The sequence below is a fragment of the Gossypium hirsutum genome, chromosome D06, assembly GCF_007990345.1.
Source record: "Gossypium hirsutum isolate 1008001.06 chromosome D06, Gossypium_hirsutum_v2.1, whole genome shotgun sequence".
In the NCBI taxonomy this organism is placed as follows: Eukaryota; Viridiplantae; Streptophyta; class Magnoliopsida; order Malvales; family Malvaceae; genus Gossypium; species Gossypium hirsutum.
This window is the reverse complement of record NC_053442.1, coordinates 4781968-4854056: the sequence shown is the minus strand read 5'-3', so window position 1 is coordinate 4854056 and position 72089 is coordinate 4781968. Positions and strand designations below refer to the sequence as shown.

Here is a 72089-nt window from a genome sequence, read left to right as displayed (position 1 = left end):
ATGTATGATTTAGGGGCTTCCATTAATGTTATGCCTTATCCTATTTATAAGTTGATTAACATGGGTCCTTTGAAAAAGACAGGAGTAATAATCCAGTTGGCGGACAGATCAGTCATCTATCCCGAAGGGTTACTTGAAGACGTTCTCGTTAAAGTTAGCGAATTAGTTTTCCCTGCAATTTCTACATTACTAATATGGAGAACGATAACTCAACTAATTCGCCTGACATTTTACTTGGAAGACCGTTCCTAAATACCGCAAGCGCAAAAAATGATGTTCAGAGTGGAACATTGACAATGGAGTTTGATGGCGAAATCGTGAAATTCAATGTCTACGAAGCCATGAGTCATCCTAACTCATTATCAAATATTTCCAGTATCGATAGTATAGATTGTTTAACTCAAAATTATTCTGAATATCATGACTTTGATGAGTTGGAAACTGTCCTTTACAGAAGCATTGACATGGATGACATAAGTCGTCTCGAGGAGTTAGCAGTTATAGAAGATCCGTTACGAGAAATTGTCAAACACTTGGAGACGCAACCATCATTGACGAATCGAGGTAGCCAATTTGAACTATTACCTTCCCAAATTAAAATGTTGCCTTCGATTTTGCAGCCACCAACCCTAGAGCTTAAAGCATTATCGGACCACCTCAAGTATGTCTTTTTGGGAGAAAAAGACACTTTACCAGTGATAGTGTCAAACAGACTAACCAAAGACGAAGAGGAAAGTCTAGTTCGAGTTCTGAAGGATTATAAAGAAGCTATATTGGTTGGACAATAGCTGACATAAAAGGGCTAAGTCCATCCACTTGTATGCACAGAATTTCCATCAAAGATAACACGAAACCAAAGAGAGATGCTCAGAGGTGCCTTAATCCACCGATGATGGAGGTAGTAAAAAAGGAAATCCAGAAAATGTTGGATGCTAGAATGATATACCCGATCTCTGACAGTGATTGGGTTAGCCCGGTTCATGTCGTGCCCAAGAAAACTGGCGTAACAGTGGAAAAAAATCGTCAGCAGAGCTAGTTCCTACCCGAGTCTAGAATGGATGGAGGGTTTGCATCGACTACAAAAAGTTGAATGTAGCTACCCGAAAGGACCATTTTCCACTTCCCTTCATCGATCAAATGCTCGAGCGATTAGCTGGTAAGACCCATTATTGTTGTCTCGATGGTTATTCAGGATTTTTCCAGATCCCTGTGGCACCTGAAGATCAAGACAAAACAACTTTCACGTGCCCTTTCGAAACGTTTGCATATAGCCGAATGCCGTTTGGACTCTGCAATGCTCCAGCCACTTTCTAGAAATGCATGGTGAGCATATTCTCTGATTATGTCGAGAAAATCATTGAAGTCTTCATGGATGACTTCACGGTGTACGGTAACTCTTTTAACGAATGTCTCGATAATCTTACTGAGATATTACAAAGATGCCTAGAATTTAATCTTGTTTTAAATTATGAAAAATGCCACTTCATGGTTGACAAAGGGTTAATTTTGGGTCATATAGTTTCCTCAGAAGGTATTGAGGTCGATAAAGCAAAAATGGATATTATTAACTCATTACCTTACCCCACATCTGTGAGGGAAATTCGTTCGTTTCTTGGGCATGCAGGATTTTACAGACGATTCATAAAAGACTTCTCGAAGATCGCTCAACCACTTTGCAGTCTGTTACAGAAGGATAAAGACTTTAAATTTGACCAGACTTGTAAAGACGCATTTGACGTGCTGAAGCAGAAATTAGTCTCCGCCCCCATAGTGCAACCACCAAATTGGAACTTCCCATTCGAAATTATGTGTGATGCAAGTGATCGTAGTGTGGGAGCTGTTCTTGGCCAAAGACTAAGGAAAGAGCCTCATGTTATCTACTACGCTTCGAAAAATTTGGATGCTGCCCAAAGCAATTACACAACCAATGAGAAAGAATTATTAGCTGTTGTGTTTACTTTAGATAAATTTAGCTCTTACCTGTTGGGAACTAAAGTAATCATCTTTTCTAATCATGCAGCTTTGAAGTATTTAATAGGGAAGAATGAGGCAAAACCTTGACTGATTAGATGGATTCTGCTCCTACAAGAGTTCGATTTTGAAATTCAAGATAAGAAGGGATGCGAAAAATTAGTAGCTAACCATCTGAATCGATTACAGATTCCAGCAGATGACACACCATTGAAAGATAACTTCCCAGATGAAAACCTATTTTTAGCAAATGCGGTTCATCCTTGGTATGCAGACATAGTAAACTATCTCGTCACAGGTACTATACCTTCAGAATTACCAAGGTCTAAAAAAGATAAGATTAAAAAGGATGCTCGATATTACATTTGGGACGATCCCTACCTTTGGAAGCATTGCTCCGATCAGGTAATTCGACGGTGTGTAGCAGAAACAGAGGTACAGTATATCTTAACTTTTTGTCACTCTTATGCATGTGGAGGACACTTTGGACCTAAACGTACCGCACATAAAATTCTCTAGTGTGGACTATTTTGGCCAAACATATTTCGTGATGCCTTCTTATTCTGCAAAACCTGTGAAAGATGCCAAAAAGTCGGTAACCTTAGTCGTCGAAATGAGATGCCCCTTACTCCTATTCATATTTGCGAAATTTTTTATGTGTGGGGCATCAATTTTATGGGTCCTTTTATTTCTTCTTTCGGTAATTTTTATATACTCTTAGTTGTTGATTACGTTTCTAAATGGTTAGAGGTGAAAGCCACTCGTAATGATAATGCTAAAACTGTGGTTGACTTTCTTAAAAGTTCTATCTTTTCCAGCTATGGCACTCCACGAGCATTAATCAGTGACAGAGGAACTCATTTCTGCAATAAGCTCGTAAGTGCACTTATGGAGAAGTATGGAGTGACTCAACGAATTTCTACTGCTTACCATCTACAAACAAACGGGCAAGATGATGTGTCAAACTGTGAAATCAAGTCCATCTTGGAGAAGAACGTTAAACCTAACAGAAAGGATTGGAGCTTGAGATTAAATGACGCACTTTGGGCGCTTACAGGACAGCTTACAAGGGACCAATAGGCATGTCACCTTACCGACTCATTTTTGGTAAACGTTCCATCTCCCAGTCGAATTAGAGCACAAGGCATTTTGGGCAGTTAAACAATGTAATATGGAGATGGAGACTGCAGGAAGGGCTCGAAAGTTAGACATTCAAGAACTCGAGGAAATTAGAAACGATGCATATGAAAATGCTCGAGTTTATAAAGAAAAGACGAAGGCGTTCCACGATAAGATGATCACTAGGAAGCAGTTTTCAATAGGACAAAAAGTTCTACTATACGACTCCACCTTAAAAATTTTCGCTGGTAAGCTTCGATCCAAATGGATAGGTCCATTCATTATAACTAATTTATTCTCGAATGGTGCAGTAGAAATACAAAGTGAAGAAACCCGAAAGTGTTTTAAGGTGAATGGTCAACAACTAAAACCCTTCTACGAGAATTTTCAAACGCACACAATTGAGGAGGTCGTTCTCGAGGAGCCCGGAAGTTGAATAACAGGTCATCGAGCTAACAACGTTAAACAAAGCGCTGTTGGGAGGCAACCCAAATTTTCTTTTCCTTTATGCAAATAAAATTTTTGGTAAAATGGAAAATGAAAATGCATGTCGAGGATTAGTTTTGTCTAAGGAAAGACTTGGTACTTAAGTATGTCCATTGTGACTCACCTCTCTTTCCTGGGAACTTACTTGGTGCATTTATCACGACTATTTTACCAAATATCGTAATTTTAGTTTTTAATTTATTTCTGGAGTTTATAGCTTAGCTAATAAATTTGAAAAAAAATAATTTTAATTTTCCTATTATTATTATTATTACTATTTTATTTAATTTCTATTTTTATTTTTGCAGGGAAGCATTCCAAGACAAAATTAAAATTTCACATGACAACCCACAAATTCTTTTTATTTTTTAGCCAAGGCCCACTCTACATGTCCACCATTTTAAAATCAATCCAAGCTAACCCATTAAACCAAACCCAAACCCATCATACCTACCCAAAACCAAAAAAGAAAAAAACAATTAAAATTTAAACCCAAAATTTCCCCCCCCCCAATCGTCCACCCCTTTTCCATTTAAAAAAAATCAAAAAGTCTTACACCCATCAAATCAAACTTTTCACCTAGAAAAAAACAACCCCACTACCCCATATTAGCTCTCCACTTTTACCCCCCAACCGTCTACTCCTCTCAAATAAAAAAAACTTTCACCAATCAAATCCTATACCTTTCACCCATCACATCATAGCCTTTTCTTTACCCTAAAAAATAAAACAACACACAGTCACATTTACCCCCCATTTGACCAGCCAAAGAAAGAAAGATAAAAAAAAATCTTTTTCAAACTCTACGTTCTTTCTTTTATTTCCCCTTTCTTTCTTCTTCATCTTCAACACCATAACTCAAACCTCCAAGAAAACCACCCACCACTGTCCACCACCAAATCATGGTTCGTACACGCGAACGCGCGACGCAAGAATCGCCGTCCACCATAAACCGACAATAACACCGGTTCACTACCCCAACATTCGTCATAATTGACTCCGACGAATCTCCTCCCTCTTCGCCACCACAACTGCGCCGCCCTAGAAGAAATCGCAGCCCAACTCTGATCACCGTAGTCTACTCACCCCATGAGCCACCCGTTTCGACCGACCACCATTCCGACAGCCCAGTCGAACCACCTAACTCATCTAACAGTCACGATCGCCCATCTCCCCGACCAAACGTCCATGCACGTCGACCACCACAACTGAGACCTTCGAGAAGAACTCTGCGGTCCCCAAACGATGGTACTGAACCACGTTCAACGCAAAGACAAACCTGAGGCCACCAACAGCCACCTTTGGCCGGTTCATCCACTCCAACGGCAGATGATACTGAAAATTATGAAAATGAAACGAAAAATCAAGACACTGAGTATCATCCACGAGAGTGAGTTCAATTCCGACAAGGGAGAGGATTCATGCCACCGGAGAACAAATTTCACGGGAATCTAACGTTTACAAACCCGGCACATCAAGCACAATTCGAACAAACCCAACATCGCCCTCTTCTAGTATGTAAACACATGGACTCATTCTCATTATATTCTTTAAATATTGAAGAATCTGTTAATCAATATTTTGATGCTATTGGGTGGACTGATTTTGCTGCCATTGATGAACCTGCATATTATGAGTTGGTTTTTGAATTTTATTCAACATTTTACTTCGACCATTCTGCTAACACCACAGATACACCTCATGCTGTTAATTTTCGCTTGCTAGGTGTATATTATAATCTATCTATTTCTGAGTTTAATGTTGTTCTGGGATTTGTTAGTGAGGACTATTTAGCAACTGATGACTATTATGACTCATTTCTCGACATACCGCCTGACTTTGATGCTAATGAAGCTTTAGCTTTGTTAATTGAAATGAGACAAATTTCGTACGATCCGAAACGTTGTAAGGACATAGGAATTCATAGCCCCACACTACGATATATACATCGATTCCTTGCTTTCAATTTTTCAGGACGTAATGATGCATCTGCCTCTTTAACTAGAACTGAATTACTTTTTCTATGGTGCATGCATTCAGGCAGGAAAGTGAAATAGGCTATTGGTTTGCTATTCAGTTTCAGCATGTTTTGCGGTCGAATCGGCCACTAATCTTGGGTACTTACATCACACGTTTAGCCTCCAATTTGAATCCATCAACTATCAATTTTAGCTCTTTAAATTTGGCATACAAAACGGACTCTTTAGATACATACTGCTTGGATTCTATGGGGTTACTTGCCAATACCCCTTCTTCTTTTTATTGTCCCTCCAGGTACAAGAACAGATCGGTCGCATAGAGTGTTCCGATGAAGACACCATCAAGGGCCGAAGCCTCCAAGTTCTGTCGAATCTCGTTTAACCTGAATCGAGGAAGGACTTGACTCTTTACGTACCTTAGTGACAGACGTTCTCACACATCTATGAGAAAACCCTCCACGACATTGAAATACATGGGGAGTTTATTTTCCTTCTTTTACATACTTACTTTTACTTTATATCCTTTAATATTACATTGGGACAATGTAAAATAAGTAGGGGGAGGGAAACATAAATTGGTTCTAAATTTGCTTATCTGTCATCGCTATTTTTGCATGTTTTTGGTAAAAGGTAAATTTTTTTTTCTTTTAAGTTGAGATGGTACACTTATGGTTTGACCTATTTAGCTATTTAGTTCTTTAACATAAACTTTTTAATAACCTAGACTAAGTGGGTAGGAAATTTTTAGGAATTATGAGTTTGCTTGACTGTCTACCTTATTTTGTCTTTTAAAAAAAAAGAAAAAATTATAATAATTCTCCTCTGATATGATTGTTAAGAGTGAAAAATTGGAGCTGTACACTGGACCAAGTAACCGGAATGTAGTGCTTGGGTTGTCATTACATCTCGTGTAAAAAGGTTTGTGTGACTGTCTAATTTCTTTGCACTCACTCCGCTAACAAGTTATCATGAGTAGGGCGAAATAACCCGCTTAGAGACGTCTGAATTAAGTAACAGGAACATGGTGCTTGGGTTGTCATCATGTCGCGCGTCAAAAAATTCGAAAATGTCCTAAGTACAATAAATAATAAAATGAAAGGTAAGCCTATCAAGTTCTACTAAATTCTGAAATATATTTACTTACTTCTTAGGCTAGGTTATTTGAGATGTTAATGTTCCAGGATTAAATTGTTGAATTGTACAAATCATGGGGGTCAAGTCCTATTTTGGAGAAAATTTTTCCTTTTGCAGATTCATACAAAATGCTAGAGGACTAGCATAAGCTAAGTAGGGGGATTTGATTAAATGCTAAAATTTTATATTTTATGTAATTAAATTGGTTAATTTATGAGAGTGCACCACTAATTCTCCCATGTTTATATTGAATTTTGTGCGGGAATGCAATTTGGGGCTAAATAGAAGAAAAAGGAAACAATTGGGCTAAATTGAAGAAAAAAGCAAAGAATGAGGGCCAAAATAAAATTTTTCCAAGATTAATTAGCTGAAATTGTTTTTGTTGACTTAGTGAGGAGATTATTTTGGGATTTTTTTTTGTATATCATGGAATATTTTCCTTAATTTTCTATAACTAGTTGGCTCCTAATTTAGTAAACCCACTAGTCTAAATAAAGGCTACATTGTTCATTTTATTCATCAATCAAAAATATTAAGTTTTTATCTTTCAATTCATTCTCTCCTTTCTCACGTAGTATTGTTGTTTCTTTAGTTTCATTTCCTTCAAATTATTAATTTCCAATAGCCAACCACCTATTTACCTTTACTTTCAACTATTCACAATTTATTATTTGTCTTTAGTTTCCTTTACTTTCAGTTCCTAAAATTTCCAGCTTGTTACCACTCATAATTTACAATTTCTTTTCCAAATTCTCTTTTCATTCCCAATAGTCAACCACCCCACTTTAATATATTTTTCCAACCCCCATAATCAATCACGTCACCCATCTTTTTACCCATTTACCTTATTAAATTTATCAAATACCAACATGCCCCAAACCTTAGCCAACTAAACCCATTTTCAGCTTTAGGTCAGATTTAACCTCGTCAAAACCCGTGAGTTACGAACCCGAGCGATTTAACTCCTAAAATTCCAGTACTTATTACTTCTTCGGATTAAGAGTATGATTTTGTCAACTCACAAAGTCAGATCAACACTAAGTCAAAAAATATGTCATTTGATTTAGTGTGATTAGACGTACAGTTGGAATTCCGAAAGGAACATTTCTAATGGTTTTCTGTGAACACGTTGGCGTGCCAAATGGAGATTGCTGTTTGGTTCCGTCAAGGGGAGTAGTAACCGGATTTAAATATCCCACGCGATTGAGGGCATTGGTTCGAGCTTGGCTCTTTTAGAATGCAAAGCTACCGGAGTTCTAAATCACGAACGTTTCGTGGTTGTTCAGTCGGTAAGAGTTATTTATTGGACGTTTCATAACTAATTTACACAAGGAAGAGTTGGTGTCCGAGGCGTCCTTGGTAGCTATAACTAGCTTATTGGAAAAGAGGAGTTCATCCAATTTCAAGGATTAGTTCAAAGACGAGGAAAATTCGTGCCTAAAGCTGAGCTCATTCTAATTAATTTTTCTTAATATTTATTTCACAGTTTTTATTATTTTGTTTTCAACTTTTACTTTTGACGTTATTTTTCTGTTAATTTCAGGATTTCAAATTTTTATCCCCCCGAACGTCTTGGGCACGACAGCTGTCCTGACATAAATCTGGTCAAGCGAGAAATAATTTACAGTAAACCAGTCTCTGAGGGATCGACCCTACTCCCTATACTGCATAATTTGAAAATTAAGGCATAGGTTTATATTGGTGGATTCGACACCCATCACCAGCAGTGGAATAGGTGGAAGACTGCAAATCCTAGCTCCCTAACCATCAGTGGAATAGGTTGAAGATGGCAAGTCCTACCTTCCTGCATCGACAGTGAAGCAGATCGAAGCCAATGGTCCTATCTCCCTGAAGTTGAAGTAGAGTGGATCGAAACACCCATTCCTATACGACTGAAGATGTAGTAGAATGGAATGAGGCTACGTGAAGAAGAAGAGTACCAAGGTCCAGCACGACCGGGCAAAATTGGCCCTTTTTATTCTTTGCTTCATTCCCATTACACGACAATGAGCAAAGAGGGGCAGCTGTAATGGCCCAATATTGCCCGGCCCAAATCAGAAATAAATAAACAAAGTAAATAAAACCAGTATAAAAGCAAAAATGTTAAAAGTCCATTTACAAATAAAAAAGTCCAAATACATGGGCCCAAATCGTTTTAACCCACTAGCCTAGCCTAATGTCCCCAATCCACCAAGCCTAATGCCCATTAGCTAACCCTAGCCTAATAGCCCAACACCAAGCAGCACTCAAAAAACCCTAGGCAGCAAACAACTTCCAAGCGCCGCAGCCACCAAGACCTTCGTCCTCACGTGCCAAGTCTTTACCATCGCGCGCACCTCTGCACGTGCGCCACCGCTACGTGCCACGCCTCCATGCACTGCGTTGAGCCGCGCCACATCACCGTACAGCCTCTGTATACCTGCAAGAAAGACAAACAAATGGAAAAGGCAGAGAAAATCAAGCAAAAAGAATTGAAATCGCCAGCAAATCAGAGAAAATTGAGAGAAAAAACAAAAAAGAGCAAAAAAGAAAGGAGATTTCATTTTTATTTTTATTTTTTTACTCTATATCTTTGCGGCGGTATATAAACCGATTGCGATTGCAAAAAAGGGGGACACGAACATTGTATGCAAACAAAAAAATCAAAAAGCAATAAAAAAATCAAAAAAGTTCAAAGAGGTAATTTTTTTGTTTCTTTTCTTTTCTTTTCTTTTTCATTCTCTTTGATTCTTTTTTTTCTTCTTTGGCACCAAACGAAAATAAAAAGAAGAAGAGAAGAAGTATCTTATCGGAGTAGACGCCATTGGAACTTGGTTTGCTCCGTCTGAATCGGAGTCAGATCGGGTTCATGACTGAGCGGCGCACAAAGGAATGTCTGCTTAGGGTTTGCAGATCTATCAAAATGGCTTAGGGCCTTTGTTTTTTTTAATTTTATGCACACTATAAAACGATGCCGTTTGAGGTCTTTCTCAGTGGCCCCAAAACGGCGTCGTATTGGGCCATTAACCCGATGACCCGACCCAGATGCGGCATGGAGAGGGATATTTGCGCCACTGGTCCCTCTGTTTTAGCTCATATTTCTAATTATGTTTTCTTTATTTATTAATTTTACCCAATGTGTTTTGGATTCTGCTCACTTTAGTCCTTCTCTCAGCGCAGCGTTTCGAGGTGTTGGGATTATTTCCCTTTTGATCCCTCGTATCATTTGCGCGTTTCACTTTTTTCCTTTTTATTTATTTTAATTCTGTTTGTGGTTCTTTAATTTTATTTTAATCGTATTTGACCCCCCTTTGTTTTACTTTATTTTCATTTTTTTTCTCTTAGTTTAATTTAATACTTTTGTTATTTGCTTTTTAAATAAGTTCATTAATTAATTTATTACTATTACCGTTGTTAATATCACTAATGTACTATTATATTAGTATATATATTTATTTACATTTTTTGTACATACATTATTTTACTATATAATATTATTTTAAGTGTTAACATTTATATACGATATTATTTTATACATATATGAAATTTATATTAAACTATTTTGATTATATACATGTATATATAATATATTATTGATTTTATGTTATATCTCTTATTTATTTATACATATGTATGATTTGTTTTTATTTTAAAAAAAACCTACATTAATATACTTTGGCTTATTTCAACTTTATATATATTATTATGCATATATATTAACATTTATATTATTATTTATACCAAGGTTACCATTTTATATATGATTTGTCCAAATTAATACATATATCGTTTTATGTATTTTGGTTTTCTTTAAAGATTTATTTAGATACTATTAATTTATGTGGTATTTACTTTAACTCTATTTTTGATTTATTTCAAACTTTCATATATGTGTATTTATTTTATATGTATACTTTCATATATGTGTATATATGTGTGTATATTATTGATTTTTAATTCATTAGCTTTTAAATGCGATATTTACATGTAACCATTGTTCTTATAAGTACGGCATTATTGGTTTATTAATTGCTTATCGTTCATTGGTGTGCATTTCAATTTACGAATCACCATTTCGCATTGTACGTTATTCTTCCATTTTTTTATTTATTCAAAAGATTACGTTTCATATCATTTAAATGTCAAAAGAATTTTTATCCAATAAGCTTTCGAAATAACGCAAAGTTCGGTATTTGGAATCTTCGGAAGAATTGAGCCCTAACGTATGGGTTCTAATTTTTCTCGTCGAATCTAAATAATCAAGAATATCCCTTTTAATCAAAACATAAATAAAAACTAATTCTCGGGAACTCGATACGTCGTGTCCTAATGTATTGGATGTGACATGTCGTTTTCTCGAAATAAAGATTTTAAAAAATAATAAGGGTTATATTCAGTGCTAGGAATTCTGAGAAATTGTGCCCTAACGTATTTGATTTTAATTTTTCATCTGACTTAAAGCAATTGAATATCCCTTTTTAACTTCACCGCAACAGTTTTGAAAATCAAAAGACAAGCTTATTCTCGAGGACTAAAAATGTCGTGTCCTAATGTATTGGGCATAACATTTTATTACTCTGAGATGAGAAGGTCTTTAGCATTCGCCTCGATTTATCCGAGCATCTTTTATAAAATTAACATTAACAAAAAAGGGAAGGATCGTATTTTAAATCTTTTCAAATTCTTGACACTAAGACATTAAACAATTAATTCGGTACCAATTTTGGGCGTTACGAGGGTGCTAACCCTTCCTCGTGTGTAACCGACTCCCGAACCTATTTTCTCAAAATTCGCAGACCTAAAATTATTTTCAAGGTGATCCAATCACACCCCAATAAAAGATCGGTGGCGACTCCCATTCCATTTTCAAAGTCGATCCCTATTTTTTCAAACATAAAAATGGTTTTGACAAGGCCTATTCAGATGAGTATCTACGAAACCCCAGCTCATTGCTACAGTATTGAGGAGGAGGCAAAAGACGATCATCCTTGGTATCAGAGTATCCTATAGTATGTGAAGAATCGGGAGTACCCTAGTCAAGCAACCGAGAATGACAAGAGAACTCTGAGAAGAATAGACATTGAATATGTCTTAGATGGGGAAGTGTTATACAAAAGAAGGAAGGATCAAGTACTGTTAAGATGTGTGGATGCTGTGGAAGCTAAGAAAATTTTGGAGGAAGTCCATGAGGGTATCTGTGGGACACACGCCAACGGTTTCACGATGGTCAGACAGATCATGAGATTCGGGTATTATTGGTCCACCATGGAAGAAGATTGCATTGATTATGCCAAAAAGTGTCACAAATGCCAAATTTACGGAGACAAAATACACGTGCCTCCTTCACTTCTTCACATCATGACCTCTCCTTGGCCGTTTTCCATGTGGGGTATGGATGTTATTGGACCAATATCACCAAAGGCTTCTAATGGGCATCGCTTCATCTTCGTGGTCATTGATTACTTTACCAAGTAGGTGAAAAATGCTTCATACGCAAATGTCACGAAGTCAGCAGTCAGTAAATTCTTAAAAAATAAGATCATTTATCGATATGGAATGCTAGAGAAAATCATATCCGACAATGCGTTGAATTTGAACAATAGCAAAATAGCTGAAGTTTGCAACCAATTTAAAATCAAACATCATAACTCATCACCGTATCGTCCAAAAATGAATGGTGCAGTGGAGGCGGCCAATAAGAATATTAAAAGAATTATGGGGAAAATGACTGAAACTTACAAGGATTGGCATGAGAAGTTATCATTTGCTCTCCTTGCCTATCGGACATCCATTAAAACTTCTACCGGTGCAACACCTTTTTCTCTAGTTTATGGAATGGAGGCAGTATTTCCCATTGAAGTTGAGATCTCTTCTCTACGGGTGTTATCTGAACTACAGTTGGACGAAGCCGAATGGGTCCAATCTCGTTACGATCAGTTGAACCTAATAGAAGAAAAGAGGTTAAGTGCTATCCGCCATGGGCAGATGTACCAGAAACGAATGATGCGAGCCTATAATAAAAAGGTTCGCCCCAGAGAATTTCGTGAAAGGGACTTGGTGCTAAAAAAGATTCTTCCTATGCAAAAAGACTTTAGAGAAAAATGGATGCCAAATTGGGAAGGTCCTTATATTGTGAAGAATGCCTTTTCCGGTGGAGCTTTGATCCTAAGTGAGATGGATGGTAAAAGTTTGCCAAATCCTGTAAACGCAGACTCCGTCAAGAAATACTTCACTTGAAAGAAAAGGGAACCAAAGTGAAAACCCGCAAAGGGCACTTTGCTCCATAAAAAAAACTTTTGGAGAGGCCAAGGTGAAGACCCGCAAAGGGCGCCTTGAGACCAAAGGGGACTTGAGTCAAAAACCCGAAAAGGGCGGCTCAAGTATTGATCAAAATGGGGCACGAGGTGAGTTGAGCTGCTCAAATTTTGATTGGGGCATATGATGATCTTGCTTTACCTGAACCAATAAGAAAGGGAACGCGACATCTTGGAGCATTGACAAAGTACTGCAGATCCCCTAAACACATATCAAACTCAGAATGGCCTTCAGAAACTTTGTACAGAGAAATTCAAGCTGCGATAACTGGGGCACCTAGTTCTTATTTTATTAAATGTGTTATCCTTGCAAATACCTTTCTCTTCTTGTTAAGATACACATTCTCAATCAACTTTTTGTTATTCTTTCTTCGCTATCCTCGATGTTTTATTTCTTCCGAGCTATGTTCATAACCAACTTTATTCTTATCCATTATTATGATCTTTTTGTAAGCATGTTGCATTGGAATAATGATTAATGGACTAATAAAAATTTCACAAAGGAAGTTTCGGATATTACTCTGAAAAGTTTCTAAATAATATAAGAGCCTGAAACAGGACCATTGTTTAGAACGCTCCAAGTTTAAAGGTTGGAAATTTAGGAAGAAAGAGTCTAAATTTGGACTTGCTCTTTGGATTTTGTTGTCAAAAACATTGATTGAACAAAATGACAAGATGCCATGTTGGTGGCAAAACTTAAATAAACAGGCAAACAATGATTATCAGGCAATAAGAGGAGGTTTCCTCGAAGAAGAAAGCCTTCATTTGAGTGTAAGACTTTGGTATGTCACCCTAAGAATGACGTAAGGGACCAAGGAGATTTAGATCTCGTATCTTGGAATTGTGATAAGAGATGATTGAGAAAAGCCTTCATTTGAGTATATATTTCTAACATCGAGCTGTAATGGGAGAATAATGGTACAATTTTTGCATCCCAGTGGATTGAACGTTGAAGTTCATAGTGGGGGCAATCCAATTAGGTGTTTCTTTGGAGACGTCAGTTGAGAGGGAAGGCGTTACAGCGTTTCAGTGATAAAGCCTTAATAAACTTCGTACAATAATAACTTAAGCAATAAAGAAAAATTGTTGTAAAAAAATGACATTCTGCATTCATGCAAACATCATACATACCTAGTTAGGAGCATTTGACTCATTCTGATCATGACATCCTAATCACTAGGCATAATTAAGTTCATAAAATGAATTATACAGGTCATGTTCCCCAAAGAACAGATCCGTGAAATCACAAAAACCTAGCTCCCTGACCAGCAGTAGAATAGGTGGAAGACTGAAAGCCCTAGTTCCCTGAAAAGCAGTGGAATAGGTGGAAGATTGCAAGTCCTAGCTCCCTGACCAGCAGTGGAATAGGAAGAAGAAACCACAAGCCCTAGTTCCCTGACCAGCAAGGGAATAGGTGGAAGATTGCAAGTCCTAGCTCCCTGACCAGTAAGGGAATAGGTTGTGTTCAATGCTAGGAATTTTGAGGAATCGTGCCCTAACGTATTGGGTTTCAATTTTTCATCTGATTTCAAGCAATTGAATACCCCTTTTAAACTTCAAGAATTTTGAAAATCAAAAGACAAGCTCATTCTCAAGGACTAAAAATGTCGTGTCCTAAAGTATTGGGTATGACATTTTATTACTCTGAGATGAGATGGTCTTTAGTATTCACCTCGATTTATCCAAGCATCCTTTGTAAAATTAACATTAATAAAAAAGGAAGGATCGTATTTTAAAATCTTTTCAAATTTTCAACATTAAGACATTAAACAATTAATTCGGTACCAATTTTAGGCGTTATGAGGGTGCTAACCCTTCCTCCTGCATAATCGACTCCCGAACCTATTTTCTCAAAATTCATAGACCTAAAATCGTTTTCAAGGTGATCCAATCACACCTCTTTAAAAGATCGGTGGCGACTCCCCATTTTCGTTTTTTTAAAGTCGACAACAAAAACTTTTTTTTTGTTTTTCAAAAAAGGGTGGTTTCGACAGCCTGGCGACTCCACGGGGACACCAAGAGAGCCAAGCCGTAAAATGGATTGTTTTTGTCTTATTATTGAAAATAGAAGATTTAATTTAAAAAATTACAATCCTCTCATTGCATTTGTGTGTGGTACGATTATTGTAAATTAAGTTTTATATCCTGGCATCACATTGCATAAGACTGCCAGTCTTACCCTCTTAAGTGGGAGTGAGAAACTAGTCCTTCGTGAGGTTTTCACCTCCGTGCAGGATAGTGAATCGCTTCTGGGATACATCCATACCTATGTCTTCATGAGATTTTCATCTCCATGTAGCCATAGGGAAATGTATTCCCCCGAATCGAACTCGGTCCGTATGAGCCTATAATGGGTGAGGATCGAGGAATCTGCTGGTTCGGGTACCTCAACTGTAGAACCAAGTCGCATATAGAAAACACTAGGAGCCCACCCTTGATCATACTACAGAAACCCTAGCGGTTACCCAGATAGATGTTCGATTCTTTTATTTACTTGAAGTTATGTTTTCGTATATTGCACTAACTTATGGTATTTTTGCTATGTTTGCATGTCACTTCATATTCAAAAGAGTGTCGATTCAAGTTCGATTACTAAACTAGAAAGTTTGGCATAGAGAACGGATTTCTTGATAAAGTAGAGGACAATGTTGTTGTCCGTATGTGATCAGAGAATACACAATTAGAGAAAGGAGATAGTCTAGCTGGGGAACACACGTCAGAGTTGTGGGACTACACCCGTATCAGCGTAACTCAAAATAACCTTCAGGAATTAAAGGTAATATGGGATCACTGGAATGACGAAACTAAGCAATTGTTCAATTCTAGTTATGGGGATTTACCGTATCTACTCGACATTAAGGCAGATGAGCATCTGTTTCGGGCCTTCGCTCAATATTGGAACCCCGCGTATAGTTGTTTTACCTTCGGAAGGGTTGATTTAGTGCCCACTATAGAGGAATATACAGCTTTGCTTCGTTGCCCGAAGATCCAAGTTGATAAAGTCTACTCTAGAGCCGTTAATGTCCCAACCTTTGTAAAGAATTTGATGAACGTCACCGGACTGAGTGAGCAGTGGGTCACAGCACGGATCAAGCAGAAGGGGGAAAGCAAATGCATCCCTTGGAAAATCCTGCAAGAGCTGATTTTGGCGCACCCTGATGCGAGAAAAAAAGTCGACGTCTTTGCTTTGAGCATTTATGGGCTAGTAATTTTTCCTAGGGCCCTAGGGCACATAGATGAGGCAACCTCTAACCTCTTTGACCGACTTGATAAGAGGGTTACACCAATTCCGACAATTTTAGCAGAAACCTTCAGGTCGCTGAATGCATGTCGAAGGACGGGCAAAGGCAAATTCATCGGATGTGTGCAGCTTCTACTTGCATGGTTCCACAGTCATTTTTGGAAAATTGATAAGGTTTCGTATCGAGTGTTTTTTGAAATTTATTCGCCATTAAAAGAGATAGCAGCTACACCAAGAAGAGATGACATCTTGGAAGAGAAATGGTTGGTCATTCTTCATAGTCTTCATGAGGAGGACATAGAGTGGAGAGCCCCGTGGTTGCTTTCGGATGAGATCTTGTACCGATGTGGTAATTTTGATTGGGTCCCATTACTTGGAATCTGGAAAGCTGTTGGGTATGCTCCATTGATGGTGCTAAGACAGTACAGGTCAAGGCAGTTTATACCTGCGACCCTAGGTTTAGCTGAGTTCTAATTCTCGTACAAGGACAATGGCTATAAAAAGAAAATTCGAGAGATAACCAGTGCATGGAATCAAACTCGACGGATGAAGAGATTAGCCGTAGGCCCGACGACGACTCCTAAATATAATGAATGGTGGGTTAGAAGAATCAATGATAACATCCCAAGGCCAAGTGAAGGAGATAGTCAGTCGATAGAAGAACATTTGCGGGTTGTTCCTTCTGAATTGGAAATGATGAAGCAAGATTTTGAGAAGAGAAATGCAGAGCTTGAAAAGAAGATTGAACAGTTGGAAGAAGAAAAGATGCACTTGGGATTAGATGTGGATGTTCAAAAGTTAGAGACTGAGAAATTAAGAAAAGGTAAGAACAAGGCTGAGGAAGACCTGGAAAGTTTGAAGACAGACTATAAGAAGTTGAGGTTATCAATGAGAACTGCTGGGCTAGGGAAGACCTCAGAACAGTGGCATCAAGAGATTCGGGAAGAAAATAACAAGGCTGATGGATGGGAAAAGAAATTCCAAGAGGTTCAGACGTGAAACGGAGCTTTAGAGAAAAGTCTGTCGGAGAACCAAAAGGAAAAATGTGAACTAAAAGATAGAGTGGTCGAGTTAGAAAGATCTCTTCATCATTATTGAAGTCGAAATTCTGCGATGGAGTTGAAGGCGAGCTTGAGCAAGATCGAAGAAATGAAAGGAATAATAGATGAGTTGGAATCGGCATTATGAAGTTTTGAGATCCAGACTGAATACTTGGAAATCAACGAAAATCGACAGAATGAGCAACTTCACCATCTTCAGAGTCAAGTTGAAAATAGAGATCATATCATGGGAGAAGCTGTGGTTCAAATCCGGGAAGTAGTTGATTACCTGCAGACTTTGGCGGTACAAGCCGATGTACTGAGCGTAAACTATGAGCTGGAATCAAGTCGGGGACAAGAACTAGCTTCATTACTTAGAAAAATTAAAGTTCTGAACATTAGGGCCAGAGCATATATGTAACCTGTTTTATGTAAAGAATTTTGTTTTCTAGCAAAGCTTTCTAAATGAAATTGAATCAGAATCGACGCCTCTTTGCATTCATGCATTCGCATTACATCATATGCATTAAAGCCCACCGAAAGACCCTAATTGGTTAAAGTTATTACAGCTAATCTGGAAATCGACAAAAGCTCACCGATTAAGCATCAATATGGTACTCGCCGAAAAACTAAGGAAATGGACCAAAGATTAGAGAAACTGGAGCAAATGCAAAAAGATATGCAAGAACGGTTACAAGTACAAATGCAAGAGCGTCTAGATAAAATCCAAGAGGACATGACGAAAAAATTGATCAAAGCTCAAAAAGATGCAATGGCTGAATTGACCCATCTACTGACGGGAGGAGTAGATAAGGGAAAGGGCCCTATGGCCAATCCTAGAGAAGGTAGTGAGGATCCGTTATATCCTCTGGGTTTTACCCCACCAAATGCACAGACCCAAGCTGAAATATACCCAAGGAGACCATCCGTCACAATTAGGCCCCAAACTGGTGTCTCAGTTCTCCTGATTTTCCCAGGAGGATCAAGTTTAAGCCCGGGAGATAACCCACCTAATCCTATCATTCCTGATTTTGATGAAGCTGCTGAAGAAGGAAAGGCGAACGTGGAATTACCAAAACAATGGGCGGATAAATATAAATGGTTGTAGGAAAAATTTAAAGCCTTGGAAAGCACTGATAACAACCAGGGAATCGTTTTGCAGCTTGAAAGCTCATACTAACATTTAAATATTCATCCCTCCTAAAAATTTCCAATTACCCACTAAAATTCAAAATAAATATTCAATTCAGTCCTTAATCCCAAAACGATGAAACTTTGTTTTACCCCTCAAAAATTAAGATGAAATTTTATTACATTGCAATGGTCAACCACCAGATAATATTTTGCATATGGTTCATGAAGATATGAGTAGGAAAGTGCATACCAGATTAATTTTAATCTAAAAATTAAATTAAAATTCAATTTATCATAAAACATCCACATAAGCACATTTTCAAAAAAAATTCAAAGCCCAACTAATTAGCAAGTTAGCTTTTTCATGATTAATTCTAATTCTAATTATATAGATGGATAATAATTTCATGTATTTCATACTAAAGTATATTTTATTTTAGCATATTATTTGTGACGGAAGATTAACATTTTTTTTATTTTTTTGATATAAAAGATAGATTTAGTCAAAATTAAATTAATCGAGTCCAAGTCACTTTAAAATAATCATCATGGAGTAGTTAAAAATTTTCATAGCATGGTCGCATGAATATAAATCTACCCAAAGGCCTTGAGATGGTGCTGCCAACAGGAAGACATGTGAAATTCGAACCATCCAAATATGTTGAAGTAGATCTTTAATTGCTCGTGTCACAACTGAATAACATTGCTCACCTCCATTTACTTGAATCACTTAATTTCAGTACTATCCATATCAAGTATCACCCACTTTAAGCTGAAATTCTATGCTATTTGGAGCTTTTCTATTGCACCCCAAAATTCAGCCATAATCACCTAACAACAATAAATATTTTTTAAGAAACCAGCAATCCAAAAGTCATGATGATCACGTATTAGTCCACCACTTGAAGCATGCCCAGACCTCTGACAAACTGCACCATCAGTGTTTACTTTCTACCAATCATCTTTAGGTGGTATCCATCTTATGAGTATGCAAGATTTATCAATTATGTGCCTCAAAAGGATACTCCATCTCATGATTGGACTGAAGATAACTATCTCTTAGAAGCTTTTCTCCAAAAACACTTTCGTTAAAATAACTTCATCTTTAGTATCAAAATGCTGTCTAATCAGTTCAAAGTGATCTCCCTTGATTCTTCTTAATCTACAAAGTCATCACTCGGCACCATGGAAATCAGATGGCTGAAAGTAGATTGGATGGGTTCAAAGTGAGCCCATTATTCCTTTTACCATCAACTAAAGTTTTACCTTTGAATAATTACAGTACTAACAGTTCCATTCACAGGTAATCGAAGTAATTCAACCCAACAAATCGAATTTTATTGCTTCAGATGGTTTCGGTTTATTGATTTTTTTAAAAATAGTTAGTGGTACTAGTTTATGTATAAAAATATTTTTTATATTATAAAAAAATTATAATTTAAATAAAAAGTAAAATTATGCTTGGTTCGAATAGTCGTAATTTTTATTTTATTTTATAAATTAAAAACCAAATCAAACTGAATAAATTTAAATAATAATCACACAAATTTAATAATAAACCCAACATTAGAATTCAAATAGATTTTCAATTTTCTTACTCAGCTCAGCTCTAGGAGTAATATCTCATAAATTAAGAATATTGACTTCAACTTGTATGATAAATGGTTTAATAATTAAGGGGAGGGGGAGGGGGAGGGCTTTGTGGCTAGGGACCATGATGGAGTTGTTTTGTGGGGTGGATGACTTAGTCTCAATGGCATTCATTGGTTTAATATAAATTTTATAATTATCAATTATATATGTACTGAACTCACCACAAAATTTTTTTTAATAAAATCAGATACCCATAATTAAAATTTAGAGTAAATCACAAAAGAAAAATAAACAAAAATAGATAAGATCTAAAATTGATTCAAATTAATATGCGCGGCTAATTCAACTAATGTCTAGTTTAAGAATATTTTTTAAAGGTGATTTAAAAATAACATTTTTGGAGGAAAACTAAAAAAAGAGTGTTGTTGGGCCAATTTTTTACTTAGGAGAAACATTTATTCTTTTAAAAAGCAGCTTGTTTAGAATGTTTTTGTTTCAAAAGTGTTTTTTTGTTTTAAAAGTACTTTTGAGAAGTATTCCTAAATTAGGTCTAAAGCCAATTATGTGAAGACAAATTTTTTTATATAATATGTTAGAGAAAAAAAAACACCTAAAAAAGTTATGACGAGGCATTCTTTATTAGAAAAAAATGTACTAGTTTGATAAATAATATGATTTTCTTAATTTATTTTAAGGGTTTGATATTTGAAAAAAAAATTATAAGGTTTGTTGGAGATCGACCCGTATAAACAATGAGATAATAAAAGTGGAGAAGAACGAACACACAAATTTTACGTGAAAAATTGTACGAAGAGTATAAAAACCACGGACAAAGTAGGTTTTGACTTTTCACTAAATGAGTAAACAAACGAGAATATAATAGGGAGAAAATAAACCTAAATGTACTAAACATACAAACTCAAACCCTAAAAACAAAGCTCTAATTCTCATAGAGTTCTCTCAAAATGGGTACAAAATTCTCTATATAATTACCATGAAAACTCTTACTAAAACTCATCTGCGACTACATCTTTAATTGCTTTTTAATTGGCCTCTCAAAACAGAGATACAAGGTCCTTTTAAATAGGCTAAGATTAGAGTTCTAATCATACTAAAATATCACTGGAAGAAGAAACACGGTGTTTGTGGGAAACACGTCGCCATGTTGCAACATCCTCATTCATGTTGTCATGATATCGTCTATCATCGCAAAATTGGGAAACTTCTCATTGTGACATCACCATCTGTTCGGCCGAAAATACGATCCACGCCCTACAAGATTAGTTATGTTTTTGAGTAATGGTGATGTTAAGATTCCGAAGGTCATAGTTATGGCAGATCTACACTTAACTTTTCCCTAATTTCAGCCAACAACATGGAACTCTTTTCATCGTTTCTACTAGTTCCTAATTTTTATTTTTATTTTTTGCTTTAGTGGTGTTGAATTTTTTGTCATATTCTCTATAGCTTATGGTGGTGATTTATTATTATTATTATTATTATTATTATTATTATTATTTTTTCAAATATATTCTCCTCATTTTCATAGTTCCACTGAACTGAATCTTCCTTAGTGGTGGACCTCCATCCTATATACCTACCAAATGTCAAATACTGTTTCATGTAATCTTGATAAATCTCACTCATTTCATTATCATTTTTTTACTGGTCATCTGCAATTGCAAGCTTTTGGTGGTAATTATGAGTCTATTAGTGCAATACTAGTTTGGCTAAAAGCTTGAATTACATGTAAAAATTTGTAAAGTATTGAAAATTAATTGTGGGGACAAAATGATGGGTTCACTTTTTTTTAAAACTTGGGTTAAATTATTATTTCAAGTTTGAATTTGAAAATTATTTTAATATTGGGTTTAAATATTTTTTTTAAGTTACACTTTAAATTTAGCAATTATTTTTATATTTAGGTTTGAATTAGGCAATTACTTTCATATTTAAGCTTAAATCTTTTTTCCACGTTCAATACTAAATTTGGCAATTCTTTTCACATTGGAGGTTTTGAAGCCTTATTAATATAAAAATAATTGTCAAGTTCAAGGCCCAATTTAAACTAAAAAAAAGTTCAAATTTCAATGTGAAAATAGTCACCAAATTCAAGTTCTAAAAAATGATTTAACCCTTAAAAATGGTAACAATTTGTTTGCAGAAAAATAAGTAGTTATATCACTGGAAAAAGAATTGGGGTGGTGAAAACAGATTCCGTCTAATTTGCCTGGAAATTTCATTATCTGCTGCTTGTTGCTGGCAACTAGCTATTGGCATTATGATCCTTATGTTGTCCATTATGATGCTAACCTGAATAATTGGTTTGTTTAGATAAAATACCCCTGCAAATTGATTATTTTTAAAGCTGTTTTCAGCTCTCTCATTGACAGATTCAACCTAAAGTGGTCACGATTTGGATGGTATAATTTGGTCTAACTAGCTGGCATATGGAATTTTCATTGTAATTCAATTTTATTGTTGGTTTTATTTAGGTATCTTGAAACGTGTTGAACTACCATAAGATTCGAATTCAATTTTTCTTTTAAAAATACCCAACTCTTAATTACCCAATTTAATAAAACATGGGTTGAATTTTAAAAAGGCTTACAAAAAAAGAATCTTTGAACAAAAGCATATCAGCAAATGGAGTTTAGGTTCCCCATTAGGCAACTTATGCATATCATAATGATAATGATTCTTTGTCCCTTATATTAATTATTATTAGTTTGAACTTTAAATCTTTCTGTTTTTGGAGTTTTCCTGGTAGTCTCAAAGTTGATGGGCATCAAATTGCTGTAATTGTTACATGAAAAAATTGGTAATGTTTCATGGCAGTGAATCAACATGAATATTTGTGCCAACCTAGTTTATTATTAGTCAACTATTGGTGGTGGTGGTCCTGCTAACAAAATCAGATAAGGCTTGTTCAAAAATAATGCTAATGTTTTAATGTCCCCATCACAAAAAAAGCCAGTTCACCAATTACCTAGTTCTTTTAATATTTGCTTTAGTTGGAGTTTAATGTAATCCTCGAATATCTTAAATGAAAAATAAAATAAAAATTAAAAGTATTTAAAATAGGGTTTAATAAAATAAATTAACCCAAACCAATAAGCTTACCCAATACACCCACATCAATAATGCATTTATAATTTATAATTTTTTTAGTTTTTTTTAATATAGGTAGATGATTAACTTGCAATTTTAGAATTCACAAAAAACAGACTTTACTAAGAATGTGAGAAAACATGATTCCCACTCATCACTTCCATTTTCTTTTATAATATTATTAAAATTCTAATCATTAAAATTAAAAAGTTTGACCTTCTTTGTCAATAAATTACAGGATTAAAATTAAGAATTTGTAACCATTTCCTTTCATTTTCATAGAATTTCACTCTTCATTTTTTGTTGTTTTCATGTTTTAAAATCCCCTTCAACAAATATCATCTTCTTTTCTTGTGTTCAACATGTTAGATGACATTGAGTAAGTTTGTATACCCACTAAGTTGCATGTCATGCAAAATCCAATTGTAATAATATCTTTCTTTTTAAAAAAATTATTTACAATCTCCTCACTTTTTCATCTCTAATTTTTTTAGGCCGATTGAGTCTTAACTCGATTATCATAGGTATTATTGTCAATACAAGAAGACTTGGGTTCGAGTGCGCTAAAGCGCATTATCCTCCTATTTATGGGTTGGAGAGGGACTAAGCATTACGTCAAAAAGAGCAAATATAATCAAAAACCTATAATGAGATTATTCAAAAAAAATTATCTTAATTTTTTTAAAAATTATAAGGCAGCTCACACAATTATACTTAAATTTTATTTTTGGTCATTAAACTATAAAAAGTACAAAATGATCACTCAATTAATTGTGTATTTTTTTCCAATTCCTTTAATTGACCTTAATTTTCTGACGGAAAGATAACGTGGCAGATCTAAAGTTGGTATAGTAATAGATTTACCTCTCAACGATTATACATTTTACCAATTTGATCATGATTAAAAAGAAGTTAACTCTTAATATTTACAAATTATCTCAAATTTGTCCTGATCCAAATAAAATCATTAAATTCTTCCATTAATATTTTTTAAAGAAAACCTAACAGTAGTAAAAAGAAGACTTATTTTCTTGACAAAATAGTTGAGATTTTGTTGTTGAAGGCACCTTTTAGCCCCTATCAATAAATTATGTATAATCAGTTTTAGAGTTCTCTTGTTTTACCTTTTAGAATTGTTGGGAAAACAACAAATTCATGAAAATAGATAGGATTGGATGTGAGATTGTGGTAGGATAATTGATCAAAGAAAGACAAGACTCAAAAGAGACCTACTTACAATTTGAAGATTGACTACTAAATAAGACCAATCCCAATCTTCGCCTCTCTCATCGGAGGACCATCTCCACCATCAACACACTCGCATTTCTTTTAGACTGTGTTTAGACATCACCTATTGAATTATTATACACAAATAAAAATGATCTTTGTTATTTCTAAAAGTTGTGGCTTTGGCATTAATCTTTACTAGTTTCTAGCAAGCTTAGTTTAGTTTCTCTTAATTTTAATTTCTTTTAGTGTTGTTTTTGATGCTTTTACTTTCAGTTTATGGTTGTGATATTGTGCATATATAAAAATTACCATGGTAAGTGTATAGTTTGATTTATCGAGAATTGTTCTTAAAATTTTTTGTCAAAAATAAAATAATATATTTAAGACCTAATTTTCAGTGAATCATGGATGCAATGGATTTGGCAGTTCAATTAATTGATCAAATTTTGTTGTCAAAGCAACCTGACAATGGCAGTGGTAAGATGAAATTATTGATGTATCTTTAATTAATTTTTAAAACTTTCAGAGTTAATAAATAACTCTCCTCTATTGGGTTGATAATGTCTATGACAAATTTAACTACAAAAATCTTCACCTCATAAAATTTATCCATGTTGAATTCTCAAAAAGAATAATTGGAAGGCCCTATTTCACTGTGCATAAATACTAAACTTTTAATTATAATTATATGGTATAAAAAATTCCTTTCTTAATATGAATCTTTTACTCAAACAACCAAAAAATCTTCAAATAATATTATATTAGAATTCAAGTAATTGTAAATTAAAAATTGAATAATATGTAAGAGTAAAAAACATGTCAACCCACTCAAACAGATGATTTTGTTGTATCCATCAAATTGCATACATTATTTTAATGGAGCTTTTAACTAGATGGGTTATTCATGACTGACAATGTAAAAAGCGTCACTTTCCATATCATTAGATTTTCGGTTAGATTCAGGCAATAATCTCAGTTGAAAAGTTCCTATTTGGGAGCTTTCATTCTCCTCTTTCCTCTTCAATTTGCAAACCCCTCTCTCTCTCTCTCTCTCATCAATCCAGCTCTTAGATTGATTTTAAATCACTAAAAATACTGCTTTTTTTTCTCTCTTGGAGTTTGAAATCTCCTCAAGCTCCAAGTAATTAACTTTTTGCAGTGAATTTTGCACAAACAAAATCTGGGTTATTCATAGCTTCTTCTGTAATGTTGGTTTTCCTTTACAAAAAGCAAATTTCAGTTGTCACAGAAAAAAGAAAAGGGCTTTTATATTGAACAGTTGAATTCAATCTATTTGACAAAAAAAATCTGGGATTTTGGTTTTAGAGATTAGTATGAGAGTTTGAGGAGAGATTATTTGGTGAGAGATTTCATCTATGGCTGGTGAAGATTTAGTGGAACTCAAATTCAGGCTTGCAGATGGAACAGATATTGGTCCAACCAAGTATACTCCAGATACAACTATTGCATCTCTCAAAGAGAAAATACTTGCCCAGTGGCCTAAAGGTTACCCTAACTTTTCCATTTTTTTTACCTGTTTAATTATATATTATTCTTTGTTTCAACATCAATATAATATATGCTTCCAAATTTGTTCATTTGATTCAACTCTTTTCCATGGTTGCACAATAGCTATTTTTCATCTTAGGTGACAAAAAATGGGTGAAGGTTTTTTTTCTTTTTTTACCTTTTCTATTCTTGGATCCAGGCCAGTGGAACTCAAAGGCACCTGAATTTAGATCAATAACACTGTTGTTCTTATTTTGACTGTTCTAATTGAGGCTGACAAAAGTTAAAGCATGCCCCACTCTGCCATTCCATTACGCCTATGGTTTCACAGATTCTTTTTTGTAATCTAAATTTTCAATATAGAATTAGATGATTGGACCAAACTTTGGCTTAGTTTGGATGGGCGGTGTATTTAGCTCCGGTGAGGTTAAAAACAGCGGTGACAGTGAGATTAGGTACTGTAGCGGTGAGATTAGATACTGTAGCAGTGAGATTAGAAACAGTGGTAGAGTGTGTGTTTGGATTCAAACGCAACTGTAGCGGTGAGGTGAAAATAAAAAATGACTTTTAAGGACATTAGATTAAAAATGATATATAATAGAAGTTTTTAAAATTATTTAACAATTACAAAATTAATAATTGATTAAAAATTATTATTAAATATAATTTAATAAAAATATATAATTTAATAAAATATATGAATTTACTAAAATTATAATATATAATATTATAAAATATAATTTAAAATAATTATTATTAAATATAATTTAACAAAAATATATAATTTAATAAAATTCTTAATATTAAATATTCTTATATGAATTTACTAAAATCATAATATATAATACTATAAAATATAATTTAAAATAATTATTATTAAATATAATTTAACAAAAATATATAATTTAATAAAATTCTTAGTATTAAATATTCTTATGATTGTATCAACAAACTTCATCAATTTCTTCTATCAAATATTAAAATATTTGGACTTGACTTTGAATATTGATTTTATGATTGTTACTCTACCATCAGCAACCCAAGTTCAATTTACTTAACAACATAATGAATTAAGGTTTTTCTTCATATTCCCAATTATGTATTCCATTTCCGACTGTAAAGCACCTTTCAACTCATCTCATCAGTGATTTTATGTCCATTGACAAATTAGGATTCTATTGTTTGTACATCAACAATTTCGAATTCTAAAATTTAGAACGTAAATTTTATTTTCTCAATTTCAATTTTGTTTCTAGATTTAAATTGCAGCAATTTTGGTCTTCAATGTTGTTTTCTTCTTTCATTTTAACTTCTTCTTTTTTGTTATATTTTCTGATGGATTTTTTATGATTAAACTTTTAGACATGTTTATTTTCAATTTTTTCCACGAGCATTTAGATAAGAAAAATATTAAAACTATTCAAAAGTTACTTGTTTGCTTCAAAACGAAGCATATAAGGACTAAATTGCTCATTTTTATATTAGATGTCCCAATTTGCTCTTGAATTTCTAATAGTTTAACCAACAAAAATCTTACATGAGTTAACAAAAAACCTCTCCAACTAAATTGCACGCATAACTTGTTTAGCAAGGTTCATTTTGTCTAAAGATTGAACAGACTTGGATTAACAATTTTAATAGATAAAATGTACTCTTATTGTAATCGACTTGGACAAATATGAATGGTGGTCATCTTTTATAAATACAAATTTGTCATCACACAGGTTTAAAAGAAAGTAAAAAAAAAAGCTGATCATTTCATCATTCAATTTTAAACATTTAAGAAAGGTATAGGTTTTCTGTCTGGCCATGATTCTATTTTCTCAAAGCACTTGACAGGTACCACCCCATCAAAACCTTAAGTCAATATCACTTTGTTGTCTGAAATGTAAAGCTTCATGCCTTCTGCAGTCATCAAGAAAACAAGCGAAGACAACTTAAGAACCGTAGTTTGGCAAGAACAAATCAATATATGTTCGGCCACGACTCTAAAGAAAAGTGAGAAAGATGACTTGCTTCTTTCATGATTCTATGAACCGAAGCAATAACTGCAAGCATGCTTACCTTCCAAAGCTTTTCTAACATCAAGATAGATCAAAACGTTAACATCTCGTCTCATACCTGAAGAGGTTAAAAGATACAAATCATCATAGGCCCTCTACAGCATTTAGATTCACTAAAACTCAATTTATGCCGATTAGTGCTTGTCATTTCCCATTATCGCTTAAAATTCACGTTTTATATCGGCACCTTAGTAATCCCCTTTCATAATCTTTAGCATGAATCCTATGGTGAAATGCAGATAACAAGCATAACAACACCCCTAAGCAGTTTGTCACGTATACAGTGCTGGCATATTAAAAATAGAGAGTAAAATGAAGGAGTTCGTATGTCAAAGTTCAGAGGAACAGTAAAGAGAAATTTCATGATATCTCACCACTTATCACTTCACCGTCAGTCGGCAAGCCACTTGAGAAGTGAACATGCAATCTTTTCATGCGCTTCAAACCCGACTCCAAAATTGATTCCAAATTCCTCTTATAGGTTCCATGTACGCAAACTATCATCTCAGGGAAAATATTCAAGAGGATTATGCAAAATAAAAGGCATAAAGAAAGTCCATAAATCTAAGAGACATGATGTTCTTACATTGCACTTCATCAGCTGAAAGTATTTGTTTTAATAATCTTTCGGACTCAACTGTCTGCCAACGTGACATACAATATCTTCCTTAGAAGTGCATAGACATAAATAAAGATGCTCAAAACAACAGCTAAAAATAATCTAAGGTGACAATTCAGATAAAGCATGAAGAAATTAATAAATTTTTAAGAAAGATTCATCACCATGACGGTATGGCCTTGGTTTGCACGTATCAGAAGCTCCCCATTTTCCTCAAGAAGGCTAAACCGTTGTTTATTATCTTTTCTGACAGCCTACAATCAATAAACATAAAAACCATGAAATTTCTTTTGGCTGCAAAACGAACATTTTCCTTCTCATGATTGTTTATACACCAACATTTTGGAGACCAAGAATCTAAATTACTACTGGTAACAGCTCAAAGATCACTTATAAGTAAACAACAAATAGTATTTAGCTCAAAGAAGGAAAATATTTATACATCAATAGCTCAAAGAACATTTCTGAGGCAGTACATGAACTGTCCTCTTTCTCCTCCCGCGTTCGGCACAACTCATCTACTTCTTCCCTGCATTAGTAAACTGATCACTTAATTTGCTTATATAAAATTCAACATGCAAATACATGGATTTAGCGGCACTAAAAGGAATAGAATTATGGAAGAAGAAAACAGCAATTTTTTTGTCGGCATCATCCAGCTTTTGCTTTTGAGCACCGTCAGCTGCTGACTGCTCACTAGGCGATGGATACACTGGAAAATCATTACCGAACATAATATTAAGTTGCTACCAACTATGAATTCAGTCAATTGATACAACAGTAAGTCCACATCTTCATCAACAAAACAACTGCACAATATATTTGCTACTTGAAGAGATTTATGTGCTTCACCTCATTTCTTTCCCATTATTTACATTTTAGAAAAGATTTCCATTCATTTCCTCGGCAGGGGTTTCATTAACATTGTCTTTTACAAAAAGTAGAAGTTTTTCATAAGAATTTCACGACACTACTTATTAATGTATTGGATGCTCAAAGAAAGAAATTGCATCAGTTGCTAGTTTCAACTGCCTAAAACCTCATTAGCACATTCATCATAAGAAGCCTTCTTTTCTGGAAAGATTACTGAATGCAAAACAATGATCTGAATTTATCTGTAGGACTATTTTTGAAATTTAACCAAATAACAGAGGGGTCATTAAAATAAAATGAAAATTTTAGCAAAAACAGACCCTTTGGTTGCGTCCTCTAAGGTATACAGCAGTTTCATGGCATCGGTGTATCTCAATTCACCAGCAATAGTTGAAATCTGCAAAAGGAAAAATGCATGTTAACCCGTAAACAGTCACCACCATCACCTTGACCAAACTGATTTGCAAACCAAGGGGAAGGGGAAAGGGGAGAAGAAGGGTAACCAAACATCAGAAGAAACAAAAGAGGAAAAGAAACAAAAGAAATAATATGGGTAAAAGAGGAAAAGAAAAAGCTACTGGAGTTGCTAAATTTTTACCGGACCAACAATCTCCAGTTGATTTGGGGCTGACCAGCGTGGTGGAGGCTGCTTCTCACCGGACTGGCATGCTGAACCAAAGGGCTGACCAGTGCGGTTGCTGCCATTCCCCCCCCCCAACCGCACCTCACTGGTATGCAATGGCAAACCAAAGGAGCCCTTAGTTACTAGTAACAGTCTTTCACTCAGTTTTGCCTCCTATAATGAAGACAGTCACAGTTTTTAGTGTATATAGGTACTATATATGTTGCTTTTAACCCTCCTGCACTTTGCTTTATATCTGAATTCTAGTGTTCTTTTTGTTATTATATGGTGTGTCATATGTATCGAATACTAATATGTTCAGTTTTTCGTAGTTTTTCATATGTTTGAAGGATTATTATACACTCGTACAAACGTTCTAATGTGTACAAACTCATATAGAAGTCCGGGTAACATAGGTTATAACACTGTGATATGGTATATACTCGACCTCTGTTTTCATATGAAATCACTCTTTTTTGTTTCACAGACAAAGAAAATTGCCCAAAGACAATACAGAATGTGAAGCTAATTAATGCTGGAAAGATACTTGAAAACAAGAAGACACTTGCTGAGTCCACACTTCCAGTTGGTGAACTTCCGGGAGGTGTAATTACAATGCATGTCGTTCTGCGCCTTCCTTTGTCAGACAAAAACAATGGTAAATCCCCAGCATATCTATTTGATTCATTGCACATGAAAGTAGCTTGAGGGATATGACACAATATGCCTTCTTTTAACCATTATTACAATCGACCAACTAAATCACCAATATAGTATGTTGCCCCCTGGTGAACATTTTCTTCAATATACTTTCAGCAGCTATCATTCCATAAGTAACCTTAACATTTTGATCCTATTCCTCCTCTTCTGCATGCCAAAAGTTCCACAAAGTTTTTGCTTATAGGTGAAAAATTAGGGTTCTTTTAGTTCATTTCCACATGATCCATCTTTGTTTTCCTATTCTTGTCTCTGAGCACCCATAGCTGTTGGAAATTGGAAAACCGGGGTTCAAATATATGTTGTTTAGCACCATATTTGCATTATGAACTTTGCTTGATGTGCCTTAATTACTAATTCCCCACATTTTATCCAGAGAAACAACAGGATGATTCTCCAAAGAAAAGTAGCTGTTCATGCACAATATTGTTGCTGCTTAATCAGATCCGATACTGGTTTCTTCAATGCATTCCTGTTAGATTTGTTCTGATTGCAATCCTTCATCTTTACATGTTTGAGGCTTATTCTGATGGCTGCAGAAACATAAACAGAAAAAGTAGTATGATTTGGTTTTACTGGAATATCTTGCATTTCCTTTGTTGCTTCTGAAAAAAAAGGGTAAAAGACAAGAAGTGTTCAATTTGAAGTTTAGTTGATTATGGATCAGAAAAAGATTAAAAGTGAAATTTATAGGAGAAATTATTAATTTTTTTGTTTTTTTGTTGATACTGCTTTGAAAATGTAAATCCTTGTCACCTGCACAGTGGATAACCATGTTTGATTGTTTACAATGATCTTTTTTTTCCATTATACATGGAGTAGAGTAGACCTTAGATTTAGCATCATTACAATGAACTTTCCCATGTTAAAACAAGGTTGATTGAAACCAGAAAGGCTTGAGAAAAGCCTAGTGAAGAACGCAAGGTCAAGCAGAAAATCAACAAAGAAAACGGCAGGTATGCAGAAAAAGGAAGCAGAGATTAAAGAAAGGTGTGACACAAATATTGAATAACTGCTGCTAGTGATGAAGTGAAAATAGTTGTCAATAAAGAATTTCACTATACAATAGAAGAATTAAATCACTATGACCAGGGGAAAAAGGTCGAAGTGTTGCATCTATCTATACCTTATGATACTGTTAAACCCGTTACAGAGGCCGGGAAATTTATATTTATTTACATAAAATACAGCTGCTGTGCTTTTGAACATTGTGTACCAAGCTTGGCAAACTTGAACCCTGCAATAGCTTAATAGCCAGTGAAGTCTTAGGAAATTTAATAATTTAATGATAAGGAGCAGCAGGCATTAACTTAATCCTGTAAGGGGTCATTTTGAGGACATCCAGTGCCATGCTTGTTCTTGTGGCTCAGGAATGGTCCCCAGGAGAAGCTGATGAGGAGCGAATTAAGTTTTGACCTTTCCTCAATGCCCGAACATTCTTGAGAGTCATCATTAGTTTTTGTCTCTCTCCTTCAACCTCTGCAAATTGAAGGCTTAGCTGAGAGTATCGTTCATGCATCTCTTTTAGTTCAGTCTCTACGGCTCCATATCTGCCCTTTATCTCCAACATGTTTTTGATCAGTTCATTGATGTCCCTGAAACTTTTGAACACTGCTTCCTCATCATTGTGTTGTTTCAGGAAAGAGCTGCAGCACAAGAAAATATTATGTCAAATCTTCTTTGATGTTTCCTTTCCTCAGCTAGGGTTAGTACTTTAAACATGGAAGCCACAGAAATTTTCTTGAAGTGACCTTCAAGGCCAAAGCAAGTTGTTTCCCTTAATCAAAAAGGTTGTCTCAGAAAAGCAGGCTAGTGTTATTTTCTAAAACACAAGTATACCTCTGAAAAAGGATGCTTGACTTCTTTGTTTGCAGTGCCTCCGCAAGCTCAAGTTCCAATGCAAGTACTCGTTCTAATGCATTTCCAGTTTCTGAATATTCATTAAACATAGGAAATATGCTTCCCAGTTCTTCATTCACCTGTGCATGGGCAAAAAGTGAGAACCTGATTGAATTACTCTATCAAAGTTTTATGGAAGAGGTCCATATTGATCCACCTTATCTAACTGCATTAATTCTTGCTGTAAACCTGGAAACTTGGTGTCGAAATGATGAGCATCTTTTGAAAGAACCAGATTCTCATTTTTCATCCTTTCCAGCTAAAAGCATAAAAAGAAAAAGAAAGAAGAGTAAATTAATCACCATTACTAGGTATTATCCTAAAGAAATTTTATGCCACAAATGTAATGATTCCCTAGCTCAACAATGTAAGAAGAAATTGCAATTGAATTCAAGTGAGATCATCACTAACTGGCACCTTATGCTTTGACAATAAACATACCTCACTAGTTAGGTGGTCCATGCTAGATCTTAAGCTTTGAGCTTTAAAACGATCATTGATTAAAGCTAGATGCTTTGCATCACTGTTTGGCAAGTTGCATTGGATGACAAGTGCCTGACTGTGAACTTCATGTGTATCATTAGATACAAGATCCTGATAAACAATTAAGTAAATCATCACTATAAAGAAATTTCATTATGTAAATAGAAGAGTCACACAGTAGAGGAAGGATAAATGAATGGATAACATTTTCTTCAAAGAAACCTTCATCCAAGACTCTTGATAAAGGAATAGGATAAATTTGAAAATCGAAAAAAACTTTTTAACCAGTTAACATACAGTCTAGAGCAAAAAATGCAAGATAGCGTATCAGAAGAACTGAAAGGGAGACCTTAAAGGTTAACAACTTTGACGATGCTACTAAACCTAAGGTCTAGCCTGTGGACAGGTCTAGATAACATCAAAGTAAAAATAATGCAATTGTATCCTTAGGACCAAATGCATTTTCATTTGTTTCTTAGAAAGGCATACTTAGCATTCACATTAAGTTGATAATCAACATACTAAATGCTTATCATTAAATCTAAGATAGTGAAAAACAAATATATGCAACACAATAGAATCATATGCCACATAAATATTATAGTAATATAGTTCATTCAAAAACTGAGAATTGCCAATTGAGTCAAGAATAGTGAAAAATATCCCAAGCAAAGTTATAACAGTCACCCGCTCAAGTTGCGAATTTGTGGGAGCACTTGAACAGTCACTTCCATCATCTGCATCTTTGGAGTTTTTTGGAGTATCTTGGTCCAAATATTTAAGATCAATGTCCCTAGTTTGAGCATTATTGACAACCAGCTCATCAGAGAAGCAACCATCTTTCAGTTTGCCATCTTTTTCCTTCTGAACATTCATGGTTGATGTGGATGCCTCAAGCAATTCTTTCACTATGCTAAGTTCAACTGAGATTCTAGATTTTTCCTCCTTGCATTCTTGCAAAGAAGCTTCAAGTTTCTCTTTTTCTTCCTTGCAGCATTCAAGGCTTATCATTGAGCAATCCAATTCAGCTTTCATCAGATCATAAGCCCTCATTTTTTCACGCTTGTCTAAAACCAACGACTGTAACTCAGCCTCCAATTCCAAGATCTTAACACCCAGTTCTTCAATTTTCTTTAAATGAGAAGCTTCTGATTTCTTTCTATTCTCAATCTCATCAATGGCATCTTGTAATTTCCATAGCATTTCCTCACTATGCTTTTTGGAGATAGCCAACTGGTGCTTTAGTTCTTGCAGCCGTGTTTCATACTGTTCTTTGATAAATGCAATTCGTAAGGACTCTTGCATAGCAGTTGGTGGTGCTTCAGATTCCCTCTTCTCCCGAGCCTGGATGGACTCCGCATCAGCCTTATCTTTGAGCTCCTTCAAATGAATGGACAAGTTCTTAAACTCTTCAGTCTTCAAAATCTGTTCAGAAAGCCTTTGAGAAAGCTCATTACACTGATTCTGCAGCAGCAGCACTTCATCCTTACGCCCTACCAGTAAGCTTATCTGAGTGCTTTGTTCATCCAATTTAGCTTTGAGTACTAAGACATTGAGTTCCAGTCCTTCCTTCAATATCATCAGATCATCAATCTCTTCTTGGGAACCACCTAGTAAGTGCTTCAGCCTTTCAACTTCAAGAGCATGCTGATGTTTATCCTCAAAGAAAGCAAACTCAAATTTTTCAATCCTACTTTTGTAATCCTGAAGCTCAGATATTGCAGAGCTATTTTTATTTAGAAGGACCTTGTTTTCAGCCATGGAAGCTTCTAACTCTGATTTTAGGGAGTCCAGACTCACCGATAATCTTCTATTTTCTTCAATGCAATGTGCTTCACGAGCAAGACAATCATTAAGTATACTCTCAAAATTAAGATGCTTCTCTTGAAGCTCCCCAAGGTGTCTTTCAGAGCTGGAAAGTTGACAAACAAGGTCAGTGGTCCAGGTTTCATATTGAGTTCTTAAGAAAATGACGCTAACACCTGCAGCTACTGAAAGTTAATGCATTTCAGACAACTCAGATTCCAGAGAAGTAATAGTGGAAGACTCTTTGTGAGCATTATTGAGGCACTCATCATACTGCTGTAAAAGACTGCAAACTCTAGATTTCTCTGATTCTAGGTCAAATAACATTTTCTTAAGATGGGCCAGTTCAGAATTCTGCTGATCAAATTGCAACAACTGATGGTGCTTCTCATTCATTTGGGAAGTAAGGTCTGTAACCATACTCTCTAAATTATTTTTGGTGCTTCTTTCTGCTTGCAGCTCATCATGCACAGAATGCAAACTTTCTTTCAAACCATTAAGCTCCAAAGCAAGCTCGGCTGCCTCCTCAGATTTATCCTGTAAAGATTGCACCAACGTTTTGTTTTCTTCCACAAGTTCAGCCACAATCAACTTACTGCTTCCCAGATCTTCATTAACAGACTCTAAAACCAACAGTTCTTCAGCAATCTCCTTATTCTTAGAAGTAAGTTCTTGCAGCTCTGCTTCAAAATGCTGAAGATCAGATAAAAGATCTCTCTGCCGCTGTGCATAGGTTTCAACTTCAGAGCTATCCTTGAGCTTTTCAGTAACAGCTTCAATTTCTAACTGAAGCTTTTCTACAACCACATTGGACAAATCCATTTAATCAACCATGGATTGTATATCACGTTCAAACTTCTGTTTCATTAGCACCATCTCTGATTCTACCGCACTTAAAGACACCTGAGCCTTGTCTCTTTCATCCATCAGATCTTTCTTTTCCTCCAAGAGATGAAGAAATTATTCATATGCATTATTCTGGGCCTCTTCTACCTCAACAATGACAGATGTCAAGTCCATGGATTCTCTATCCTGACAAACCAAGTCACTTGAGAGGGATGGTTCATCAAAAAACTTACCATAGGATGACAATAAGTTAAGAAACTTGTTTCGCAGAAAGTCAACAGTATTTTGCAGCTTTTCCTTCACAAGGTTCAATTCATCAAACTCAGTTTTGATCATTCTCAACTCATCCTGCAAAGAAGAGTTATTGTTTCTAAGATTATCATTTTCCAGAGTTCCTTCCTTCAATAAATTAGCCAACTCAGTTTTCTCCATGACACAGGCATCAAATTTGCTCTTGTAACTTTGGTACTCCATCAAGTGGCACTCCAGTTCAGTTACCTTCTCAGAGAGAAGATGATTTTCATGGGTAACATTTTCCACATTTGCTTCCAAAGCTTGTTTCTCCAAAGCCAAGTCATTATACTTGGCAATGCAAGTAGCCTTGTACTCATTAAGGGAATGAACATCATCGGTAGCTGTCTGCAGCCTTTGCATCAATAACTCCTTGGACTCAACAGAAAGTTCCAATTTCCATGTAAGCTCATCCATTTTCTCTTTCATTGTTTTCATTTCATCACTTGCTTCAAGCAAAGTATCTTGTAGAGTGTTTGAAAACACATCCAAGTATACATTCTGATAATGCATTTCACAAACTTCTTCTTCAACCTTCTGATAAAGGGTTTCCTGCAAATGGAGGGATCTTTTCAAGTCTTCTAAAAGAATATCTCCACCCAAATGTTGTTTCTTCACCCCTACATACTGATTTTGAGAATGCAAGGGCTTGGTGGGTTGGAATTCTTCTGAATACAGCCCATGGTTCCGCACCATCTCTGAGTATCCTCGAGAGTTTGTCTGTGAAGAATCTACAAAAGCTTGCCTGATAAGATTCTCATTTGTCTCAAACACAGACATAACCTGAGAAGAAAGCAGCTCAAGATCCTTTTGCAACTGGCCCACCGCAATTGAATAATTAAGGCGTGCCCTTTTCAGTGCTGCTTCTGCAATAATAGCCCTTCTTTCCAGTTCCTTGCTTAGAGATTCCAAATCTTGTTTTTCTTCAGCAAATCTCAAGACTTGTTCATTCATATCTTGGCGCATAGCCTCCATCTCAGCGTTAGCAAATTGCACCCTATACAAGCAAGTAGAATGCTCATTTCTGAGACTGCAATTCTGCCATCATCTGTCTTTGGTTTTCCTCAAGCTCCTGAACAAGAGCTTCATAGTAGCACTCCATCTGGTCCATTTTCTTTGCAAGGCTTTCCCACTCGGCTTTTGATTCATCCAACTCTCTCAGAAGTTCAAAGATTTTGCTTTTCATTGCATTAGAAGTACTCATAGAATCAGGTTCATGTGACACAAGGCCAGGCACAGTAATACAAGGTACCATGCCTGGTTCTGGTTGATAAAGTTCTGCATCAAAACTAGTTGCCGGTATAAAAGAATTAGTTAAACTCATTTCTCCGGTACTCTTCATGTTGCATCTGTCGGATGGTACTGACCTAAGAATAAAAATTTCTTTTTGAGCTCCCTGTTTGAGATCTTGCAGGATGCCAAACAATGCCTCCAAGTCTGCTTGAAGGAACCTTTGGTCTCTTTCATGGTAATTCAGACATGCCTTGTTTTGAAGTTCCCTTATCTTTTCTTCCATAACTAAAAGCCCCTTTGAGAATATGACCTCTAAGTCTTGAAGTAAGTGATCCTGGTCTTTCTTAATGGCTTCTTTGCTGGTTAGAGAAGGGCACAGTGTAGAACTCGACATCCGCTCAAGGTCATCTTTCAACCTCGAGCACTCTAATTTTAAAGCAGAAACCTCTTTTTCCAACCTTTCTCCTGAAGAAATCTCCGTGACAAGTTCCTGAGCAAACTTCTCAGTTTCAGCACCTATTTGACTAGCATGATTTTGTAACAAGCTTACTTCCCTCTTAAGTTCCTGAATAGATGACTCTGCCACTTCCAAGCATCCTCTAAATCTGCTATTTTCTTCGTAGACAACGGTTAAGTCATTATCCCATTAGGTTGAATTTTAATAAAACATGGGTTGAATTTTAAAAAGGCTTACAAAAAAGAATCTTTGAACAAAAGCATATCTGCAAATGGAGTTTAGGTTCCCCATTAGGCAACTTATGCATATCTTAATGATAATGATTCTTTCGTTCCTTATATTACTATTAGTTTAAACTTTAAATCTTTCTGTTTTTGGAGTTTTCCTGGTAGTCTCAAATGCACAGTTGTATTTCATTGTTGATGGGCATCAAATTGCTGTAATTGTTGTAATACCAATTTTTGCGCGGTCCCTAAACTAATTATAAAAACAAAAGCCGTGCCACGTCACCATCACCGTACGGCCTCGCAGCTGACCTGCAAACAGAGAAAACGACACAACAAAAGAGAAAAACTGTATTTCTTTTCATTTTTTATTTTTGTTTACTTTCTCCCGGCCTATAAAACGAAGGCCGGGGCCTTTTTGTACAGTTTTTTTTACAAAGAAATTAAAAAACAAAAGTATTCAGAGAGAAATCAAGAAGGAAATTCTGAAAGGTGATTTTCAAATCTTTCTTCGTTTTCCCTATTTTCTTTGATTCTTGAGTTCATCTTTTAGGGTAGAAATAAAAGAGAAAGCAAGTTTAGAGAAAGGGGGTACCTCGCCGTCGAATCCTTGCTCTCTCTGTCGTCATCGGAGCCTGAGCAGGGGTTCAGAGATCCGTTTGAAGGATCGATGAGCCGAGCGAAAAAAAAAAAGGAGCTTTAGTTTTTAGGGTTGATTTTAGTTTTAATGGTGAGACTTGAAACGTTGCCGTTTGTAGATAATGTGATAGCTTCAAAACGGCGCCGTCTGGAGGTCCGTGACCCGCGCGATGACCCGACCCGGGGAGGATCCGCGCATTCTGACTTATTGGGTTATTTCGAAATCAGTCCGCCCCCTTTTCTGATGTGTTCGAATCGGTCTCACCCCTTTTTCAATTTAGTCTCACACTTTGTTTTTGTTTAAATTCAACCCGGTTTGCAACACGGCGTTTTGGGGAAACGGGATTTTTTCCCAATCGAACCCCATATGATTCGCGTGTTGTAGTATGGTTTTTTTTTATCTCATTAGTTACCTGTTAGTTCGGTTTTGTTTGTAATTTAATCTTTTTTGTTATTTAGTTTTTTTTCATTAAGAAGCTTATTGTTATTACTATCATCAGTATTGTCACATTCATTCTTATTCTTAATATACTATTATATTATCACGTTTTACATATATATATGCATTGGTTTATTTTTAGTATACTACTTTATTTTATGGGCATCATCGTTTTAAATTCCTTTTAAAATTTTTATATGTATTCATTTTTCTTACGATATACTATTATTATTACTTGTTTTTGTCTTATTCCACAATATGATTTCTCTAAAATCCACTTCCCACGTATTTCTTAGATTTGTATATGTATATACATACATATTTTACATAATACTATTATATGTGCATATATTTCTTATTAAATTGTTTTCATTATATTTACACGCATAATCTATCGATGAGTTTACATTATTATATAGATAGTTTATTTCTTTCAAATACTTTAGCATCTTTAATCTATTTCAGATTATGTCAATATTTTAATTCATGCAAATTTATTTTAATCTTTTAATACATATATCAGATTTATTTCTTAAATTATGTTTAATCTTACATGTTTCATTGGTGTCATTTTGCTTGATTCTTAATTAGTTCCCTCTTATTAGTGATATTTACATAATGTACGAAATTATTATTATTGTGCTTGCTTGTATTTGTTCATTAATTGCCTATTGCTCATGGGTGTGCTTTAGTTTACGAATTATCATTTCGTGTTGTACATCACTATTCAATCGTTCCTTTATTTATTCATTCAAAAGATTACAAATGTCAAAATTACTTCATGCAAAAGTTTTCAAGATAACGCGATACTCGAAATTTAGAATTCTCGAGAAAATAGAGCTTTAATGTATTGGGTTCCAATTTTCCTCGTTGAATCTAAATGATCAAAAAAAATTTATAATCAAAACGCGTAAATAAAAAAACTCATTCTCGGAATTTGACGCTACGTGTCCTAATGTATTGGATGTGACATGTCATTTTCTCGAAATGAGGTTTTAAAAAAAATAAGGGTTGTGTTCAATGCTAGGAATTTTGAGGAATCGTGCCCTAACGTATTGGGTTTCAATGTTTCAATTTTTCATCTGATTTCAAGCAATTGAATACCCTTTTTAAACTTCAAGAATTTTGAAAATCAAAAGACAAGCTCGTTCTCAAGGACTAAAAATGTCGTGTCCTAATGTATTGGGTATGACATTTTATTACTCTGAGATGAGATGGTCTTTAGTATTCACCTCGATTTATCCAAGCATCCTTTGTAAAATTAACTTTAATAAAAAAGGAAGGATCGTATTTTAAAATCTTTTCAAATTTTCAACATTAAGATATTAAACAATCAATTCGGTACCAATTTTGGGCGTTACGAGGGTGCTAACCATTCCTCGTGCGTAACCGACTCCCAAACCTATTTTCTCAAAATTTGTAGACCTAAAATCGTTTTCAAGGTGATTAGATCACACCTCTTTAAAAGATCGGTGGCAACTCCCCATTTTCGTTTTTTTTAAATCGACAACTAAAACTTTTTTTTGTTTTTTAAAAAAGGGGGTTTCGACAGCTTGGCGACTCCACTGGGGACTTTAGAGAGTCAAGCCGCAAATTTGATTATTTTTTGTCTTATTGTCGAAAATTGAAAATTTGATTTGAAAAATTACGATCCTCTCTTTGCATGTGTTTGTATGATTATTGTAAATTGTGTTTTTATACCTTGGCATCATATTGCATAAAGACTGTTTAGTCTTACCCTTTTAAGTGGAAGTGAGAAGCTACTCCTTCGTGAGGTTTTCACCTCCGTGCAGGATAGTGAATCACTTACGGGATACATCCGTACCTATGTCTTCATGAGATTTCTATCTCCGTGCAGCCATAGGGAAATGTATTCCCCTGAACTAAACTCGGTCTGTATGAGCCTATAATGGGTGAAGATTGAGGAATCTGCTGGTTCGGGTACCTTGACTTTAGAGCCTATATTTGATTTATTACAGTTCTATTCAATGATTTATGTGTTTATGAACTCTTTTATCTTTGATTTATTCCTAGAAAATGTAGGGAAAAATAGGAATTAAAACAAGAAAATGCATTTTCTTATTAATTAAAAATGAGGAAAACCTGCAGTTGGATGAACCAAATAGGAGTTTCTGTTTTGATTTAGGTGGGTTTTTACAAAGTTTCTTAGGAGAGTGAACATTATACATACATACATATTATATATATACAGACACATAAACAAGCAATTATTTTGAGATAATGTGCAAATGGTTGGTTTATACATAAGAAATTTGATCAACCTTTTTTTTCCCTGAGTAAGGTTGCTCAGAAAATTGAATATATTGGTGTTGAACACATACTGTTATTCAATATTCACTTCAATTCTTGGTAATATGTGAAAATTGGACTTGTTTTAAGTGATAAGTCAATAGATTAGAGGACCAATTCTAGTTTTGGGGTCTTGAGATGGAAGCAGGTCAAGCACGGCAAACCTCTGGTCTGTCACTCTCCTTGCTGTCAATTTAACATGGTTTGAAGTGTTAGGGTCCAAGGGAACCCCAAAGCGAAAACATGATAAGCACATAATAAGTTGTATACTCAAATCAGAATTGTTTTTTATCTTTTTTTACATTTGGGGCAACTTAAAGTTTTAATTCTTTTTCCGCAGTTTAAATTTGGGCATTTTGGTTGGTTGATTACATTTCACAAGTTGTTTTTGGTGCAGTTTCACTGTCCTTTTTAATGTTGTTTCACTGCTGCTTTTAATGTTGTTCCGTTGCCGCTTTTAATATTGTTTGGATATTGTAGAATCTTTATTTTATTTTTTTATCTCTTGACAATCTCAAACTATATGAATTAGTGTTTGATGCTTTATAAAATATAAAACATGAAATCATATTTACACATTTTAATGTGTCGGTAATGAGTTGTAACAGTCTATTGCAATTTACTCTAGCAACCACCATGTTTAGACTTTTTTACTTTAGCAGTTGCCTTGTCTGCTAATTTTTGAAATGGAGATGATATTGTGAAAATTTGTTTGGCTATAAGATGTTCCCATGGTTAATTCTTCATTTGATCATCGTCTCCTTTGTTAATTTAATTTTTATTTTTTGTTTGCAACAGCTATGTCGAAACCAGGTTGTGCGATTATAGACCAGTATGATGGTGTGTATTATGGAGTGCTAAAGATTTCGGGAAAAGAAATTAGCTCCACTTTCTTGCCGTTTAAAGACGAAGAGAAAGCTTTGGAACTGTACACACATTTAGTGGCGCATCAAGATGATAGGATTTTATGCTGCCATCATCTTGTACGGTATCAAGATGAATGGTTGGTTGCATTAGAATATTCTAAAAATATTGTAGTATATTTTAGAGAAAGAATGAAAGGGTAGGAAAGTAGTAACCGAAATGAGAGTGAATGGTTCAACTATATTAGTGAGGATTTCGGTAGGATCTTAAGGGATGTGGCTCGTATATAGGGGTAAAAGTAATAAGTGCATTTACACGCAAGATCCAATAAAGTCTATATTCATCACTAATTTCGGTGGGAGGGTAAAGTTTTTACCAAATTTAAATGCATCTGACCAACCAATCGAAGGTGATATTGATCAGTTAAAATATTTGATGAACTACATCGTCAATATGCCATTCGGATCTGTTATTCAAAATTATCAGAAATTCAATATGCCGAATGAACTATCCTGTTTTCTTACCGAGCTCAATTTTCGACACTTTAAGTTATCTTTCACATATTTACTTTTACTTTAAAGTTTGATAACTCATATGGTCTACTTCATTAATTTCATAATCTTTTTGTTTACTTATTTGCCTATGTCTAAATGGATAGGAAATACATGAGTCCTGCATTTCTACTGGATGCGCCTTTATTTTGGAGACCTGTTGATAAGTTCCATTTTATTATAAATCTGGATCACATACTGAAGCGCAGAGAGATTCAGTTGCAACGGCTTGAAAAATGCCTACGTAACTGGCAAAAGAAATATTCATGTAATTGGGTGTTGGAGGTGAACTGTGATCCGGTGTTTAAATCTATATACGAGCATAAAAATTCTAGTTCCCCAACCTCTGCCTATACCTCTGCTTCCTATGTCTCTATGGTATGGTACTGCTCTAATGTTTACCATCATTACAACGACTATGCAACACAAAAAGTAAGATTTCAATATTTTTTATTATGATATTCTATTTATCTTTGTTATTAACTTTAACTTAAATTGTTTATTTTATAGATTAGCATCATTAACATTGAGAATGAGTTGAGTAGGCTACTGCCAGAACTATATCTTCATCTATTTGAAGGTTTAATCCTTTATGCAAAAAAAACTAAAAGCAGGTAAGGAATATAGAAAAATTATATTATCATTGTAAAATTGTTTTTTTAATTCATATTAAATGAATATTCTTATTTTAATGTTTTGATATAGGGAGCGAGTTTTTTCGAAATCAATTATTTCTGAAGATATATGAAAGGTAAGTAAGTTGGTTTTCTCTTTAAATATATTTAGAAACTGTCACACCTCAAAGTCTGGACTAAAAGTAGGAAAAAGAAAAGAATAAAAAAATCACGTGATTAGAGGAAGAAAAGAAATACTGTGTTTAGAAAATACGGGTTAGAGAGTAGTAACTAGAACTTCAGATTAGCTTAGGTGAGATTAGAATTGAAATCGAGGATCAAACTGAAGCAAATTACTTCAATTGAAATCGAGAAATTCGATTTCTTAAAACAAGTCACTAGAAGTTAGACTATGTTAAAAAATTTAATTTCATGCATGTTAATAATGTATATAATCTTCTTACTTATTTGTTTATTCAATTTTATTATGTTTATAATTGAATTTAAATTATGTTAGTACTATTGAGTATATATTACTCAGCATACAGTTATATTTATTTTTGTGCGTAGGTCTCGGATGGGAGCTTTAATAAATACATGGTCAAGCATCCATTTTCTCCAGCTCAACTCGAAAGTCATTTCGTTGCTATTTTGTATGTTGAGTCTTACGGTATGTAACTAGTCTGGTAAACTTGTTACTTGAGTAATTTTAGGTGGTTATGATGATGTAAACGATGTTTTCCAATTAGGTTGGAAGGAGCTTGAATGTGGGTGGAGAAAAACTACTTCTATGTTGTTCCCTCGGGCTTTTCCCCTAGTTTTTGCTGCAGAAGGAGAGATTTACGTCTTCGAACAATTGGGTTTTGAATATTTTGGTGAGGGAACCATTGTCGCCCCCTCCGGAAACTATTGCTCTAAGTAATCCTATTCTAGATTCTTCCCGATCTCGGATTTTGGTACACTGCCATGTCAATAATTCTCTTTACGCTTATTACTATGATCGCAAACATGGGTTTGCCTCGAACAAAAATTTTGTTACTGGTCTGACTTAGCGTCAATTCTTGGACTATGTGCTGTAGACTGTCATGTATAATTATTCTGGTGAGTTCCATTCTTTGGAGGCGTATAATATGCTTGATAAGAAACATTTACCTGTTAAATGGTCATCAGAATTTTCAGTGGATCCACCAAGGAGTGGCACTCTGTTTCGTTTGGGCAATGGTGAGTGTATTTTGGGCTGGGTGAACCATATCGATATGAGTTTTAAGTACATAAGATTTAATATGTGGTGCAACGAGCAGGGAAGGATTCATACAGCTGTAGAGCATCAATCTGCCATCACTATTCCATATCAATCCAAAGATATTTGTGATATATTTTTGTTCTGAATGAAGATTAGATCCCCCTTCATTTCACTACTACATCATGATTATTCATTTGCCAATGCTGCTTGCCATTACATTTGGTTTGCTCTAAACGAAGGTTAGTGCCCCCTTCACATCACTACCACATCTTAATTACTCCCATCCCTATAAATTGATGGATTTTTCATTTGTCGATACTGCTTGTCAATGCATTTTGTTTGCTCTTGTTGTTGCTAAGAAGTTGATAGTGAACCTGGAACTTCCTGTATAAAACTTGAGTAATGCTAAAGTACGAAGTAGACGAATCAGGTGTCGTATTTGCATTGTGTGAAAATGTCTTCCTTTTTCCAAGACTCAGTTTTATTACGACTATGCGTCGTACTCTATTTGTTGTTTTAAATGGGTACGAGGCTCCTAGCACCTTTTAGAGAACTAGAACTCAAGTTCTGTCTTTGCCTTACCCCCAATAGTTGCTTCTAGTTTTTTGTTCCAAAAAGAAAATAAAATATTCTGTTGTAAACAAAGGCTTAAATTCTCGATGAAGTACTTAGGCTGAATTTGATTTATTCAATAGGCTGAATTTGATTTGAGATAGTGAATGTTATTACTAAGTGAGCTATTAGCTTCTTGAAACTAGTAAGAGAGTGGACAAAATATTACTTAAGAATATAACTCTAATAAATGGGAATTACTTAGTCCTACAACTAGAGAATTTGAAGTAGAGAAAAAGTAATTAGTAGGGGACAAAAATATTTTGCCATGCTATTTCCGGTTTTGTATCATATGTTTTCTTGGAAAGTAAGAGGGTTTGGGAGCGATAATTATATCTGTATTGTTTTTTCCTCGTTTCTTTGATTTTGTTCTTGTTTGCTCGACTGATGAAGCTCCAACACGTAAGAAGTCAAAAATGAAAATGGTATGAATTACATATGAAGATGAATGCTGCAGACTGCAGATGTATATCTGAAAAACCATTAATAGATTATGAAAATCGTTTCTCCGATGTGTTTGTTTTGTTGGTAGGTTTGAGTTATAATAATAATCTTATTTACTTTTCATTGTTGTAAAAGGTCATGGAAGCTTTTATTATTATTAACAACAATGTTGAATTTTAGGGCTCATTTGGTGCCTGTTGATGTGGTCTGTTGATGGATGTGTGTGTATATATTTTTAATTATTAATTTTATGGATCAGAATGATTATATTATATATCAATCAAATATACTTTAATTTTGGCTAAAGGGTAAAGAAAAGCCCCTAAACTTTTTCAAAAAATCAATTAAGCTCCTTGAACTTTTTTGTTTTCACTCAATTGAGCCCTTGAACATTTGAATTACAATCAATCAATCAAGCCCTTTAACTTTTTTCAATTTTCGCTGCAATGATATAAAATTATATTCTTATTCTCAGATATTTTTTTCCCTGCCTTTTAGGCCTCAGCTGGAACGTGTTGGTGCATGGAGTTGAGTCAAGACCCATGTTGATGGTGAAGAGAGACTTTGAAGACGCCATCAATTAGCGTAGTTAAAACTTTGAAATTGCTGATGTAATTGGGTGCTTTTTTTTATATCGAAATATTGACAAAGTTAAAACTATATAGTATTGTGATTTTGCACTTTATGCGGTTTTCTTAAGGTCATCTCTCTTGCCCTTCAAATAACACCCATTAAGTGGTTTGAATTATTATTTTTTAAAACTAAATAAATGTATTTGAAAATTAAATTAAACCTTCGTGGTCAGATACGAATTCAGGGGGTTGGCAGGGGGTCGGATCCCTAAAATAGGAACTTGTTATTTTAGCCCCATAAAAAATTTTAAAATCTTAAAATATTGATTTGAGTGAAGTATAGTGGTAAGTTTCAAATTTTACGTAATTTTTCATATTAGCCCTAAATAATTTAAGAAATTTTAATTTTCTACTAAATAAGCATATAACAAATCGATGGATTTAGAAATAATAATGAAGGTTATATTTGGAAGTATATTACTATCCAATTTATATAGCGTTTGGGAACTTAGCTTTAAATTTTGGATTTGAATTTAAAATATATATATACAGATTAAGTGATAACATATATACAAAATATAACATTCATGATTATTTCTTAAAAACAAGAATTTGTTGGATTCCTACTAACTAGTAGATTTGGGTTCCTAAGATATATATGAATTTGACAAATTCATACTTTTTTTATACCATTTTAAATATATATTATATTGAAAAGAATACATTTATAAAAAAAATAATTTAAAGATCATCATATTAGAGTAACAGATTTAGGGGTGTTTAAATTTCAATTAAAATTAATCAGTTGGTTAACTAATCTAATTCGATCAGAGATTGGTTAATAATTTTTTTAAAGCTCAGTTATCGGTTAATTTGGCTCAAAAACGGGTAATTAACCAAATTAATCGAACTTAATAACTAATATCATGTATTATATGTATTAGGCTTAGCCTACTGCCCACCTAATCCCCAACCAGCGGCTCACCCCAGCACTCCCAAGTCCTACCCAATATAAACCTAAACTATTATAATTTATAAACCAAACCCAATTTAAAGTATTGGGACTGAATCCGCAACTTTTATAAAATACAAATACTAATATAGATATTTAGCCAATTATTTTAGGGATGGACTTGCTCAATTGGTTTGCAAACAAGTCTAGATACAAAAGTTTGGACATAAGTTCTAGTTCCAATGGTACACTACCAGAAAGTTTATTCCCATTCAAACCAAGATAAAGCAAAGATGTCAACTTTTGCACAGCCCCCAATATAAAGACACTACACCTTGAAATTCATTATCAAGTCAATGAATCTTAGGTTTGGGTAAACACCTAAATATTTAGATATATTCCCTTTAAGTAGGGGTGTTCAGCCGGTTAACCGACCCGAAATGACATTAACCGAATTAACTGACCTTTCAAAAATTTTAACCGTTAACCGAACCGAAATTTTTTCGGTTAATTCGGTCGGTTAACCGAATTAACCAAAAATTATATGTTTTTTATTTTTGGTCAATAATTAAACGAATTACTCGAATTAACCGAATAACAACACAGTTAACATGATTTACAAAGATAAAATCAAATATATTGTGCTTCACTTCCTGAAAAGACTAGCATTTCTACAAGAGAACATTGTATTAGATGGTAAACCAAAAGAAATCAATTATTTTCTCTTAAAGAGGTATTATGCCAATGGTGATGAGTCTGTTCCTTTTCCACATAAATTGGACAGTTTCCACAAATAAATAAACACATGTACAAATACACAGTAAGAAAAGGATAATCTAGCACCTTATACTTCCCAAGTATATCATCCATGTGACTAGACAGACCTATCACTATGTACTTAAGTGCAGCACGAGCACGAGCACGAGCTGTTGAGTGGCAGGCTCCCTGGCAAAAGATTTTAAAAGAAATAATACAACTACATTACATAAGAGAGATAAACAAATGAATGTCGCAAGCAACAAATTTCACTGCATAGTGCATGCAGAAAAGGAAACATAAAGCTGATTCCAAACTACTTAACACTCTCCTTTATCAATAGGACCAGTAATAACTAAAACTAATGAACCACCACTTCGGTTACAAGAACAGGACAACAAACAAGGAGCAAATAACAAATAATTCCAGATAACACTACGATAAACATCGATTGTAGACCAATTGATCAAAACAGATGCGCATACCACTATTTGATAAAAGGACTGCCTCTCATGCGCAGACATTCCAAATTAGTAAGATTTCTAGGGATCTTATATTCATGGGTTGATTCTCTTGGAATACCAGGAATGATGCATGCCTTAGCTACATGTTTTCTTATTTTGCAGTATGATGGATTTGCAGTTTGGCCAAAGGGACATGTAAACTGCTTAACCATATAACATAAAAAGTTATTAGAAATCTAACTAGTTGCAAGTATCACATGCCCCCAACCAAAATGCACATTAAAACAGCTTAATATGTTAAACTTCACCTATCGCATCCCTGATATTGCAATGATGCCATAACTGTTAAGCATTTAAGCCAGATGGGCTATAATGCATTCTGAAATTGAGATAAAAATTTTGAAACTGGAACCTTGCCATTAAAAAAAGGGAATGAAATGCATTCTACTTGGAAATGTTGTTTCAAAACTAATCTGGATTGGATATCTTCAAAATCTAAAAAGCACAGAAGTTCATGGATTTATTTTTTATTTAATTCTCAACCAAGGCATGGAAAGTGCAAAGGAGACCAACAATTAACAGCATAACAAGCAATTCCATACATTTGTAAACTGTAAATATCATACATATAAATCTCTTTGGCTTAAGTTTTATTCTCATTCAAACACCTACATAAATGTCTTTAGTAAAATAATCATGCCGTATTACTTATCTTTGAATTCCATTTTTCAGTTAATCACTTTTTCTTTCAAATTTTTGTAATAATACCTGGATTATACCCAAAAGGTCCTCCATGAGTTCCACCGTTAAATCAACCTGAAGCCATTAAGTTTCAAAAACAAAGAAAATTAATTTTTTTATTAAAAGAACAATTATAAATTGACATGGTAATCGTGGTGCATCACCAACCATAGATTATACTACGAAGACATGCTTCAAACTAACCTTTGCAATGACCTGAGTTATCCAAGGGGCTAGCACACCACAACATAGATCAATCAGAACACATGCAGCCTTAGCCTGTAGAAGAAGTTGAGATCAAATAGATTTGTTTCATTAAGTACAAAAATAAAATCCACACATCTTAAACCAGCACTCAATATTGATTCACATAAATTATTTAGGTCTTTTAGATCTGCAATTACAATCATAAAGTGACCCAAATATGTATTTACATGCATTATGTAACATCTACCATAACAAAGCAAGAAGGCTCAATCATATTTATGCTACTTTTTAACCACGATCGAAGACACCTCGATGATTCAAGAGGATTTACAGAAAGGGAAAAAGAATACCTCTAAAATTGACAAGACTTTCGTCTAAGCTCGATTCGAGTTCTCAAATTACAAAACCCTAACGTCCTTCCAAAAGAAAGACAAAACAAGCAATTTCAAACCGTCGCCTTTAAGACCTGCATCGACAGTCGACGAGCTGAATCGGAGCCTAACTCTAAAGAGGACTTGGAGGAGCTGGAATCAGATGTGAAGAAAATGGCAGAAAGAAGTTGGGAATTTGAGGAAATCTGATTCTAACTTGGGGAAAACTAAGGAAATTTGGGGCCAAATAAACGACGTCTTATATATTATAATTTTGTTTATTAATTTTTTTGGTTAAACCGAAAAAATTCGGTTAATCGATCGATTTCGAACCGATTTAATCGTTAACCGAAAAATTAACAAATAATTAATCGACCTTCAATCGAAAAAATTCGATTAACCGATCGATTAAACGAATTCGGTCGGTTAACCAAATTTTTTCGGTTTTACCCAAAAAATGCACACCTCTACCTCTAAATCAGTTGTTTTCAAGGTGGGCTCTCTTCAAGCTAGTGCAAATTTTCAGCCCTTGAGGGATTGGCCCAGTAAGCTGGTTGTCATCTACTGTGAAATATTCAAGTGATCCACTGTAGCAAATGCCTTGCGGAAAATTTGTGTTAATCATACAGGTTTTAACTTGAAGCTTTATCGAGTGAGTTTTGTTGTTTGATAGAGTGATACAGGAGTCAAGAATTATATTGTAGAATATTGCGATCTGTATTTCCCGTAAGATAGAATTTGTTTGTAAATTAGATCAGAGGTTACGAGATCAACTCTGTTAACTCAAAAGATCAGAGGTTACGAGTTTAACTCTGCTAACCTTAATCATCAGCTGGGAGCGTAGGTCCATAAGTTGTCAGAAAGCCAAAGGTCGTGATATTAAATCAAGCGAGCCATAAGAAAGCCAAAAATCGTGATCATAAATCAGCTTGACTGCCAAAAAGATATAACTCGGATCTATACTCACACATAGAGCATGAAAGAATAAAGCAGCAAGATATTCCATAAATAGTAAACAAAAGTCCCTTAGGAAGGCGATGAGAACCAAACTATAGCACATAACATCAATATCAGATCATATTTGGGACCATATATTCCGAAATATCCACACCAGCTGCAAACTCATAGTATCAAAACTTTTTTAGGATTGTAGAAAAGACGAATAATTCAAATGGATATTCCATGTTTTTTGGCATTCTATCTCATAAAAAACCTCATCGTCAACAGATGAATGCTTCTTCATATCGAAATCTTCTAGTGCAATGTTTAAGAAATTTACAAGTTTACTAAATGTTTGATTTTCAATAAATTGTACTTGGAAAACGCCATCACTGAAGAGGTGTGGCGCAAAAAATCCAAGGATGCTCCTTATTGTGCAGTTTTCCAAGTAGCTTTTTCCTGTTGCTCACGTACAATAACACCATTTTGTTCCAATCCAAGGTATCGTGATAGATAATCAAACTCAAGGGAAAAAAACATATTTGCCTGAAGTGATACCAACATAAATATGACTATCTCAACAAGCACAGATTCGACGATAGTTCGAAACCCATAGTTATACTCACAAAATCCAACTTCAAAGGCTATTTATAACTTATCCTATATCAAGAGATGCAAGTGCATGCATAATAATCAAGAGAAATCGTACAAACATGCCAATATCCCAAAAAGTAATAATAGTATGGACCCGAATGATTTCATTAGTCATTTACCTGATAACATCCTTCACCAAATCATTTTGTTGCTCCCTATTCAATCCGAAGTCCGAACTTATTGTCTTTTCAGTTTAGAGACAACGCTGCTTTTTGGGGCAACTGTTGGTTCTTTTTGGAAGATGTCATGGTTGATATCAGGCAAGGTCCTCTAACGCATTGGACATGGGTCTTTGAGACTGAGACTCCCTCCCCTTCTCGTTATCGTTATGGTCTCTGTAAAAGAAATCATCGTGGCCTTCTCAAGTAGGCGACCTGAATGTTATTTGAGCGAATTAAAATAGCTTTGGTGGATTGATTGTTTAATGGAAAGAGAACCAATCAATGCCTTACTTTGCTTCCTGAAGTTCTGTTCGAGTCTAGAAAGACTTAATGTTACACTTGATCCAAAATGCTATAACCTGCCCAACACTGTAAACAACTTCAACACTTGGTGTAACACCCATTACCCGTATTCAACTCCGGAATATGGTATGAGGTATTACTAGAACACTTACACATGTAAACGTATTAAATCAAGTTACAAAATTTCATTCAAATTTAAACTCTTCAAATTTTTAACATGCTTTTATAATTCTTTACAACATATCCTCAAAATATTATATTCATAACAAATTGGGCCTACGAGATCCGATACTTACTCATGTAATTCAATGCTTCATTTCTATTTTATTCAATTCACAATCTTTCATGTCCACAATTCAAATCAATTTCTCAATCCAATATATATATTTCAATACCACAATAATTCTTTTAATTCAAATCATATCACTAGAAACTTTCATTTAATTCATGTACAATTCAATATTGTTAAGTTCAATACTAATACGTGTTCACCATTTAACTCAATGTTTATCGATTATACCATTCATGAACACATTTATAAAATTCTTAGTATTACAATGAAAACGTCACTTAAGCTTAAATAGCAACATCAAATCAACTCATCATTCCCTTTTTCGTCATTTTATTCTTCAAGTGTGAACTTAGTATTTCATTTCCTTTCCACACCCATTTCCTACAAACATCACACAAAACAATAACATATCATTCAACCATAGTCACAAGCTAGTACATTTAAACATAATTCTTTTTTGGAATTATCCACATGATAAACCATTCCAAGTAAGTTTACATAATTTAAACGTTACCACCTTTTCCATGATCATAAGTATATTCTACTTACCATTTCAATGCATAACTTATAAATTTAACGTGGCATAATTCAGCCACCAATTGGCCAAAGCTTAAGCGTGTACACTACACATGTTAGCCAAATAAACATATAGCATAAGCATTATAAGTATGGCTAAGTTCAACATTTATTCATGTATCAAGCTTACCAACATGAATTAATCCATAAAACATTCATGGTCTTACTTCATACCAACTCATATACCAAATAAACCACACTCACATACTATGAAACTTTATTTTCCCATATGAGCTTAAATCATGATCAATAATACTCAAATGTAAGTATCATTTTTATTTTAACGTTTATCGATTATAATCGAGCATATAACCAATTATACACAAATCATTCATATATGTAATTAATTTTCCTCCTCCTCCTCTCCATTCCACATCCTTTATGTATAAAACATGCTTAAATAGCATTATACATAATTTCACTATTCATTTATATTTAAATTCAAAGTTGTTTATTTGAGTCAGAGTCACTAAATCATTTTTATCCAAAGCTACAGAGCTCCAAATTAAGATCCGTAAATTTTTACCAAAACTAGACTCACATGTATTCTTACCATAAAATTTTCAGAATTTTTGACTTGTCCAATAAGTACAGTTTATTCTTTAAATTCACCCTTGTTTCACTGCTCAACATCTCTGACATCTCTTCACTAAAAATGAATTATCTCATTGTACAGAATTCAGATGATATTTATGTTTGTTTCCTTTGAAAATTGACTCATTAAGGATTCTAAGAATATAAATTATAACTCATAATTATTTTTGTACAATTTTTAATTATTTTCCAAAGTCAGAACAGGGGATTCCGAAATCAATCCGACCTTGCCTCACTAAAATTCAAATATATCAAAATTTATAACTCTTTTTCTTTCTCTCTTTCTTTTATGTAAAAACAGACTCCTTAAGCTTTCATTTCATATCTTATTCACTCTCTAATTCAATTTCCACTATTTTTTATGATTTTTCAAACTAGCATCACTGTCACTGTCCAAATCTATTCTATTCCAACATCCCTCATTCACATAGCACTATAACCATTTATTTTATAACACAATACAAGACTTCATCACTTCAGTCACTCTTTCGCAACTTATCACGTTCCAATCACATACTCATATCTCATTGAACATGTCGGTATAACAACAAATATTTGGGGATTTTCACACAGTACTACCCATGTTACTTTAATAATTCGATACACGTAGTAGCCTTCACACAGTACTACGCACGTGACCAAAGCTTCTCGGTACACATAGTAGCCTTCACTTAGTGCTACACATGTGACCATTATTTATCAATACACGTAGTAGCCTTCACACAGTACTACACACGTGACCATTATTTACCAATACACGTAGTAGCCTTCACACAGTACTACACACGTGTTCATCGATACCTTATTCAAATCTTTACTATTCCGACAGTTCCACAAAGATTCTTACTTCCCAATAATTTACAACTTCTCCACGGCACATTATAATATCAATCTTTCCACTCAACTCCATAGCCAACTTAATAATTCAATTTGAATCACTTCAACCATTACTTACAATTGGTATATCCATAAACCAAGCTGATTTTAAACGAATCAACTATCAATTTCAAATTTTCTAACTTTAATATAACTATTTCATATTCAACCCTTTCGTATATATTGTCACGAAATATAACAAAAATAATTATAACAATGTATTAATTACATACAACTTACCATCATGCTTTCAAGGTCAATTCCTCATCTTTCTTGGTTTATAATAATACATTTAACTTATTTAACACTCACATTATTCAATCTAGTCCTAAAATCACACTTTGGAAAAATTATATTTTTGCCCCTAAACTTTTGCATATTTACACTTTTGCCCCAAAGCTTGTAAATTAAAGTTCATCCATTTTTCTTATGTATTATGACATGTTGAACATTTTCCCCTTCTATGGCAACATCAAATTCCCACTCTAACACTTACTTATGAACATTATGTATTTTTATCGATTATGTTGTTTTACTCGTTTTCACTTAAAATCGCTTAGCAAAAGTTGTTTAGCATAATTTCAAGCTTCATATTCTACCATAAAACATCAAAATAAACACATTTCACATATGGGTATTTTTCCAAATATAAACCCTAGATTAAATTATTGCTAGAATAAGCAAAATCAAGTTACCGGGACTCAAAAACGTAAAAAAAATTAAAAATGGGGTTAGAAGGACTTACAATCGACCTTGGAAGCTTAAAAACCCTAACCATGGCTTCCCCCTTGCTAATTTCGGCCATGAGGTTGAAGATGAGCACAAGTTGCCATCTTTTTCCCTTTTAATTCATTTTAATTACTAGATTACCAAATTGCCCTTAACTTAAAAATTTCCTATTTCACTTATCTCATGCCCATTTTTGTCTACCAACTTAACCAATGGTCTAATTTCCATATAAGGACCTCCAATTTAAAGTTTCATAACAATTGAACACCTCTAACATGTAAAACTCAACTTTTGCACTTTTTACAAATTAGTCCTTTTGACTAAATTGAGTGCCCAAACGTCGAAATTTTCGAACGAAATTTTCAAAAAATCATTCCGTGAAATCGTAGACCATAAAAATATAAGAAAAATAAATTTTTCCTTGTCGGATTTGTGGTCCGGAAACCACTGTTCCGACTAGGCCCAAAATTGGGCTGTTACACTTGGTGTCAGACACTGTATTTTCTTAACAGCTAAACCAAGATCGAAGGCAATTTCTTCTCAGTAGCAATTGCTACCCCATTAGCAGCTTTGATTCTAAGAGATGTTTGACCCGATTCGATTGCCGACGAGGGTTCTCGATTTAAACTAGCTTTCCTGAAGGACAAGATGCAACACTAATGAGGCCAAAACGATCGGTACGATAGGTGAACTCAGTTTTTTAAACACTATTATCATAAGCACCAGCTGCTGTCAAATTTTTGAAAAGTGAATATCACTGCTAGCAAAGCCGGGAGTCCAACTTCAACGCATCTAACCAATTGAGGGGAACCATGTGAATAGAGACAAAGTGCAGTGAAAGTCACAAAAGGAAACTCGTATAAAAAATAATGCTGGATTTTGGGATCTAGCCAAACACCTACAAATATAATTATCGCAGAAAGCACATGCAAAGCAATATATATTACACATCGCTATCAGCTTAAAAAATCAACATTTTTATTTACTGAATAAACAAAAACCCAAAACTTTAAGCTTCACATTTCCACATCTTTTTTAAAACTCTAAACCATCATATTAAGTAACTAATAAAGAATTATAAAACTTGGTTTAATCATCAATTTAATCCGATTCAACTTGTTCATATCAACATGCCAACTAATTTTTTGTCTCATTCAAATTAATATATTTATCAACTCCTCATTGATCCAATGGTTGATCAAATTTCAACAAATATCTAATATTTGATACAAAATACTATTATTTTATATTCATTAAAAATAATCATAAATAATAAATAATTTTAAAATACAAACAGTCATATTGACAGTATCTTTACTTTGGAAATTAACAACTAAAACAAGCAAATTACTATTAAAAAAAATATCAACTGTTTACTAACTTGTCAACAAATTTATTTAACTATAAATCTTTTTTTGTCAATGACTACTAGAGGTGCTTATGGGCCGGGCCGGGCCCATAAAAAAATTTTGGCCTGTGTCCTAGGCCCGGGCCTGGCCCGGCTTGAAATTTTGTCCAGGCCCGGCCCGGAGAAAAATTCCTAAGCCCAGGCCCGGCCCAGCCCATTTTTTAAATAAACACTAAAATTTTTTTAAAAAATTTTAAAAAAAGTATTTTAAAAATAAAAAAAATTAAAAAACAGTATTTTAAAAATATTTTTAAAAATAAAAAATAAAAAAAAAATATATTTATTATATTCAGACCGGGCTCGGCCCGGGCCAAAAAAGTGGTGTCCGAGGCCCGACCTATTTTCTGAACATGCCTCATTTTTTTGCCCAAGCCCATATTTCGGGCCTATATTTTTGCTCAAACCCTCCATATTTTGGACGGGCCGTTGAGCCGGGCCGCCAGGCCCATGAGCATCTCTAATGACTACTAAACCCAAACCAAATTTAAAAGAAAAAAGGGAAAAAAAACCCAAGCTAGAAACCCTAGAACTAAAAGCGATTTTGGATCTGGAAAGGTGAAGCTGCGGTGAACCATGAGCAGCGATACTAGTGATTTCTCCAGTTACTTTGATGGGCGAGAGCCAGATGAACTGATCAAGGCCATCGTCGAGAAACGGCAGGGTACCGATGGTAAAACAACGCTCAGTTTGCAGTTTATTGATCTGGAAAGTAATAAAGTCTTTATTAAGGCGATGCCACCTGATACTCCTTCATGTCCCACTGCCGTTTCCTGTGGCAACCACGTTTACATTCTTAGGGGAATACGCGAAAATGATGCTAATTTTGGTGGTTATGAGGAAGTAAACGATGTTTTCCAATTAGATTTGAAGGACCTTGAACGTGGGTGGAGAAAAACTACTTCTATGTTGTTCCCTCGGGCTTTTCCCCATGTTCTTGCTGCTGAAGGAAAGATTTACGTCTTCGAATGCATGGGTTCTGAATCTTTTGGCGAGGTTTACGATATAAGTGGGGATATTTGGGAACCATTGTCGCCCCCTCTGGAAGATATCGATATACATGTTTCATGTGTTCCTGTTCTAGATTCTTCCCGATCTCGGATTTTAGTGCACTGCCGTGCCAGTGATACTCTTTACGCTTATTACTATGATCGTAAATCATGGGTTTTCCTCGAACAAAAAATTTGTTACTGGTCTGACTCAGCGGCAATCGTGTGGACGATGTGCTGTATACTTTTATTTATAAATGTTCTTTGGAGGCGTATAATTTGCTTGATAAGAAACATTTGCCCGTCAAATGGTCACCAAAATTTCCAGTGCCTCCACCACCGGAAAGCACTCTGTATCGTTTGGGCAATGGCAAGCATATTTTGGGTTGGGTCAACCATCTCCATATTTTTGAGTACATAAGATTTAATATTTGGTGCAACGAGCAGGGAGGGATTCATGCAGTTGCAGAGCATCAATCTGCCATCACTATTCCATATCCCGAAGATATGTTTAATATATGGTTTTTCTGAATGAAGGTTAGAGCCCCCTTTATATCACTACTACATCATAATTATTCATTTGCCATTGCTGCTTGCCATTACATTTGGTTTGCTCTAAATGAAGGTTAGTGCCCCCTTCACATCACTACCACATCTTAATTATTCCCATCCTTGTAAATTGACGGATTTTTCATTTGCCAATACTGCTTGTCGTTGCATTTTGTTTGTTCTTGTTGTCGCTAAGAAGTTGATAGTGAGCAGCATGGAACTTCCTGTATAAAACTTGAGTAATGCTAAGGTATGGAGTAGACGAATCAGGCATCGGATTTGCATTATGTGAAAATGTCTACTCTATTTTTTTTAAATGGGTACGAGGCTCCTAGCACCTTTAGAGAACTAGAACTCAAGTTTTGTCTTGCCTTACCCCCAGTAGTTGCTTCTAGTTTTTTGTTCCAACAAGAAAATAAAATATCCTGATCTAAACCAAGGCTTAAATTCCTACTTAGGAAGTTGGTAGACTATGATAATGTTTCTGCCTAAAATATCAGAGCGAGGTCATTACCTATAGGCAAGTGAAGATTTAGTAAAATGATGTCCTTTTGTTGGTGATGGATACCACACGTAAAAATGCCAATATTGATAAGGACTATGACAACCTTGAACAATAAAATTAGAAAAAGAGATTGGGTGGGTTGTGTTGGGGCAAGCATGGCTCCTTTTTAGTAAATAGGGTTGGGTCTAGTCGAATGATATTGCCCATATTTTGTGCTGGGTCAGGGGCCTAGCCAAACGTGAAAGGTGTTAGTATCCTGTCTAGGCTCGACTTGTGAGCAGGCCTACCTATGACCAAACTATTACTTAGGTTATAACTTCTACTTGACTTCCATCCCCCCCAAATTACTTTTGATAACCTCCGTGTCTCCCACTACTCATGATTGGTGTTACTTTCATATTAGTGCTTTCCTAATAAATTCCCAGCCCTTTTAACTTCACTTGAAAAGGCTATACAGTTGTCCCAGAGATGAAGTTTTGGCTCTCAAGAAATTCTGTACGATTGGTACGATCATCATGATTTAATTGGCCTCGGGAACGTACAACCTTCATCACCGCACTTGTTCCTTTTAGTCTTCCTTTCTGTCTTCTTGCAACATCTCATTTTACTGGTTTACAAGGTTTCCTCATCTTACTGAACAGAAATTTTTGCAACATGCATATGATAAGAAGCAAGATGAAAGTGCAGAAAACATAACTATTACTAAGTGAGGATAGATTTATTCAATAGGCTGAATTTGATTTGAGATAGTGAATGTTATTACTAAGTGAGCTATTAGCTTGTTGCAATCAGTAAGAGAGGGGACAAAATATTACTTAAGAATATAACTCTAATAAAGGGGAATTACTTAGTCCTACAACTGGAGAATTTGAAGTAGAGAAAAGGTAATTAGTAGGGGACAAAAATGTTTATTTGGAAATTCTTGTTAAATATTTTGCCATCCTATTTCCGGTTTTGTATCGTATGTTTCTTGGAAAGTAAAAAGGTTTGGGAGTGATAATTATATCTGTATTGTTTTTTCCTCGTTTCTTTGATTTTGTTCTTGCGTGCTTGACTGATGAAGCTCCAACACGTAAGAAGTCAAAAATGAAAATGGAATGAATTACATATGAAGATGAATGCTTCAGACTGCAGATGTATATCTGAAAAACCAGTAATAGATTATGGAGATCGTTTCTTCGATGTGTTTGTTTTGTTGGTAGTTGTGAGTTATAATAATAATAATAATAATAATAATAATAATAATAATAATAATAATAATAATAATAATAATCTTACTCACTTTTGATTGCTGTAAAAGGTCATCGAAGCTTTTATTATTATTAACAACAATGTTGATTTTTAGGGCTCATTTGGTGCCTGTTGATGTGGTGTGCTGATGGATATGTGTGTATATATTTTTAATTATTAATTTTATGGATCAGAATGATTATATTATATATCAATCAAATATACTTTAATTTTGGCTAAAGGGTAAAGAACAGCCCCCATACTTTTTCAAAAAATCAATTAAGCTCCCTGAACTTTTTTGTTTTCACTCAATTGAGCCCTTGAACATTTGAATTACAATCAATCAATCAAGCCCTTTGACCGTTTAACGGTCAATGTTACAAAGCTAAGGGTGCTGGTTTTCTTCTAGCTGTTTTGGCCACGTGACCATGTGGTAAAAACATGTATTTTATATATTAAATCAATAGAAAATTATAAAAAAAAATATATTATACGATATTCTATGACTTTTTATAAATGTTTGTTGATTTTTTTAATGTTTTGTACATTAAATACTAGTTTTTGCCATGTGGTGAAAACAACCAGCAAAAAATGGCACTTTTGGCTTTGTAACTTTGATGGATAACTTTAATGATAAAAGGGCTTAATTTATTCTACCGTCTAGGGGTTCAATTGATTTTTTTGGAAAAGTATAGGGGACTTTTTTGGTTTTTGCCCCTTAAGCCTTCAATTTTCGCTACATTGATATAAAATTATATTTCTAATCTCAGATTTTTTCCCCTCCTTTTTAGGCCTCAACTGGAACATGTTGCTGCATAGAGTTGAGTCAAGACCTATGTTGATGGTGAAGGTGAAGAGAGAATTTGAAGACGTCGTCAATTATTTTGGTTAAAACTTTGAAGTTGTTGATGTAATTGGGTGCTTTCTTTTTTTATACCGAAATATTGACAAAGTTAAAACAATATAGTATTGTGATTTTGCACTTTATTCAGTTTTCTTAAGGCCATCTCGCTTGCCCTTCAAATAGCACTCATTACGAGGTTTGAATTCTTATTTTTTAAATTAAATAAATGTATTTGAAAATTAAATTAAACCTTCGTGGTCAGAGGCGGATCCAAGGTGTTGGCAAGGGGTCGGACTTTTAAAATGAAAATTTGTTATTTTGGCCTTATGAATAATTTTAAAATTTTAAAATATTGATGAGAGTGAAGTATAGTGGTAAATTTCAAATTTCACGTAATTTTGCATATTTGCCCTAAATTTAAGAAATTTGAATTTTCTACTAAATAAGCATTTGACAAATCGGAGGGATTTACCAAAAAAAGCCAATTTTTTTATAAAATTACCGATATAGGCCGATTTTTTAATTATTTACCGGACTGGGCCATTTCCCTCAAAATCGCGCCACGTCGGAGCGATGTCAGGGGACGGGGCAGAAGGTCGCGTCCACGTCAGCGCGACCTGCTGACGTGGAAGGAAATCGCTCCCTTGAGGGCACGATTTCCTTCCACGTCAGCATGTCGCGCTGACGTGGACGCGACCTCCTGTCACTTAGTGCGGTATCGGGAACGCGATTTTGACCCTGATTTTTACGCCTGGGTTTTATGGCTTTTAGGGTTTGGGGTGCAGGCTTTTTAAGAGTTAGGGGTCCAGGAAAACTTTTTTTCGAGTTGACGTTTCTGGTTAAATAGTGAGAAATCGCTTCTACTAGGATGCTATTTAAGAAGAAATTGTGAAATAGTGGCCTCGTGGACGCGATTTCGCTACAGTGGTCATGTGAGAAATAATTTTTTTTTGACGTTTTCTGAGGAAATAGTATAAAATCGCTGATACCAGGATGCTATATGAAAAGAAATTGTGAAATCGCGTCCTCGTGGACGCGATTTCGCTACAGTTGGTCATGTAAGAAATAATTTTTTTTTGACGTTTCTGAGTGGACGCGATTTCGCTACAGTAGCAAGTTTGGGCTGAGGCCATAAATTAGGCAGAGAATTTTCTTAGAATGCAGAACTCAGAGCAGAAACATTTTAGGTTAAGGTTAGGGAATTTAGAGTTTCAAAATGAGTGAACGTATTAGTGCTGTTATTTACTACGATGGTGAGGTTTGCCATACCGAGAATGGTGTTGTTTTTTTGTCAGAGAATACGGTGCGACTGTCATTTAGCCAAAACATAGATTTGACAGAACTCCGTAAAAGAATTAGGCGTAAAATCTTCGGAACCATGCCAATGAAAGTTCAGTCACTGACGTATCGATTTTGTTCTTCTGTTGATCCGGTGACATATGACTCGTTCGACATAAAAGGTGCTCGTAGCTTGGAGGCAATGGTGCAGACTCATCTTGCTAGCGGAGCAACTTATATTGAGTTATATGTACAATTTACGTCACCAAATGATGTACTTCCGTCCGATGTTCGAGATGTATACACGACCCCTGGCCGACACTCGGTTAGCGTGTTACAAAATACGGAACAACCCATGTTCGGTAGCGGTGTCGAATGCACATCCCCCCAAGACACTCTGTCGGTGGATGGGACATGTACGTCGGTGGCTCGACGGTTGACGCTGGAAATACGAGCTGGAGAACCGTATCAAGTTCTACTGGATGGCAATCTACATCCAATTGGGGGCGTTATCAAATGCCCAGAAGAAGGGATGACGTACTACCTACGACATCAACCGGTGAGGGGACGTCGTACGCTACAGATAATTGTGGGTTAGAATGTGAGTCCGATGTGGATCCACCTCGAGAGCCCGGGCCGGATGGTGTAGAGGTGGGATTATTTTCTGAACCGGAGCCTATTCCAATAGAAGGTGAAGATGGTGATATGAGTGCAGATGATGAAGAAAATCCACGATTCAGAGCATATTCACCTCCAGCCCACATGCATAATGTCGATCTATCAGCAGATGATGCGTTAGAGTTTCCAGATCTACCACACCGGGTGCGCGATCGTACAAGTTCGGGAGTAGATGTTGGTGAACTTGAAGTTAGTAATCAGTTTACCAATAAGGATAGTTTTATTGGTGCTTTGAAACAGCATAGCATCAAAAACGGCGTTAATTACCACGTCGTTAAATCAAAATCTGATAAGTTTGAGGCGAAGTGTGCGGTGCAAGACGGCACATGTTCATGGAAAATCGTCGCCTCGTTAAGGAAGAGGACAGGGTTGTGGGAGATCAAAAAGTACAAAGGTCTACATACATGTGCTGCAGGTACAGTATTGAATGTGTATGAATAATTTTTTTATTTTCCAATGTTGCATTACTTAATGTACTCCCTCCCTATGCAGGTGTTTCAGAAGATCATCCGAAAATGGATTCAGCTATGTTGGCTAGCTTGATACTGCCCACGATAAAAGCAGATCCTCAGACTTCAGTGCCGGTGATAATTGCCAATATCTGTAGCCAAATGGGGTACACGCCCTCTTACCGCAAGGCTTGGATAGCTAAGTAAAAGGCATTGGAGAAGATGCATAGTGGGTGGGACGCCTCTTATAATGAAATATGGCAATGGTGTCAGGTGCTAGCGAGATACGTCCCAGGTGCCATCACAGACCTTCAAACGGAACATGCGTACTAAAACGGTCGATTGCTACGTGGATGCCAAGTGTTCAAACGCCTATTTTGGACCTTTAAGCAATGTCGAGACGCATTTCTGTACTGCAAGCCGTTGGTACAAATTGATGGTACCTTCATGTTCGGTAGGTACACTCATCGGTTACTGGTTGCAGTGGCACAGGACGGCGGTGGGAGAATTCTTCCAATTGCATATGCAATAACACCGGGGGAGTCGTCTGATGACTGGGATTTCTTTCTCTCTAGGTTAAGGAGGCATGTGTGCCCCCAACCTGATATCTGTGTTATTTCAGATCGGGGCACCGGTATACTAGCTGCATTTGATCAAGAGGAAAGCTTGTGGCAGCGTACACACCATAGATATTGCCTGAGACACATTGCTTCGAACTACTACAGGCAATATCCATCTAAGACGGAATGACGACAAGTGACCAACATGGGTATTTATTGTATAACTGTATTATTTCGTTTGTCAAATTGAATTAGTTTTATTCGTAGAAGGGGTATAAAATATTCGCTACACCTCTTATATTGGTAGGGTATGAAATGAATAAAGATCGTTTCCACGAGATGTTGGCAATCTTGCAATCCCAAAACAGAGAAGGGGCGGACTACCTTTGCAACATACATTTCGAACAGTGGGCACAAGCATACGACGGAGGCCTACGATATGGCCATATGACGTCGAACCTGGCAGAATGCATAAATTCTGTTCTTAAAGGAACGCGCCATCTACCGATAACAGCGGTTGTGCGAGAGACATATTTCCGTTTGGCGGCGCTATTTCCAAAGTGAGCAGCTTCTTATGCAGGCCAGATGCAGGGTGGGCATGTATGGTGCAGTAAGGTAGTTCAAGAAATCAACAAGGCGAAGGCGAGGGCAAATATCATGCACGCTGTGTGTCACGATCGAGATAATTTATGGTTTCGCTTGACGGAGTTCAACAGACTACACCAAGACGTTGTTAGCGGCCAATATCATGTACACTTGAGAAACAGGACCTGTGACTGTGGGAAGTTCGATGCACTTCGTTATCCATGCGCTCATGTTATTGCAGCCTGTCAGAATCTCTGTCTGGATCCGCTGAGTTATGTGGACGAAGTGTACAAATTAGAAAACATGTACAACGTATAGAGACACGTTTTCCCACCGGTCCTAGATGAACGTAAGTGGCCGCCCGTATCTCTTGCTCCTTTTAAGCTGTTACCGGATAGAGAATTGTGTCGCAAGCCGAAGGGTCAACCTTTCTCCACTAGAATACGGAACAATATGGATATCCGAGAAACAGCCAGTCAACAGAAATTGTGCGGATGGTGTAGGAACCCAGGCCATACAAGTCGATCATGCCCTAATCGCAATAGTTGAATGTAATTATAGAAGAAATTACCTTTTATTCAAATTATGTATTGATAATTGTATTAAATTTTGGTTAAATTATCAAATTACTACAATTTCTTAAATGTTAGTACCAGTCAAAACATTTTACGAAATCCAACATTATGTAAAACTACAATTTAATTAGGGTTTTTAATTAAATAGGGTTAGGGTTTTTAATTTAATAAAATTAGGTTAGGGTTAGGGTTTTTAATGAAATTAGGTTAGGGTTTTTAATTAAATTAGGTTAGGGTTTTTAATTAAGTAGGGTTTAGGGTTTTAAATTTAATTAAATAAGGTTAGAGTTTTTAATTTAATTAAATTAGGTTAGGGTTAGGGTTTTTAATTTAATTAAATTAGGTTAGGGTTAGGGTTTTTAATTTAATTAAATAAGGTTAGGGTTTTTAATTTAATTAAATTAGGTTAGGGTTAGGGTTTTTAATTTAATTAAATAAGGTTAGGGTTTTTAATTTAAGTAGGTTAGGCTAGGGTTTTTAATTAAATTAGGTTAGGTTAGGGTTTTTAATTTAATTAAATTAGGTTAGGGTTTTAATTAAATTAGGTTAGGTTAGGGTTAGGGTTTTTAATTAAGTAGGGTTTAGGGTTTTTAATTTAATTAAATAAGGTTAGGGTTTTTAATTTAATTAAATTAGGGTTTTTAATTAAGTAGGGTTAGGGTTTTTAATTTAATTAAATAAGGTTAGGGTTTTTAATTTAAGTAGGTTAGGTTAGGGTTTTTAATTAAATTAGGTTAGGTTAGGGTTTTTAATTTAATTAAATTAGGTTAGGGTTTTTAATTAAATTAGGTTAGGTTAGGGTTAGGGTTTTTAATTAAGTAGGGTTTAGGGTTTTTAATTTAATTAAATAAGGTTAGGGTTTTTAATTTAATTAAATTAGGGTTTTTAATTAAGCAGAATTAGGGTTTTTAATTTAATTAAATAAGGTTAGGGTTTTTAATTTAAGTAGGTTAGGTTAGGGTTTTTAATTAAATTAGGTTAGGTTAGGGTTTTTAATTTAATTAAATTAGGGTTTTTAATTAAGTAGGGTTAGGGATTTTAATCAAATAATGTCAAAATAACTCGGAAAAAATTCTATTTGTATTACATCGTCATAAACTTCTAATTCATTACATCAAATGATTAATTTTAATACGGTAATCAATGTCTATGACCGGGGGATTCAGTTCCACATGGCGGCCGTCGACGGTTACGCGCTGGATTCCTCCTTTCTCTAGCTTCCAGCGGCGGTTGTTGTTCCTCCGGTGGGGATTCTGGTTCTTCCGGTTCGGCATCTGGTTGTCGGACTTGGGACGATGATCCACCTTCAAAGAATAGTGTATGTGGAGGTGTTTGCATCATGAACGGCGACGGAGTTTGAAAGCCATGCGTTGCTGGCGATTGGTAAAAATGAGAGCTCCCCGACGGCCCCCCTTGCGACCCCTCCTGCGCCGATGGCCTAGTTATCGGTGGTCCGCTTGGCATTACAAGAAATGGAGCTGATCCGGGCATTTGGCTCCAACCTGCCATAGGATTCTGAAAAGGATACATGTACGGGTTAGGGTACATATAAGGGCTAGGAAACATACCTGGCATCATAGGGAAAGGTGAATGCGTGGGTATCATCTGTTGAATTGCTGCGCCAGGTGACTGCGTTGGTGCTCTCGTTGGGGACGGTGATTGCATGGTCGCTGATGATGAACCGGGTGAATGTCTGGGCCTCGTTGAGGGGCTGCCCTCGTAGTTTTGTCCCCTTAGATTTTGAGGCCCGTGCCTTTCCCTTCCGACACGTATTTGCCGCCGCCTCTCCTCCGGCGTAAGTAAATACGGCTTCCCATGGGCCCTAAACCATGGCATGTATTCTGGAACGCACGCTAACTCGGGAACGATGATTGGTTCCCGAGTAGGTAGATATTCATTCCGATTTTCCCACATTTCTGTGTACACTGACCAGTACAACAGCCAATCCGTACCTAATAACCGAAGGTCGATTTTGTGGTGCTCGTCAAACTCCTCAGGGTCCGTAGGGATCGGTTGTCTACATCCAAACTGTCGTAGGACTCTGTCTGTTTGGTGGGGCTCCACGGTTGCATAGTTGATCAACACCACTTTCACGTGCCAAGCGTTCGGATTTTGTAAAAACTCTTCCGGGATTACTGCCCGGACTGCCGGATCCTCGTATGGTGTCCATTGAAACTACATGAACATGATAGAAATATTACATATATACATAATACTAAATACTAAATATCAATCCACTAGCGAATGTATGGAAATATCTATTTGCAATAATACTTACTTCTGCTTCCGAGCGTTGCTCCAATAGAAGCCGTATATCTTCAAGTTCAGTCGGTATTCCACGATAACTTGCCGGATGGTTCCACCTAATTAAATAAATTTTTAGCATTCTTTTATTCTTACAAAATCTACATATCAATTTCAAAATGTAATATAAAATTTACCTCGTTACGAGTGGGAATGTATATGGGTGGTTCACTCGAGGACGTAGAAATGGAAAGCGAAACCGTGCCCATGATTGCAGTAGTGACAGGCAACCTCCGATTTTTGCTCTCCTCGGTTTGGTCGCCCCGCACATCTCTCGATATAATGTTGCCAAGACGGCAGACCCCCAACTAAATTCACCGGCTGCTCTAAAATCAACGAGTTTTAGCAGCCACCTTAGATGTACACGGCTCCGTGATGTGTCGGCCATGAGATAGCCTCCAATTATTTGAAGAATGTATGATCGAGCATATCGGATTCTTTCAATCTCGGTTGAATTTTCATTCAGACCGGGGAAGGTGGCACGTAACCAGCCCATCTCCACCTTACCTCCATCCATTTTATCCGGAGCGGCGCCCAAAAGCTCGTAGCACACCGCCTCCCAATTGCTAGATTGGGCAGACCCGGTCACTGGGTGCCCATCCACCGGTAATCCCAAATGCAGATGGACATCTTCTAGAGTGATAGTGCACTCTCCACATGGAAGATGAAATGTGTGCGTCTCAGGTCTCCACCTCTCGATCAACACACTATCAGTTTCGGCTCCAACTTGCATCCCCGGCCTACCATCGCCACGTGCCAAAATCCTGCTTCCCACAGGTAGTTCTCTACTAACGGTGATGGAGCATGCATATTCCGAATATTGCATTCCAATACCCGATCTCCAGCCTTTTATAACAAAAAATATATTAATAAATATCTAAAAATACATAAATAAAAATATCTTAAAAAATTTAAAATTTAAATTTAATACTTACCATGTTCATTTGCTCCATCGATATGTGATTCCTATCAAGACGAATCAATGATCCGGCCATTGTTGAAAATATTAAAAATTTTAAAATTATTTAAAAAAATAAAAATTTTTAAAATTTTCTTAAAAATGAAATTTAATGGAAAAAGAAATTTAATATGGATTTGGAGATTTTTGAAGGAAATTGAGAGGATTTTGGAAGGAATTTGATAGTTTGAGAGAATTTTGGAAGGAAATTGATAGAAATTTTGAAGGGAATTGAGAGAAATTTTGAAAGGAATTGAGAGAATTTTTGAAAGAAATTGATATTGAATTTGTTTGTGAAAATAAAAAGGGTGGGAGGTTTATATAGTAAAAAAAATTTGACCGTTGGGGGGGGCAACGGTCATTTTTTGACCGTTGGGCACTATTCACGCGCGCGTCCACATCGCGTCCACGTCAGCAGGTCGCGCTGACGTGGACGCGACCTTCTGCCCCGTCCCCTGACATCGCTCCGACGTGGCGCGATTTTGGGGGAAATGGCCCAGTCCGGTAAATAATGAAAAAACCGACCTATTTCGGTAATTTTATAAAAAAATTGGCTTTTTTTGGTAAATCCCTCGACAAATCGATGGATTTAGAAATAACAATGAATGTTATATTTGGAAGTATTTTACTATCCAATTTATGTAGCGTTTGAGAACTTAGTTTTAAATTTTGGATTTGAATTTAAAAAATATATATATACAGATTGAGTGATAACATACATACAAAATATAACATCCATGATTATTTCTTAAATACAATAATTTGTTGGATTCCTACTAACTAGTAGATTTTGGTTCCTAAGGTATATATGAATTTGACAAATTCATACTTTTTTTAAAATCATTTTAAATATATATTATATTGAAACAAATACATTTATAAAAAAAATAATTTAAAGATCATCATATTAGAGTAACAGATTTAGGGGTGTTTAAATTTCGATTAAAATTAATCGGTCAGTTAACTAATCTAATTCGATCAGAGATTGGTTAATAATTTTTTGAAAGCTTAGTTATTGGTTAATTTGGCTCGAAAGCAAGTAATTAACCAAATTAATCGAACTTGATAACTAATATAATGTATTTTATGTATTAGGCTTAGCCTACTACCCACTTAATCCCCAACCAGCGGCTCACCCCAGCACTCCTAAGTCCTACCCAATATAAATCTAATCTAGTATAATTTATAAACCCAACCCAATTTAAAGCATTGGGACTGAATTCGCAACTTTCATAAAATACAAGTACTAATAGAGATATTTAGCCGATTATTTTAACCTGAAAGTTTCAGGGATGGACTTGCTCAATTGGTTTGCAGACAAGTCCAGATACAAAAGTTTGGACATAAGTCCTAGTTCCAAGTGTACATTGCAAGAAAGTTTATTCCAATTCAAACCAAGATAAAGCAAAGATATCAACATTTGCACAACCCCCAATAGAAAGACACTACACCTTGAAATTCATTATCAATTCAATGAATTTTAGGTTCGGGTAAACACCTAAATATTTAGATATATTCCCTTTAAGTCAGATTTTTTCAAGGCGGACTTTCTTCAAGTGCAAATTTTCAACCCTTGGGGGATTGGCCTAATAAGCTGGTTGTCATCTACTGTGAAGTATTCAAGTGATCCACCATGGCAAATGCCTTACGGGAAATTTGTGTTAATTATATATTGATATGGACAAATTTAGTATAATTTGAGGTTTATAGAACCATATTGTTTTTAAATAATTATATATAATATTAATACCACGTATAAAATCAACCCAGACTCCAACTAATCTAGCCCCACTCATCACTAGAGGTGCTCATGGCGGCCCGGCCTGACGGCCCCTCCCGAAATATGAGAGGGTTTGGGTAAAAATATAGGCCCGAAATATGGGCTTGGGCAAAAAATGAAGCCCATTTAGAAAACGGACTAGGCTTCGGGCAAAATTTTTTTGGCACAGGCCCGGCTCGGCCAAAAAATAATATATATATTTATTTTTTAAACATTTATTGATTTTCTTCCCCATTTCCCCTATTTCCCCGTTTCCCCTATTCTAGAAATCCCTAGCACCGATTGCCCTCTATTTTTTTCTCAACCTCCACCTCCACCTCCGGCACCGATCCACCTCCAGTCCGGCAACGATCCACCTCCAATCCTCCAAGGCTCCACCCATTTCCCCCATTTCCCGTTTCCCTTCTTCCACAAATCCCTAACCCCTTGCCCGACTGCCCTCCTCTCCTTTTTTCTCACCATTCACCTACGGCACCAATCCACCTCCGGTCCTCCACGGCTCCACCCATTTCCAGAATCAGAGGTTAGTTTTCTTTATTAACAGTGTTAACCCTAGGGCCTAGACTATTGAAGATCCATGATACCGTATGTTAGTTAGACATTTAGTTAGTTTTCTTTATTAAAGTGCTTGTGTGGCTTTCTAACTTGGATTTCTGGGTCTTGTCCCCTTTGTATTTTGTAATACTTTTACTTATCCTCTGGAATAAAAAAGTTTGGTTTTCTTTTCCATTGGAACTCTTCGAACCATGGAAATAGCAAATAAGTTGAACATTAATGCCTTTAACAAGGGAGGCTATGCTTGTCTCTCTGTTAAATCTTAATATGGTTAAATACAGACAAATCAAAGAATCTGATTTATATGATGACTGAAACATATGAAGTTATGAACATCGTCCACTTCAATTAAGAATCTTTTAACACTGTAACAAGAGTGACAGCATTATATTGATCTAGAATCCTAGTTTATTCGGTTAAATTCTCATTAGACATTTAGTTAGTTTTCTTTATATTTTTCTTTCTCTAATCTTTACTGTATATATAAGCCTTAGCCAATGATGTGTTTGTAACTGGGTTTACAGATTTGTTTCAAGGTTTATAGGTTATGGAAAAAAGAGGGTATACCTTTGACTCCACATTTTATAAAATCCAAACAGCTTCATTGCTGTTTGTTGTGGTGGTGGTGGTGAAAAATGTCGAAATCTGGAACTTGTTATTATTCAGTGCTTGGAATTTGTGAACAAGCTTCCCCTTCTGAAATTCGTGAAGCTTATCGTAAACAGGCTTTCGTATATATATACTTTATAATTATGTCAACTTTTCTTGACTCCTTGATTAATGTAAACTAATGGGTTCTCTTTCATTTTGTAATTTGTGCATGTGATTTTGAAAGAAATGGCATCCTGATAGATGGATGAAAAACCCCAATGTATCAGGTGAAGCTAAGAAACGATTTCAACAGATTCAAGAGGCTTATTCAGGTGGGTTATTTGTGTTCTTTTTTTAATGTTTGTTTATTAAATAGATAATCACAGAGATAAACTTAATTAAAGGAGAGTTTTTGTTATAATTATGCAGTTTTGTCGGATAAAGGAAAGAGAAAGATTTATGACGCTGGGTTGTTGGGTCTACTTGCAGACGATGATGATGAAGTGAGTCATCTGTTATTTTTTTATTAGAAAAATCCCATATGTGATATTAATCTATACGGTACTGATATGAATTATATAACAGGGTTTCTTAACTTCATGCAAGACATGGTTTTGATGATGCAAAATGTGGAGTTAAAGGTATACCCTCTTTTTTCCATATGCAAGAAATTAAATGGGTTTACATATTTTATAGGCATGAAAGTATTGTTTACAGATTTGTTTCAAGGTTTATAGGCTATATTTCGAAAAATATAGCCACATATTTTATTGGGTTATTGGGTTATATGAAATTAATTATTTTTATCATATTTCATCCAAAACTATTAAAGTGTAGTAATATGATTTGTTTTATTGTAGAAACAAGCTATTGACTATTGAGGCAGAAAAACAGAGATTTTCTTATTTTGAAAAATGGAGGGGGAGGTTTGAAAGACGGGTTTTTTTATATTTTGATCGTTGCATTCAATGAGTATGGAATGTTAAGGTTTGGGTCTATTTCTTTTTGCTGATTTAAGTTAAGGTTTTCTATGCGTTTGGTGTCTAAAGTTACAAGTTTGAGAGTCGAATCAACAAAATTATTATTATTTTAACTCAACATAACTGAACTTGAGTGTAAGCATGAGGGATGGCATTTTTATAGAACCTAACAGAAATATGATTGTCTAAAAAGAAATCCACCAAACTGTGTATATTATATAGTAGGGGCTCACAAATATGGATCAATTTTGATATTTTTATCCTTTAAAAGCATAAAAATGTAATGATATGATAAACTTTAAAATATTTAAGTTAAAAAGTTAAAAGTAATTAAATTCGAGTTAATTGTTTGTAATTACTTGTATAATCATTTTTTATTTTTATTCTCTTCTTTAAAG

General features: G+C 35.2%; 4 protein-coding genes, 1 long non-coding RNA gene and 2 pseudogenes across 10 annotated transcripts; 4 read left to right on the top strand and 3 right to left on the bottom strand.

The window, feature by feature from the left end:
• Positions 1-25268: 25268 nt before the first annotated feature.
• On the top strand, positions 25269-31545 carry LOC107901440 (membrane-anchored ubiquitin-fold protein 6-like). Its single transcript, XM_041095127.1, has 3 exons — positions 25269-25837; positions 30505-30675; positions 31111-31545. The coding sequence occupies exons 1-3, from the start codon at positions 25708-25710 to the stop codon at positions 31341-31343; spliced, it is 534 nt and encodes a 177-aa protein (XP_040951061.1). The 5' UTR covers positions 25269-25707; the 3' UTR covers positions 31344-31545.
• LOC107901441 (tRNA 2'-phosphotransferase 1-like) lies at positions 27479-29476 on the bottom strand (annotated as a pseudogene).
• A 193-nt stretch (positions 31546-31738) lies between the features above and the next one.
• Positions 31739-37938, bottom strand: LOC107900025 (myosin-2 heavy chain-like; annotated as a pseudogene).
• A 59-nt stretch (positions 37939-37997) lies between these two features.
• Positions 37998-46372, top strand: LOC107901443 (uncharacterized). Of its 6 annotated transcripts, XR_005914419.1 has the most exons (8): positions 37998-38465; positions 42160-43208; positions 43287-43390; positions 43482-43527; positions 43961-44060; positions 44140-44611; positions 44692-44872; positions 46188-46372. XR_005914419.1 is itself a non-coding variant. In XM_041095126.1 (7 exons), the coding sequence occupies exons 2-5, from the start codon at positions 42162-42164 to the stop codon at positions 43522-43524; spliced, it is 675 nt and encodes a 224-aa protein (XP_040951060.1). In that variant the 5' UTR covers positions 37998-38465; positions 42160-42161; the 3' UTR covers positions 43525-43527; positions 43961-44060; positions 46188-46372. The 6 variants fall into 6 exon arrangements, 2 of the variants coding, with proteins under 2 accessions (XP_040951060.1, XP_040951059.1); XR_001685247.2 differs by having other exon boundaries at positions 44140-44872; XR_005914421.1 differs by lacking the exons at positions 44692-44872; positions 46188-46372 and having other exon boundaries at positions 42160-42201; positions 42884-43208; positions 44140-44556.
• A 1533-nt stretch (positions 46373-47905) lies between these two features.
• LOC107901442 (uncharacterized) lies at positions 47906-49993 on the bottom strand. Its single transcript, XR_001685246.2, has 4 exons — positions 49732-49993; positions 49379-49453; positions 49202-49249; positions 47906-48158 (listed from the first exon to the last, which is right to left on the bottom strand). It is a non-coding gene; the product is annotated as an uncharacterized lncRNA (long non-coding RNA).
• A 6777-nt stretch (positions 49994-56770) lies between these two features.
• Positions 56771-60541, top strand: LOC107901439 (uncharacterized). The gene is made up of 2 exons (XM_016827456.2): positions 56771-57807; positions 60346-60541. The coding sequence occupies exon 1, from the start codon at positions 56858-56860 to the stop codon at positions 57689-57691; it is 834 nt and encodes a 277-aa protein (XP_016682945.1). The 5' UTR covers positions 56771-56857; the 3' UTR covers positions 57692-57807; positions 60346-60541.
• A 9241-nt stretch (positions 60542-69782) lies between these two features.
• Positions 69783-71352, top strand: LOC107900027 (dnaJ homolog subfamily A member 3, mitochondrial; the record flags this gene model as incomplete). The annotated part of the gene is made up of 4 exons (XM_016825753.2): positions 69783-70088; positions 70956-71043; positions 71141-71214; positions 71297-71352. Coding segments are annotated over 4 exons (501 nt in total), but the record flags the coding sequence as incomplete, so codon positions are not given.
• Positions 71353-72089: the final 737 nt, after the last annotated feature.

Coding starts and splice junctions, on each gene's coding strand:
- LOC107901440 (XM_041095127.1), top strand. CDS start 25,708: ATGGCTGGTGAAGATTTAGTGGAACTCAAATTCAGGCTTGCAGATGGA. Junction 25,838..30,504: donor ACTTGCCCAGTGGCCTAAAG/GTTACCCTAACT, acceptor TTTGTTTCACAG/ACAAAGAAAATTGCCCAAAG. Junction 30,676..31,110: donor TTTGTCAGACAAAAACAATG/GTAAATCCCCAG, acceptor CATTTTATCCAG/AGAAACAACAGGATGATTCT.
- LOC107901443 (XM_041095126.1), top strand. CDS start 42,162: ATGTCGAAACCAGGTTGTGCGATTATAGACCAGTATGATGGTGTGTAT. Junction 42,365..42,883: donor GTACGGTATCAAGATGAATG/GTTGGTTGCATT, acceptor CTAAATGGATAG/GAAATACATGAGTCCTGCAT. Junction 43,209..43,286: donor ACGACTATGCAACACAAAAA/GTAAGATTTCAA, acceptor TTTATTTTATAG/ATTAGCATCATTAACATTGA.
- LOC107901439 (XM_016827456.2), top strand. CDS start 56,858: ATGAGCAGCGATACTAGTGATTTCTCCAGTTACTTTGATGGGCGAGAG.